This window comes from Aythya fuligula, chromosome 3 (genome assembly GCF_009819795.1).
Source record: "Aythya fuligula isolate bAytFul2 chromosome 3, bAytFul2.pri, whole genome shotgun sequence".
NCBI lineage: Eukaryota > Metazoa > Chordata > Aves > Anseriformes > Anatidae > Aythya > Aythya fuligula.
Genome location: NC_045561.1, coordinates 72,274,003 through 72,346,091, shown reverse-complemented (window position 1 = coordinate 72,346,091; position 72,089 = coordinate 72,274,003). Strand labels below are relative to the sequence as shown.

Below are 72,089 nucleotides of genomic sequence, written 5' to 3'. Positions count from 1 at the left end.
TTAGCTACTGGAGTCTTGATAATGCTTTCAAGTCATGTTTTAGCAACGTCACAAGCTACAATTTTAACAAAAGTGGGGTGGGTTTAGCATTCTTAATGTTCAGTGTTGCAGCAGCAAAGAAGTAGAAGACTGGTCCATGGAGTGGGATGCACAAAACTTGGCTGTGTGCCTGAGACAAACATATATAAAAATGCTCACACGCATGTACAGGAAACCAGGCAAAGTGCTGGGCAGCACAAGGCTCAGTGATATAGCACTTACTTGTGAATACAACACACACATGTAAGAGGTCTTTTACAAGAAAATGTAATGTGTCCCAGGCACGATTGACACCATATTGTAAAACAGTATGTGAGTCCTGCAGAAAAATTAAGTGCTTGGATACTATGTAAGTGTGTTAACGTTTTTAAAGATAAGACTCCACATATACTCATGCTTCCAGGATCTTGACCTTTAAGAAATACTTTTAGGTAAAAAAAAAAAAAAAAAAAAAAAAAAAAAAAAAAAAAAAAAAAAGAGAGAGAGATTAAGAACACTGAGAAGAGTATGGAAGTTATACTGTGAAATGTAACTGGTTTGGGGGTACATATCTTTGCTAAATGTCTTCTCTACATAAATTATCTAGAATTCTCCTGTAAATGTGTTTTTAAATCTATTGGAGAAAAACAAATGAAACGAATTATATGCAATTTTAGCATTCAATCTTAAAGGTTAATTTGTTAGAAATGTTATGAAAATGTTGCTCGTGTAACATGAGTGCATGAGTCAGGTTCATATCCAGAGTGGGAATCATGTAACAGGTATTCATCAAAGATTTTCCCAAATACATAAACATTAAAATCTTTGTGTCAAGACCCTTGTTTAACTCTTAAGTGCCAAAACCAATATAAACAAAAAGAATATACTGACCTCAAGACACAAACAATATTGATAAGTAGACTTTCAAATGCATTATTCACAAATGTTCTGTCATTAACCAGTAAAGATACTATAAACAACATGTATAAAAAATTACTTCAATTATGTAAACTATCTCATTTGTAATGAAATCTTGCAGTTCTGTATTGAAGGTCATATCAGATATAAGCTTTCCCAAATACACAGGATTTTTCTGAAAAGAGCAGATAGCAGATGCACTACTGCTGGAAATTCAGTTCCAACCTCCTTACTCCCTGATCCACAACAAGTGGAAAGCTCTCCTGGACACATGGCCATACTCAGCTTTCACAGAGAAAGGTCTGAATATGTCTCTCAAGTTATAGGTGAATTGGCTAATCATGAAGCTACTGCAGAGATGGTAGATGTTCTGAATGTAGATTTTTGTTTCTCTGTCATTTATTAGCACTTAGAAAAGAAAATATGTTTTTATTTTCATGGAAAAAATCCATATGATCAAATCAGCCAATATATTTTTATTTCAGTTAACTCTAAACATTTTTATTCTTTTTTTTTTTTTTTTTAGCCACTGAACTATTAAATAAATAAATAAATAAATTATTCACTCATTCCTAGTTAATGGACTTTCTCTTAGTTGATTATGAAAATCACCAGCAAAATTAGCCATTTTTTTTAGTGTATGATGTAAACAGGATGTCATATAAACAAAAATATTTCTTCCTCCTCAAACTGAGGATTGAAGCACATCAGCAGATGATGTGTACAACTTCATACCATCACTGGGCATGCAATAATATTTTACCCTTTGAAAAAAGGAAAATTTTATGGCAGAGTTGTCAATCCAGCAACTTTCATGAACACTATATTTTTTTGTTTGTTTGTTTAAGTATGTAAACTAATAGATATTTCCACATTCTAAAACAACCATGATTTAATAGCATATAACTTTCAATTGGAGTACAGATCTGTTCTTATTTTATCTAAGGCAGTTCATGCCTGACTTCTCAGTTACCTAGTGGAAATAATACATAATAAGAAGGAATCAAATAAAAAGATAATGTCTTTAGATGTCTTAGAACAGAGTAGTTTTGATAGAATAGGAACTCTGTTTATTAGAGCTTGCTTCCACTGGCACAAATAAGATTTAAATTAACATTTAATTAGTTAGAAATCCATTAAGATACTTAAAATATTTGGCTTTTGAGTTTGTTTAAAGTGAAATAGAGTATGACTGTAAAATTAAATGAAGCAAAATCATAGTTTTAGAAATAAATTATCCAGAACATCTTAAAATTCTTATCTAATGACTGTGATATACAGCCAGTAAAATTTTTTGGCTACCTAACCAGTGAATAGGACACACATATACAGAGGCAATATATCTTTTCCATTTTTCTAAAAAGAGATTAAGTTCATGAAACATTAGTTTATAGATATATAAAAAATAAATAAATAAATATATATATCGAAAGAATTCACACAATGTGAATTCCACTGTTCAGAAGTGTTGTTAGCCCACATTTAATGAGAATGTCAATACATAGAAGACATGACTAATTGTTGTAACTACTGGAATTCAGAGTAGACAAAACTGCTTTCTTTAATATTAAAAGCATACCAACATAGCATACTGTTGTGTTTTAACCAAGCAGGCAGCTAAGTACCACACAGCCACTCACTCACTCCCACACAGTGGGATGGGAGAAAGTATTGAAAAAGGTAAAAGTGGAAAAGTAAAGAAGCACATTGGTGTATTACCAACACTATTTTCATCATAAATCCAAAACACAGCACCATACCATCAGCTATGGAGAAAATTAACTCTATCCCAGCCAAAACCAGGAAACAGACATTTTAAATTTCTTCTAAGAATTAAAACCTTTGGAAACTCATGTCTTCTATAGCTACAGAACATGAATTTTTAGCTAAATCTCAGTTCCCTAAATGAAGATCTTGAACCTGAAAATGATTTAGCACCAGGATTATTCCCCTCTACCCGTTACTTTAGACCACATCTAGCACACTTCATAAAGTTCTGGGCCCTTTAATATAAAACAGACATTGATGAATTGGCATGAGTTCAGCAGAGCCCCAAGCAGCGTCCCAAGCTGCAGCAGTGTCTCTGTGAGGAGAGGCTGAGGAACAGGTTTGGCACAGTCTGGGATCAGACATCCTTGGGAGATATGACAGCAACCCTGTTATCTCCAGGGAGGTGGTCTAGAAGAGGTAGCCAGGCTCTTCAGTGAGCATGGCAGAAGGGTAAGAGATAACATGCATAAACTGAAATCAAAGAAACACAAAATCACCAAATCACAGAATGGTTTATGTTGGAAGGGACCTCTGAGGGTCTTCTTCAGAGAAAGAAAAAGACCTTCTCAAGCAGAGAAAGTTTCTAGACCACCACCAAGCATATGCAATTTAACAAGAGCAAGTGCTGTATTCTGCACCTGGAACAGGGCAACCCCATCTATACATACAGACAGGGGGACAAGAAGCTGAAAAGCTGCCCCACAGAAAGGGATCTGGGGTTCCGGTCGACAGCAAGTTGAATATGAGTCAGCGGTGTGCCCTGGCAGCCAAAAGAGACAACCATACACTGAGGTGCATCAGGTACAGCACTGCTAGTCAGTAGAGGGAAGCGATTGTCCTGCTCTTGTCCAACATCACCTCAGGCACTGTGTCCAGTTTTGGTCACCACAAGATAAGAAGAACATAAAACTGTTAGAGAGTGCCCAAAGGAGAACTACAAAGATGGTGAAGGCTCTAGGAAATATATGTAGATGTATGAGGATATATGAGGATGTATCTAGATGTACGAGGAGAAGCTAAGGTTTGTGAGCTTTGTGAAGACCTGATTCTGTTCAGACCAGAGAAGAGGAGATTGGGGGAAGGTCTCATGGCAGCCTGCAGCTTCCTCATGAGGGGAGCGGAGGCACCGATCAGCAGGTGCTGAGCTCTGACTCTGGGGACAGCAATAGGACCCAAGGGAATGGCAAGGAGCTGGCACAGGGGAGGGTTAGGCTGGGTGTTAGGAAAAGGTTCTGCACCCAGAGGGTGGTCAGGAACTGGGACAGACTCCCCAGGGCAGTGGTCATGGAACTGAACCTGCTGGAGTTCAAGAAGCATCAAGACAAAACTCAGACAAATGGTCTGATTTGTGCGTGGTCCTGTGTGGAGCCAGGAACTGGACTTGATGATCTGTGTGGGTCCCTTCCAGCTGAGGATATTCTGTGATTCTATGTTACTAAGTTAGGATGAAACAAAAGCACTAGCAGGTATGTAGGACATTCTAAACAAGAGATGCTGCCTTGTCATATGATGGGAAATGTAAGGTCCTAAACACTCAGAAGGGATCGAGATCTCACATAGTGGAACACTTTCTGAAACCTTAAAATCATTAAATTCTGTGTTATAGGTAATTTGAATATAGGAAATTGAAAGTTGCTCCTGTAGAGTCAGTCTCATGCAGTTTTAGGCTGTTTTCTTGTCTACTCTTAAGGTACTAGCTAATGTTCCTTTATTCTCATATGCACCTCACGATTCTTTCTAACTGTCCTTTGAACTAAGTTTCTACATATTTTGCATCTCTTCTGTCTCACTAAGAAACACAACCCCCCAAAAAATAAATAGAAAAAAACAACTTAATATTATAACTCACCTCTTACCAACTATGTATGTTTTTCTGACACATAAGAAACAATCAAATCCACTAAGCTTCTTACAGTAAATCAGTAAATGTACCTGCTTTTCTTTACTGTGAAAACATTAATTATTTTGGAACTAGAGTCTTGAAAACACAATATTTTCTACTAAGCTAAGTACAGAAACAAATCCATACAGAGGCAACTCCCAGCTGGTGTGAAAACAAAATGTGTCCTATATGTCAAGCTTATATTAAAAATGTATATGCTTATGCCATTTATCATCAAGATTATCGAATAAGAATGACCCAATTGCAGACAGCATGAAGATGTAATCTCATAATTAACAGAATCACTCAGACAAACACACTAGAGGAGACAACCTTTTCAAATGCACTCATGTCTGCTGCAGTCTTAGATGATCTGAGAGAGTACGCTCTGTATGCATAGCATCCCAGAAGAATGTGACCCATCCGTCCCAGTCAGTAACACATCCATATGTTCCTACATATATACATAATGGGCAAACTAATTATGAAAATCAAGCCAAACCAAGGTCTTAATATGACTTGGAGCCATCCCTACTCTAGAAAATGAGCTGTTTTCCTCCACAACTACTTCTATATTCTCTTGCGTATGATATTTCTTTGTACAAGTTATGTGATCAGGAATTGGGGCAATTATTGCCTGACACACTGTACCAAACAAGCTGAAAAATGTTCCTCCTTTTCTGCAAGTAATTTGCAGGTTTTTGTGTTCAGCTGCAGAGATACATGTAAAAATTAAGATTTTTTTTTTCCCATTCCCATAAGAGATATTAGCACAGAAACACACACACTAGATCTTAAGCAGAAAATGCTCTGACTGAAGATAAAAGAGTTCTGAGAGTCCTACAGAATTATCTGGTATCACTTTCTTTACACTCTTCCCCTCTTTCCCTACCCCTCCCCCCTTAAAGATGTACCTTCCCCATCCTTAAGGATGACCTCTTTTACCTAATCCCTGACTTCTGAGAAATCCCAGTCAAAATTGCTATCCATTTAGCTGAAGAGAGCTTTTAGGAATTGTCAGCATATCTCCTAAATTAGAAGGGGTTTCACTACCTGAACAAGAAAGGCTTCTGCCTTCCAAAGCATATTGTGTTGTCTTTAGAGTGCTTTCAAGACATGCTATTTACTACAAAGAACCCCTATGGACATGGTGAAAAGACCAAAAGGTATGCTCACCTTAGAAAGGTGTAGGAGGGAGAAGCAAGTCTTCTTGAATAGTTTTTTGTTAATTAAAAAAATAATAATAAAAAAAAGTTTGAAAATGAAGAAACAAAATTTTGTGGAAAAACAGTCATTTCAAAACTGTTTGCTTTCTAAGGGCTTAGAAATGTTTTATTGATTTTTGGAAAAGAATTATGATTTTTCATTTGCTGGGTTTTAGTCTAGCATCCAATGTCATTCTATTAACTTTTGTTTAGATAGCACTGACCCCATTGCTGTTATGAATGGACAAAAATGTCAGCTAAAAGTGACCAAAATCATATAATCTACTGGTTCCATACCACTGTTGTTTTTCTTTTCATAAAATGTTATTTTTACCTGGAAAACACTTCATGAGAGAAACAGAACATTCTGGCTTTTACGTGCAGGTCATATTTTTGAACCAGTCATTGAAAATAATAACTGTCAGCTTAAATCAATGCAGAAGCCATACTCCAATCTTTTGTAAACCTACTAACAGTTGTAAAGACCCATATAATATGTTAATCCACACACTTTGCACAAATGACATGGAAAAAAAAAAAAAAAAAAAGAAGCAGAAACAAGTAGAGACTTTACACAGGCAGAATCTCCACATCTCCACTCAGGATATTAAGGAGTTTTGGTAAACAGATCAGTCTTTTGCAAGTATTTTTTCAATAAAATACAGAATAACTGTAGGGCTTAGTGGCAAGGAGCTGTTGCTGTTTTTTCTAAGGCACTTTTTGTTGACTTTCCTTGCTCCCCATGAGCTTTCTTGGATTAGAAAATGATTCTCTTACTCAAACTGCATGACATTTCTAAGAAACAACATATGGCATCCATTATTTTATCAAAGCTGCGTGCCTGTGGCAGTGGCAAGGCCGTTGGGCTGAGGCCCCAAATTTTGCTTGTTTTAAAATACTGCTGCTATCTGCTCTGCACTGTTAAAAACATTAGCTTAGTAGCATTTCCAGGAAATATCTTTCCAAACCTGATAAGGCTCGTAAGAGGATGACGCAAAGTTTTTTAGGAACCAAAAAATATTAACTGTGCAGAAGGACATGACATTCCCTTCTCTCTGTGCTTTGCAACCTCCCATGACAGCCAGCAGTGGGAATCCAGGAATGAACAAATCCCACTCCTCCATTCTCTCTTTCAGTTTTACTTGGCCATTCAATAGAGCTTTCTGAACATCTGGCAATAGTTCTTACAAATGGCAATGACACATGTTGACTTCAGTGGCACAAGAAATAATCAGTGATAGTGCAACATTTGAGTAAATTTACAGACCTTTTATGCACCACTTTAGTCATCATGTAAAACTTCTGTATGTCTACACAGGAAATCCTGAACGAAAACATAGGCATGTGGTGCTATGCAGTGCACAAGGGTGCAGTACAGGCTGATGCATTCAGGATGAATCCAGGTGCCTCTCCATCCCAGTATTTCCCGTATTGCTCTTCTATTTTTACCTGGGTCTTCTCTCAGACATCAAAACCAGACTCCACAATGGGGCAGGTGCTCAGTAATACATGAGATGCAAGATAGTGACATCCCACAGCACAGACCTCCTCTAGAGAGAAGTAATTATGAAAGGGAAATTTTCTCTTGTAGGCAGGAATTTTCCTCCCAGGCTGCTCCCAGGAAGGGTGGTAATATGTTTGGCTAGCCATGGGCAGAAGCAGAATTCCACAAACTAGCCCCAAAATCAAAGGCTTTTTTTAGAATTCACATACTGGATTACTGTAACAGTGTTAGAATAAATATTTTATGGGATTCAACTAATTGAACCCAGTGGAAAAGTCCTTCCCAGGGCTCTGTTCTCATTTCTCTCCAGCAGATACTTTTAGTTTCAGCCAAATGTGTTGGCAAACCATACAAGCCTCTGTCACATTATCTAAGTATTTTTAGATTAATGGGACAAAGGCAAACTTATAAATAACACATCATTTTGCATGTCAGTCCTGTGTTCCCATCCCAAGGATGCTGAAGCATTTGACAAAGCATTGGCAGAAAACTGTGTTCTGTCCCAACATGTTCAAAGTAGGATGCCTGGGGGAGGTGAGGGAGGCAAACAGCTGCAGTCCACGGTGGGATGTTGTTGCTTTTCCCAGCAGCAGCACCTGCTGATGAAAGAGCATCCCTCTGTCCTAGTGCCAAAACACAGGCATAAGTGTAGCTGAAAGGGGTTAGTATGGGCTGCCAGGAGACTGGAGGATTCAGTCAACCTATCCTCTCACTGCTGCAGGAATTTCCAGGTGAAAGATTTGCTTTACATCAAGCATTGGTCTGAGCTGGCATGAGCTGGAATGATGCTGGGCTTGTAAATGTAGAGAAAATAATTTTGCCTATTCATACTCACATTACATAGATGAAGGTCATTAATTAAATGTATATAGATGAAATGTGTTTATCTCCAATCACATTCTTGAGTTGAACGAAAAACAGAACAACCTTTTTGCCCATTCACCTCAAAATACCTCCCCCTCACTGACCACTGCTCTGAACTTTCCTCTCAAAGGTCTCAAGTCAGATTTCAAAGAAGAGTGCAAGGAAATGCAAGCACCAAGTGAACTTCTGCTGCAGCAGATAAAGAATACCTAGGCACAGTCTATACGTGACCACAGCTAGGAATCACATCCACCTCTTGGAAAATGTATAGAAGCATATGGAAGTCACCTGAGTGAGACAAGGGTAGTCCTCTGCATTTCTGCCTTCAGCATTAGTCAGACATGAAAAGTGCCTTTCTAATATACACAATGGATGCTAAGATACACAGGTGGTTGTACTTTTTTTACAGGAAAGTATGTTCTTGTAAAGAAGTATCCTGCTATGTTTGGAATATTCCTTTAAGCAAGTACCTTTTTCCTTTGCTGTGAAAACCTTTCACTGATCCAAGGACCTTAAGGCATGTGGAACCAAAACAGGTAGTTAATCGTATAGATGTGTGAGTGATACAGCCTCTTCAGGGCAGGCTAAGATTAGGAAGCAACAACTGATGATTTACTCTATATACGACTGAACCTTTTTTTCAACCCTGCAGAGAAGGCCTTTTCTTTTTCCATGTCATCTCTTTAGGAATTTTTTTCAGCCAGCATTCAACACAGCAAAATAAAAAAAAAGCATGTTCCCCATCAGAAGCCCGTTTTTTCAGAGCGGGTATGAAGGTTTTCAAATTTCTCGCAATCACAAGGAGCACAAACAGATGACAGGCAGCACTGCTGCAAAACTAGAAACAATACAGACCAATAAATCCACTCCTTTTAAGAGTCATTCATGACCTCCAGCAACCCAGACCAGGATAATCTATTCCATGTGTTCCCAGGTTGCTTCAAGACTGTCAGAAAAATTAGGAATGCAGGTCTTATTTGTTTGTTTGGTTGGTTTTTGTTTGTTTGTTTCCTTATGGATAGGACAAAACACAATACAGGGGAATATTTATATCTGTGTGTCTCTGTATCACTCAAATTATGTGAGTGATTAAGGCTTAAGTTGACTAAGGTAGCCTTGACACATATTCATCTGCACAAGGATTCCTATGATGTACCAGTTGCTGACTTTTTATTCAGAAGACATAAAGCATATGCTTTGAAAGCCTTTGCGTTGATACAAGGGTGTCATATTCTGTGGAGATCAAATTTAAATTCAGTCAGTCAGGTTCATGCCCTCATATTATTACCTTGTTGTGATGTTTCAGATTAATATCTAAGCTTACATCATACTGTTGCTACAGCTCTGTGAGTGCATGGGGTTTCCTGACAAGATCTTCTATTTCATACCTCTTTGGTGTTTCCCGTGTCAGCAAGAATAGGACAAGTATCTTTCTCAGAAGCAAAAGCTCCTCCTACAGCTCTTAGCAGTGAATTGTCTGGAACACCCACTTTCCTATCAACAAATTGAGGCCCAGATGGTTAATTCACAACGCATACTAAATACCTGAAGTTCCCTGGCAAGGGTTTTCCAGGATACTGTTGGATATGTTTCCCATCTTTCCACAGTCCATTGTAATTAGGTAATAACAGTGTTGCAACTGTGGCTTGTTCCAATCCAGTACAAACATAGATTGTTCCAATTTTCTACATATATATTATTCCCTTTTATATGTAAGATACACAAGAATGGCTGACTTTACTTAGACACACAACCAAAGTATCTTTTTCAGACAGAGGCTGAAGCTCTTATATTTGAAAAAAAACCAGTTAAACACACACAAGAAAAGCAAATTATTTTAAAAATAAAATAAATAAATAAATAAATATGTTATTTCCATATTTGTGTTTCTTAGAAATTTTGGATTCTGGGTAGAACAATGTGAGAACTGCTTTTGTTATCTTTTAGTGTAGGAAGTATCAGAAATCTTTCAAGAAACCCTTTGAGTCATTGTAAAAGCATATATGAAGATAAAGCATAAATGAAGTGTGTCAGATAAGTGTTCAAACTTTGCTTGATCTCTGAAACTTTGAGGTGCAAGTTAACACTAATATCTGTCCTGCTGCTATTTCATTGAGTCTCCTCAGCAACATGCCTCACGATTTTCTGCAGTATCAGCAACAACAACAACAACAAATTGGCAGCATTTTGGAAGTCCCAGCAGCCAGGGTCGTGCTGTTCAGTGGACTCCATCACTATTGGAAACTATAATAACCATCTGCCTCCAAAGAAAACAGTGACCCGCAGAGTGCCAGCAACCTCATATTGTTACAGTTCAGAGCACTCCACCCTTATGGGATGTGCAAGGTCTGAGGAGCAGAATGGTGGGAGAGAGCTTGCTGTGCACAAAGAGAGGCTGTAGTCAACAAGAGGCCAAAACTAGGCAGAATCTTAAACAGGAAAGCCAGCAATATATAAATGCTTTCCTTCTTTCCAGAGGTCAGCCTATGGCAGATTTTTCTCATGTGCACCACATTTCAGCCATTAACCAGGCAAGCCTCAGGGGTAAGGATCTCATGAGAAGGAGAAAAATCACAATTGTTCTGGAAGTAACATATTATGTCCTGATTAAATAAAAAGCTGTGCTTCAGCAATTTGGCCAATACAAATAGCAGCTTGAGTGATTAAATTGCAGCTTTGGAATTTGTTCCCAACTATCAATTATTTAATACTCACAGCTTGGAGAAAAAATAAATAAATAAATAAATAAATAAAAAATTCAATAATGCTTCTAGCAAGAAATAAGCGGCTCACTAAAGCAGATATTTTAGAAATAGTGGAGTTCAAAGGAACTCTTCAGGGACAGTGTTGTAATTTCTATCAAAATGGCAACTGCACGTGAAGGGTAAAAGGAGAAAGGTTTCCTTAACATGTAAGAACTCATTTGAAGACATGCAAAGCAGAGAGAAACAGATGGCTTCTATCAACACAAATGGAAATAAACTGGCAAAAATTATCACTTACAGAGACTGATGTACTCAAAATGAACTGATAGTTTTCATATATATTAACTGTAAGAGTGAACTGATAGTCTTTTCATGTTAAAATAAGCTTCACAGACAGCAAGGCTTGTTTTGTTAGCAGAATACTCCACAACATTTCAGATCTGTCCCTCAGAGTAACTGATTCTCTGTGCTCATCTTATGTGTCATGTACTAAAGTGTTGCATTATCAGAGCCACCAAGGAACAGAAAAACATTGACTTTAAGATCTGTAGTTGCTGAACCACAGGTCATAAGGCCAGAATGGAAATTGTTTTTGTTGTTGTTGTTGTTGTTGTTGTTGTTGTTGTTGTTTCTCAGATATGGGTCCTGGCATATTTTACATGCATAAATGTTTATAGATATTTCACTGTGGTTGCATATCATTTAGCTGGATGGGTCATTAAATATAAGTGGACACAAAACCAGAACAATACTACTGGGATTTATTGACAAGGATAATTTTCACTCAATGCAGGTGTATTAATATACAGTAGAGAGCCATTTATTCCTCCAATTATTCAGAAAAAAAAAAAAGCAAAAAAAAAAAAGCATAATGTTTGTGCTAAGCATCTAATATTGCTATCTATGCTATCTACAAATAGAAAAATTGACAACCTTAATCTATAACAATCACACAGTCCTGTAAATAAGTAAGAAATAGCTTCAAAATAACAAGTATTTTTATCATTATTTGAGTATTATTTTAGCATTAGTATTCAGCAGCAGTCTGAATAGTTTCAAAACAAAACATCCTTAGGGGGTGATTTGAGCCAGTCTCTACCCAAACCACCTGGATGATACAGCGATTGAACATCCAGACTTACAGTCATATTCTTAAAATTGTCAATTTATTATTTTCTGTATTGTAAACTTACATAATGGGCAATAAATAACACACAATTTGGGAAATTTGTAGGAGGAAGTGGTTGGTATATGTTAAACTAGGGCTGCATGAACTCCCAATCTAAATGAGAGGAAAGTGGGCATAGGATAAAATGCTTTTGGCCCTTAATGATTGTCTTATTCTTCCACTGCAGAAATATGTGCAAGAGAAAATACCTGCAAGCTTATCTAGTTCAGTCCATGCCCATGGGAGCATAGTAAATGGAAAGGGGAATGATGGACCCCTGAAGTGACATATTGTTAAGTAGGGTTTGTATATTTTAATAAATAGACTCAGTCTCTGAAAAGTAACATCAGAACTTTCCCTAACCAGTCGTAGCATTATAGTAAATCCCTTTGTGTTCACTACAGTATCACATACAAACTTTCATATCGCACATGGCTTCCAAAAATTATAGAAAATAATAGCCATAAAGAGGGCTTGACTGCCAATGGTAGGAGGATTCTCTTTAATCCATATGGAGCACTAATTTTTCTATCTTATTAAAAAATCCCTACCAGGCTAAATCTTCACAGTAAATCCTTCCTCTCCTCACTGGAAATACATAACAAATGACTGCTCATGGAAACCTGTAAGCACTGAACATCAATATATATAGTTTCTAATGTGGATGTTACTGTCTCTCACTGCTAAGCGGATACAAGCATGCCATGGAAACAACAGAAAGGAACAACAGTCATTTCATCTAAATATTCAGTTTGCATTGAATCTCACATATTTCTATGCAATGGAAACACTGAAAGGTACTGACACTGACAGGGAGAAAAACCCCAGCCCCAAAAGCCTAGATTTTATATGAAAAGGACTGTAGAGAAGAGCAGGATGGAGCTCTGAAGAGCTTCCATGAGGAATTAACAACTATGCCTATTTTAATCAACTCCCTGTGGATCTTGTCTGTATGCTTATAACAGGACTACTGCTCTAAATGGTCAATGCAACACTCTAGGCTCCAGTTTGTATTTTGGGTCACATCACATGTGGGCACCTCAGATCTCCAAGAAGACACTCTGGATCACACCGCTGCTGCAACTCCAGACCCAGTCCATCCTGCAGGCATTTCTGTGCAACCAAATTGTCAGTCACACACTTCTTGAATACATAATGCAACGTCTCTTTAACATGTTACACTGATTAGTCCAAGACAAGAGATATCATGAAAAACAATGCTTTCTTGTAAAATAATTTTGGCAACGAAGTGAAATTCATATCAAAAAAGCACTACGTTAAAGAAAAAAAAAAAAGATCCACAAAATTCATTTTCTTTGTGTATTATCACACAAGAATTAAAGGCATTTCTGTCTCTCAGAGCTTCATGGCATCTAAAAGTATGAATGCTGGTATAAATGTGTCACTCTGCTCAGCAGTCTGCAGATTTTCTAGTAGGTTTGTTGTTCCCTGCTGAATATCAAGGTCAGTGAAGAAAGCCTTGTGTTTGCTGATGACTTATTCCTGTGAAGTATGTACCAGACAATTACTCTACCTCATCAGAGCTAGATTTATTTTTAATACAGACTTGAACCCTCAATTTAGCAGGAAAGAAAGTGGAAAGATAAGTTCCCTTTTCTATACTCTGTTATCAGACATGCAACAGCAGAGCTTTTCACAACATCAGGAAATACAAACCTTTTCCTTTAGAAAGTAACCTTTCCAGCCTCTTCTGCATTTGAGATATCCACATTCTTTTTATCAGAAGGTTATTAAAAACTAATTACAAAGGTCATAGTTTACAGATCAAGAAAGAGATTTATCTGAAACCTGCTGAGGTCCCACAATGAAGATAAACTTTTAAATATAGAAAAAAAAAAAAAAAAAAAGTCAGCTGGATTTTATTTGTATTGGTATCCACTTCAAGGTTACATTGTAGGCCTAGTAAAATGATGAATCCAGTTCTTAGCATTAAACTGCACTTTAGTTAACACTCAAGTGTCAGACATCCATTTGTCGCTCTTCAAAATATTAGGCAAGAATGTTATTATTGTTGGAGAGCATCAAAGGCACACCATCGTAACTTTCAAATTGGTGTCATATCTCCATTCACTTTCCTATGTAACTAAATGTGGTTTATTTTCTTTTTAATGAGGCAGAAAACTTGCATGTTTAACCAGAGAATCTCTGATCAGTGAGATGATGGTATCTACTGGCCCTGAAACACCAACTAGCAAATGCTTCAGACATTGACTTCTGTAGTGGGTTTATGTGGCAAGGTTTTGGTAGCAGGGAGCCATAGGGGTGGTTTCTCTGAGAAAGATCTAGAAGCTGCCCCATGTTTGGGAAGGGCCCCATTCTTTTCCAGATCCGAGCCAATAAGCGATGTTGTTTTGCGCCTCTGTGAGAGCATATTTAAGACAGGGAAAAAACGCTGCGCCACACAGCAGCTGGGAGAGTGAGAGGAGTGAGAGAACAGCTTTGCACCAAGGTCAGTGTAGAAGGAGGGGGAGAGGTGCTCCAGGCGCCGGAGCAGAAGTCCCCTGCGGCCTGTGGTGAGGACCATGGTGAAGCAGGATGTCCCCCTGCAGCCCATGGAGTACCACGGTGGAGCAGGGTTCCACGCTGCAGCCCGTGGAGGAGACCATGGTGGAGCAGGTGGCCCTGCACCGACGGAGGCTGCCGCCTGTGGAAGACCCCTGCCGGAGCAGATTCCGGGCCGGACCTGTAGCCCGTGGAGAGGAGCCCACGCAGGAGCAGGTGATCTGGCAGGAGCTGCTGCCCGTAGGGGAGCCAGGTTGGAGCAGTTTTCTCCTGAGAGATGGACCCCGTGGTATGGACCCATATCTGGAGCAGTTCTGGAAGAGCTGCTGCCTGTGGGAAGCCCACGCCGGATCAGTTCATCAAGGACTGCATCCCGTGGGTGGGACCCCACAGCACAGGGGACAAGAGTGACCGAGAAGGAGCGGCAGAGAAGAAGTGCTGTAGACTGACCATAACCCCCATTCCCCGTTCCCCTGCGCCACTCGGGGGGAGGAGGTGGAAAAGAGTGGATGGGGGGGAAGGTGCTTTTGGTTTTTTTTTCCTTTGTTTTCTCACTTCTCTCGCTTGTTAGTTGTAGGCAATAAATCTTACTATCTCCTTATGCCGAGTCTGTTTTGCCCGTTACAATAATTATTGCGTGATTTTCTCGTCCTTATCTCAATCCTTGAGCCCTTTTCACATATTTTCTCCCCATTCCTCTTTGAGGAGGGGGAGTGAGAGAGCGGCTGTGGTGGAGCTCGGCTGCCCACTCGAGCAGAACCACGACAACTTCCTGGATGGTTTCAGCCCACAGACTGAAAACCAAATCTTGGTGTTACGCCATGGCCTTTACATTGTCCATGCATCTTCAAAATACAGGTCATCGTCCTAGCATGCTGTTTTTACATTTAAACTTAGTGTCCAGATGGCTGTGCACAGAGACTCAATGACTGTGAGTGTAAAACATTTTTAACTAGCAGTCACCTATTCAAGTTCCACAGAGACTCTGAGTCATCGCCTTTTATAGGCCACACAAAGTTTTGTCTAATAGACTTCTTTATGGGGTGAAGAATAAATAGAGGTAGAGAAGGACAGTGGATGTTGGGAATACTGCTCTGCTTACAGCTGGGAAAGCATATTAAGCTGGAAGTACTCTGCACAGTTTTGCAGTCATGGTCAGGCACAGGCTTCCTCAGCTTCCTTGGGGACAGCACTCCACTACATCTCATCAGTTGGAATGCCTTTCTGCACTTCTCCAGCAACTATGTTTTTTCATTGTTTCAGAGACTGCAACAGCATTAGTTTTCCATTAACTGAGTTATGACCTCTGATAGACTTCATCCACTAATTGTTTTGGAGATTAGAACAAAAGCCCTAAGCTAACAGTAAAAACTGAGCACAGGAGAGCTGTCAGAAAAGAACTGTCAGAACAGAGAAGAGGCTGGTAACCACATTTTTCATTAGCTGAAGCCAAGGCTTTGGCTTAGTGGTGCACCACAAATATAATGAAATACAGTAATTCAATAGGGAGTAGCCAAGGTGTTATTATACTGCTGTATTTCCCCAGGAGAGAGAGCTAGCAGTCTTGACACATATTAAGATATAGAGTCAGCTAATGGTCCGCTGATCATAGAGCAACTCTCTTAATTCATAGACTTTCATACCAGACAAAGCTAGTTTATTTTGTGTGTGTGTGTGAAAAATAGAGGGAATGTCACTGCAAATGAAAAAGTATGCTTCTGTTAGCTTTGTATTGGCTAACCTTTGCAAACCTTGAGTTACAAAGAGTTGTAATGATCAACAAGTCATAAAATTCAATGATATGCATTTTATTGGAGAAGAAGCTTCTAGTTGTTCTTCAAAGGCGACATCATATGCTCTGAGAAGTATTTGTATCAGCATACACTGCATGTTCAGGTACAAAGTACCTGAACAGGTACACTGTGATATAAAAGATTTACCCAGCAGAGATGTTAAATGCAAGAAATTCTGCTAACATCCATCTCTTGAGCTTATCCAAATACTTTATTTTTTTTCTCTGCTCTCTTCGGCACCTGTAGGTATAGAGAGCTGTACTTTCTATCTGGAAAATAAATCAATAAAATGTAATTGCATGTGGAGTATATCTAAATTAGAAAATCTTGTCTTAAAGGTAAATATAATTTGGTTTGACAGCTTAATGATCACAGGCCTCATTTTTTTTTTTTCCTCTGAAAACTTGATATAAGTCTAAGAAGACTTCAAAATTGCTCTCTAACAAAAAAGCTAGTCCATTCACAGATCTGGGCAAACACTAACTCTTTCCATGAAATTTTTGAAGAAGTAGGTTCCAGAAGAGGAAGAAATAAATTTACTTGCACTCAGACTTTCTCTGTGTTTTCCCTTTTTTATATTTTATTAACTTACATTTAGTATAGCATTTTAAAAGCAATAAGATTAAAATTATTTGTTTGAAATCACAATGTTTAATATTTAATATTACAATATATCAATTATTTATGTATTATTTGTTATATCTTATAACAAATAATATAATATAATATCTTATTATATTATATTATATTATATTATATATTTATGTATTATTTATTATATCATGACATATTTATGTATAATATGTCAAAGAAAAAAGTATACAAAGATTTTTTTAAATTCTAAAAGAAAAAAAAATAAAATTGGTACATCTGCCAGAAAGTTCCAAAAAGTTGTTTAGATACAAAATTGAAAATGTGCTTTAAAAATAAATGTGCATATTTCCTCCGTTCTGTTTTGTGAGGCAACATTTTTAATTTTCAGTATTCCACAATAGCAAGAATGTAATGAAATAAATGTTAGAATGTCAAGATTTTTTTTTCCTTTTCGTTAGTGTAAGTATACTGTTACTGTCTTCAGACGGGATTTCATTTGAAGAGTGACAGATTTATTTAAAGTACTTACATAACTATAAGTTCAACAGCAAAACCCAACAGCAACATATTCAGATACGTTCTTTTCATAGAGAAGGATCACTAAAGAAAACAATAGCTACTGTTCATGATCCAGTGTTTTGTCCAGTGTCTGGACAAAAGCTAAAGTTTTGAGAGCAGGGAATTTCCTTGGGGAGCAAAGGGCATTGCAGTTTGGAGCAATGTGTGTTTGCTTTTACAAAATGATAAAAACACCAGGCAGGAATCTAGCACATTTTCCTCCAACATTAACGCCAGAAGAAAACAAAATTTGAGCCCTAAATGGACCCAATACTTGGCTGGAGAAAAGATGGATATTTGGACAATGAAAGTACTTGTTGATGATGTTTTTCTCTGTGCTGCGTGAAGCAGGCATGTGTGTACATTTCTGGTTTACAAGTACTAGAAATGTGGTACAGAAATTTTGTGGTACATTTCTAATGCCTATATTTCACCCCAAAAATACCTGAGATATATCATCAATGTCATTTCCTAAAAGACAAAAACTATGGTGTCTAGAATGTTGACTGACTGGACTGAAGAAAACAATAATTGTACTTTTCTTTTGCTTTGCCTGCTTCATAAAAAGAATAGGAAGAAGGAATACAAAAGCAGAATTTTCCCTCTAAAACAAAATCAAAAAAAAACTTTTTTTTTTTCATTTACAATAATTTTGTTAAACTTTCAATGAGTTTTTTGTTTCTGTGAAATATATACTTAAATTAAAGAAATTATGCTATGAAATTTTATGTCAGTGAAGATAATGGAAATTATTCCAGGGCCCTATAGGTCATTTCTCTGTTTGGAAACTACATCTGACTTCATTTTCTTTGAGGAGATAACTTCTGGTGTTCTTCCTGTTTTTTATTGTCTTTCAGGTCTGTATGATACTTATGTCAGTGTCAAGAAGCATTGTTCACAGATACTTGTTATATTCTTGCAATAAATATGACCACTTCCAAGCACAAATCTCTCAAAACATAATCTCACTTATCAAACAAAATTCAATTTTCCACTCACTTTCCAGTCACTGAGCTTTTTCTCAAATTCTTGTTACTATGTCTTAGAAGTTGTCCAGCAATTGTAAGTATCACCAGATGAGAGTTAGAAACATCCAACAGATTTTCATACAACCTATAGTCAACAGCAATGCTCTCTCATGATTTGTTTTTATTAAATCTCCATGAAACATATTTCAGGATAAGTACTTCCCTGCTGATTTTACAGATATTAATTGATCTAGATGATCACATGGGTACTGTTTCAATGATGTGTTTAAGCAAGGCACCAAACTTCAAGATTAAATGCAAGCTTGTGCTTAGATACCTTGCTACCCTTGGGTCATAATGAAAGAACTTACTATGAAGTTACAATAGACTCTTAACTCTGAATTTCCTGTCTTTTATACTACAAAAGCTCACCCTTAACCTTTCCGTAACAGGGATTTTTCATTTAATGCCCCATAGGGTTAAAAGACAGATGAGCTGGTGGTAAGAAGAGGTACATAATATGCTTTGCACATTGACAGCTCTTACCCTGGAATGTGGTTTACAGGAAAAAAATGTTGCCATATGTTGAAGAAAGTCTTCATATCTGTTTTTATTTCTTTAATACCTTCCAGACAACAGCACAGGACATGGCTCCTATCAGAATGGCAGTTTAAGTAGACATGCAATGTCTGATATTTGGGAGACGCCCTATAATACCTGCATCAAACTATTGCTGTAACTCAGATTCCAACAAGCAGGAAATTTGAGACCTCTTACCCTTCCCTGTTGCTTTTATTATTATAGTGCACTGCATGCAAACATTTCAATTAGTTTCCAGCATGTACAGAGCACTGGCATTTTCCCCTGGCAAAACAACTGCCAGGTTGAACCATGTAGACTGTAGAGCAGATGGACTGTTTTACTACTCAGGATTAAATACTGGCTACCTCTCCAATGTTCAGTGTTAAAAAGCAGACAAACTGGTAAAAATTCAAACAAATCATACAGAATCTATAAGCATTTGGACCTAGCTTTGCAATTAAACTGAACCTAACAGTGATGTCATAAAGACGCTGTTTTTCCTACCAAAAAAAAGCCACCACCACCACCAACAGCAACAACAAACACTTGATTAATTTGGGTTCATTAACCAATAACTATGAAAATGTAAAAATAAATAAATAAATAAATAAATAAAATTAATTAGGCTTATTTTATGGTGATCCTCTGGTTAAACAAAACTAAAATGCTGGAACATTCTCTAATCTCCAAAAGTGATGTGCTGAAATAAGTGTGAAAGGCCTACTCAAAGTCTGAAATTGAGATAACAGGACACAGTGTCCAAATATATTTAATCCTTCTTTGTGGGGATATTATTTAGGGCTTGTGACCAGAATTGGTCATAGTGACACAGAATTGGGAGCAGACTGGTTCATGAACAAATGTGAGCAGACTGATATTTTTATTGCTTCTATAAAGGTCTTAATGTATGCGGAGAAGTGTAGATAGTCTATGGTTTTCTCTACCAACTTTGTAGCACAGACCTACTTAAATCTGCTCCAGGACTGCAGCCTGTAAACCCAAATTGGAATGGAGGTTCAGCAAACAGTTCTCATCTCTAAGAAGAAAACACAAAATATTAACTAGGTTGGACAAAATATCTGTCCTCTTTGCAGGTGGACCACCAGATGGCTAAGCTAAATGTCATGTGGTACCATAAGTACCTAACTGGGCAGTAGCAGTTAGAGTAAACATTCTGGAGGAGGTGACAAAACTGGAAATTTTGGTCCTAAGTGAGTTTTAAAATCATTATTTACTGCAAAATTCATAGCTATTCTCTGCAATATAACCACAATTCATGTGTACCCACTAAAGTACTGTCACCTCTAACTGCTTTGAAATGTAAGTCTAACCTTGTCTGTGCTTAGTATACCATCCAGTGCTGCTAGTGCACTGCTGGCTGCTTCCTAAATGCTTATGCAGAATATAGGTATCTTTCACCATCCATTTGAGTGCCTAGAGAATGATATTGCCTTAAAATATTGGAAGTCAGTTACACTTAGGCTCCTTGAGGATCTAGAAATCAATGGCCCTCTTAGACTCTCAGGTCTTGTCCGAATCCCAAATATAGGTGTCGGTGGCTCTCTTTGTATCTTCTCACCAAGGCTTGCTTGCCCACCTCCACCATCATTGGGTGGTTACATACAATGGCTCCTTCTAGTATTGAGAAAATTCTATTGTCATGCTGTCACATAGAAAGAACTGAAATGTGAATAAAGACTCAGCTCAAGTGCCGGACTCCTGATGGTTCTCATATTACCATTTCAATGATGTGCTGAGGTGATTCTCTCATCAGACTGGCTTTTTGTCTTTCTGTTGGGAAGGTTATAAAAGAAATAAATGAAGATGTCATAATTACAACTTCTGTTTCCTGAGATCAGTTAGCTTTAACCTAACAATAAATAAAAAAACACTCTTCACAAATATAGCTTTTTGATGTGTTCAGTATTTAGCGATCTACAGATAAGCTCAAAACCTTTCTGTTCTTGTGTAATTCTACTAGATTAAATTATGATGTTTCAACCTAAAATGTCTTGACTTCATCAGTATTTAGTATCCCTGTTAGAGATATTTTGCATTTTGTTAATGGTTACAAGTAATTTTGCCTGTATATATTTCATACTTTAATTATTTAATTACTATCCTGACTGTTAATGGCTGCAACACCAGGGCTAACTGGTATTCATAACCACTAGAAATGAAGTTTGTCAAATGCAACCAAGAATAACATGGACTGTGTTAGACTTTTCTTTGCTGAATCTTGTGGGATAAGCAGATCACTTTCTGCCAGTTCTGTCAACGGTTTTCACAGAGACATTATGAAAACTAACATCTCTCAGGCCAAAAACAAACTTCACACATTTTGAAATAAATCATTCTTGGCAGCTTGTATCAAATGATTATGGAAAAAGTTGTGGGAGTTCAATCCTTCCTGCTTCTGTCTGGAACCCTGTTGTCCAATTAAATGTCCCACATGGCCCAATCAGAAGACTGCTCACTTTTCAAAACCAATGGACAAGACTGATATCTGGAGTCAGATTATATTTTTGGAAACCAAACCAAAAATATTTCTTAACTGTCTGAAATTATGAGATTTTATTAAATCCATCTACTGATGTTAACTAAATAGTTTGATCCTCCCCCTCTTCGATAATCCACCTGGGCTCTGTTGTCATGGACAAAGACTTGTTATACACCATGTAAGGCTAAATATAGGGTCAATCTTCTCTGTCAAAGCACAACAGTGTTTAGAATTATGGAATTGTCTTAGACACAATTTTACTAGTTGCTGCTGAATAATGGAAGGAGAGGGGGAGGAAAGGGGAAGGGAATTAAACATATTTAGAGCTCCATGAAGAAGGAATGAGCCTGCATTGCCTCTTTTGAAAAGGGGTCCATTTTGTTGGTAGATTAACTACTATTCCATATTGTTCTGTGATTTATATCATGAGGGCCTACAGGTCTGGATAGGAGCCATTTTTATTATTACAGGAATTTACAGAAATAATCTCAGAACTACAGATCCCTTCAGACAGGCACTTCAGACATGATTAAATGCCCTTGCTGGAAACAAAAATCAGTACTTAGTGCAATGGGTTTCACATGGGCCCTGGAGCCATTCTTCTGCTTCCTTTCCACTGGCAGAGAGATATCCCATCACCTTCAAACAGCTCCTCTAGTCTGCTGTTTTTCCCCAAAGCAGTGCAAGATCCACTTTTCCTTTATGGATCTTTAACTCTTTGGATCCCTAACGGAACACACAGGCACAGAAAGTGAGAGAAAATGCAGATTTTTATTCCACAGTGCTAATGCTTACCTAAGTACTACTTATGTTATGTGATAACTGTGCTACAGTATAACCATGCCCTCTGCTGCAACAGAGTGGGAGCAAGACCAGAGAGAAGATCAAGAGAAAGATATTTTCTTCCTTCACTAAAAAAGAGGGAAGGCTGTCTACATTGCTGCCAAAAATCCCTCGTGGTTGGACATTTTTAGTATGACAGCTGACAAACTACAGCACAACTCACTGAGGACTCACAAAGTATCTGAGAAAAACCTGGTGTTAAAACTTCACATCTGAATTTGCAGCTTATATCCATCTCGAAACTGCTTCTACTTGAAGTTCATCTCCAGACTGGAATTTTAGACCTTTTGTGTTTACGATCAGTATTAGGCTCCTTATAGATAAGGGTTACTCTGAGTTGATGTTTACATCTAAAAGGAAAAGAATTAGTTTCAGGGACATATGAAGGGCCCCTGCCAGCTGACAGACCACACTGAACCACCTAGGTAAGCTGCTGTGAGCAGGCAGCAAGCACTGGCTTGCAGTGATGAGTTACATGGTGAGTGTATGGCTGCACACCAACATATTTCCCTGCAAAGTTCCCTGAGGGAAAGGAAAATTTTTCAGCAGAATGCTAATCACTGCCACTACTTCTGTCTTCTTCCAGAAGCCAAGCTGCATGAGTTTAACTGATAGCAAAACAGAGCTCTCTGCACACAGCAGTTTTCATTTACAGTATGCAACCACACAATAGCCAAAAAAAAAAAAAATGTGAGGAAAAAAGCACAGCAAACAAAACAGTCAATATTAAACTTGAGAGGAACTGTTGATAAGTATAGAGAGATGGCTCTGGTGCTTTGTGACATGCAGCAGTGACAGATCTTCTTTCATCTTCCAGATGAGACAGATTAGCAAGGCCTGAGGTGCCAGTGGCCACAAATGAGTGCTCAGTCAGGAAAACAGAAGTGGAAGGGAAGGCACTATACTCATCCCATACCTGAGAGCAGGAAGAGTTCTGCATGTCTACAGCAACATGAACAGCCATGGGTATAAAGTTGAGATGATGCTAGTTCCCCACGCAAGACCCTTGCTCTGTAGAGATATGGCATTTCATTGTGTCACCTCCTCTGGCTGAGGCAGAAGCTCCAAGTTCCTGTTACATTCCTGCAGTAGTGCCCCCGAATGTATCAAGCCTCCATTGCAAGCTGAAGGATGCTATCAAAAAAAATGCAAGGAAAAAAAAAATCTGTCAGTCAGAAAGCAGCAATTTCTTCAAAGAAGTGGTGTTGTGATGGTTTTCCAAGCAAAACAAAAGGCACACTGCCTGCTCTGTCCCACTTGGAACTCTGCAGTCAGGTTGAAAGGGAAGGGATTTAAGGAGGGATTTTCGGTGAAATTAAGGAATGTTGGAGACTGGCCGGCAACATCTGGAGAGAGGGGCTGGGATTTGGCTTTGGGTTATTTAACCTTTCTGGTTTGATCTACATGAGTTTCTATTTTCAGTCAACAGTTGAGCAGTACTAAAATAATTTCAAGAAATTGAATTGAAAACTGTTGAAAAGCTTCTTCTAAGATGTGACAACATGAGTTCCATTATAAAACAGTTCAATTTTCATAAAAGCTCCAATTATTTAGAGCTGCTGTAACTATAAACATCCATCTCATCAGTAATCTGTAAACATCCATATCTATTCAGTAAAATACCTTATTGTAAAAATTGTCACCCAATTCTTTTTGCAGTCACATTGGCTGGGAAAGTGAATGGGACTAGAAGAACTTCTGGTTTAGGCAGTGTAAGAAAGGCTGGCACAGGAACCAGATCTCTTTATGCTTACAAAAGAACTCAAAAGAACTTAAGGCACTGGCACAATGGTGTGAAGGACCTGAAGGGCAAAAGTTCCTGGTAAAAGAACTGAAAAATAAAAAGCACTTAGAGATTATAGGTGGTACCCATTCTCAAAAGAAAAGGCAAGAAAATAAAACAAAATAAAACAAAGAAACAAACAAACAAAAATAGGTTGGGGTGAGCAAAAGGAAAAAACTAACAGCTGTACTTAAGTTGTTAAATGAAATAGGGCTCCAGCATGGCAATTTCACAGAGGGAAAGAGCAAAAGATCTTCAGAGCAACAAGTGGACTTGTATAGTGTAACTCACACAGTAGATTAATTACAGAATTTAACCTTTCCCAATTAAGGTGGGTTGAAGTCACGTTCTTAACCTAATCGTGTGTGATATAACCCTCAGGCCAGCAGGGACAATAACAGATGTCCAGCCATGACAAGAGCTTGCATGATGAAATAAAAATGATGGTAGTTTCCCAAAACTTAATATATGACAAATGTGATCTTTTCTGACAGAAATTTTAAATAAAATAAAATAAAATAAAATAAAATAAAATAAAATAAAATAAAATAAAATAAAATAAAATAAAATAAAATAAAAAAGCTTCAATGGTTCACGAAAGAAAAAAAAAAAGTAAAACAAAACATTAAAAAAATGTTTCAGGTACAATGAATTTCTTCGTAATGTATGACAAGACAGACTTGGGGCCAAATACTACAATTAAGTGGTGCATTTGGTTTAAAAATAAGAACTTCTTGCCACCTTCTGTTAGTTTCTCAGGCAGTTTCTCATCCATATAAGGTTGTTTCTATGCTTTATTTGCCATGAAATACCGAAATACACCACCCTGACATCTTCCCTTATAACACCCTAAAGGCTGTAGTCTCTATCCAGAGGCACAAAATGTCTCCCTCCTCATGGTAGACATCAGTTTTCTGAGCTGGTTTCTTGCCCATGTAACTGCACCCAAGCACTTGGTGCTAGCAGGGACAGGAGTAGAAACAATAATCAAGCAAAGCATGGGTGATCACTGTAGGTGGTTTGGTGAAGGGGACAGTTATTTGCTTGACTTCTGCATATTAGAGTACAAATCAGAGTAGAAGGGAATATGCCATTCAAGCTATAGTATCAGTATGTACAAACCCCAATATAAAGGGAAAAAAAGAAGGGAAGTCAAAGGTGAAAAAAAACATTTTCCCCAATGAAAATACAAATTAAAAATAGCTATATGAATTACTCCACTGGGTTTGCCAATTCTTATTTAATAGAAATCCAGAAAATTTAATATAAAGATAAAATATAAATACCTTGATCTTCAGTGCTTGCTTACTCACTCCAGTGAATATTAGCAATTCTTTTGGTGTCACTGATGCTCAACATTCTTACCTTAGACCACCAAAGGTTTGTTTGTTCATGTGAATACTGTTGCTCATTTTCCCATATATTTTCCCATATATTTTCTCTTGAATTTAATGAAGTACTTTTTGTTTTGTGATCTCAATCTGAATTACCTCTTAGGCCAAGTTGTTCGTGTATTCCTCCAGCTCCTGAAAGGTACTCTTCAATTGCTAATCTACTTACTGGTGATATCATTAGACAGCTGTTTCTTAGACTCATCTTACAGTGGAAGAAATATTGTTCATTGGTGTTACTATGGGCAAAAATAAGAACAAGGCACTGATGTCATACCAGACACACAGTTTCCTCTTCTTACCTTAGTGGACAGGGGTCGGGATGAATCACCAGTGAACATGAGAGTTGTCTCACCTGATTATCTACAACACCATTAAGTTGAAAAATACCTCAGATGTGACCTTTACAAAGGGAAACTTGCTCTTTTTCTTTCCCGCACCCCAACCTTTGCCCTCCAAGACTGCATAAAACACTGTTTTTTTCTCAAAGGCTTGTGTTAGTGTCCCAAATATGTCCTGACACTGGGGTAAATCTTCAGCATACACTGAGCAGAGATGGGGGCAGGACTTCTATTAACAGTGATCTAAGTTGTTTAATTCTCCTGCAAGCTGTGCTGAAAATGAGACCTACTGTGCCATGCCACATCAATTAGGACACAGTATGTGACCTGAAGCAACAGTTCTAATGCAAAAAATTCAGTGTCAGACTGTTTCAGTTTGTGAAAAAAAAAAAAAAAAAAAAAAAAAAAGGCACAGGAAAGTGATTATGATTTTTTTTTTTAAAGACACAGCATCATCTTGAAAACACAGCTCCTTCATAAATCTCATTACTTCTGTTATAATTTAATGTTTAGAGTTATTTAATGAGATAACATCTTATTTTACTCTTTTTCACTTTATTTACTGTTTCAGTGTGACTGTTTCTTACACAGTCAGTTTTATCATATCATTGTCTGTATTTTTTATATTACTCCAATGCATTTCATGTTATATATGATATCACGGTATTAATGTTTTCAAATAACCCCTGTAAACAATATCCTCTAGCATCTGTTCTTTTGGCTACAAGAATAGTTTTGATTTCTAGATATTCATTCAACCTTTTACAGTTCTCTTTCTCTACTTTTAAAATTGCAGTTCAAATATTTTTGTAACAAAGTACAGAGTAGTCAGATTTTCATCAAAGTTTTCGTGTTCCACTTTTTAGATTTTTTCTCTCCCCCAAGTTAAAAAACAAAAGTCACAAGTATGTGAAAAAAATTCCTTCCATAATAAAGAATATATTAAAAAAAAAAAAAATGCATTGCCACTACCACCCACCCAGGGGGAAAACAACCAACCAAAAATAAATAAATAAATAAAAATATGCAGGGACCCATTGCTGTGGACACATATCAAAAAAGTATTTCAAACTGTCTGTCTGACAGCAATCAAGTGAGCAGGCTGCTTGGATTTGACTGGCCATCTGACATTTCGTTCTTTCGCAAACAACATGATGATAAAGACTTGTGCTTTTCACTTTCAGGTGGAACTATTTTTGCCTTGCCTGCAGGATACCAACTGGCAAGAAATATTAATGCTCTGGCTTGTGGCAGTTTTACCATTCTTGTCATTTTTACTGACATGTTATGCATGGGAGTGATCCATCCATCAATACACCTTCTATGCATGGCTGTGCTCAAGCTCAGCCCAAACTAAAACCATGCCTAGGGAAGACCCACAGTTTTCAAACAACCTCAGCATGCAGGATCACATCTTTCTCCTGTTCGTACTAAACCTTTTACAAGCTAGCAGAGAGGTTGAACTTCACTCTATCTAGACATTTAAAGGGGAAAGTTAACACCACCAGGAAATCCTGTTTACTAGGAAAATGCAAGTAGTAGAATATGTTTTGCCATTCCTTAATCCTTAGATAGAGAGAAACGAGAGTTAAAAACAAATAAAAGTGGATCATCAAAGACATTGTAGCCATAAATATCAAATCACACTTCACAAGACAACTAAATGAGATGAAGATCACAGAACAAACTATCCAATAAATAAAGACCACCCAGAAAAAGAAAAGTATAGCAAGACAAATGGAGACATAACTAACCACTCCACACAGAAGATGAACACAAATTAAATTAAGCGAGACTGAAAATCGAAGTAAATTACATGAAATCATTGGATCAGAAAAAGTCAGGTCCTAAAAGTATTACTGGCTTCTTTCCATCTCCCCGTTGTCCATCTGATAATAGAAAATGCCATTAAACATCTCATAATCACTGAATTAAATTTATCTGATTATAGGAATTTCAGTATTTGGGAGGATGTAGCCTACATTTCCAGGAGTGCTGTGATTTAGTTTTAATAGTCACTGCAAATAAAATGCCCCTACCCATTTGTGACTGACAAATGACTTTTCATACCACAGATCTTTGTTGGGGGTAATTTCAGTAATTGTTTCACTTTGCCTCTAACAGCCAGCAGCAAGAACATAAGAGAGAAAATGAACCTTTGCAAAGGCTAAGACCATGGAAAGAGAAACACAGGAAAAACAAATAGTGGAATCTAATTATAAATATTAGACTAATACTACTTTAAGCCATGATTTCAAGTTTGATTTGACTAGTATAAATTCATACTTACTCCCAAATGGATACATTCAGAGTGAATAGCAAAAATTCTGTTCCTGAAAGCTTGTTCAGCAGAGTTCAGCAACAGAGATACCTATTTTTCTGAAATGGAACACATTCATACAGAATTGAAGCTGGGAATCTTTTTCATCTTTCTCCACTCTGTTGGCTTACACCAGATTTAACCTCAATCCAGGAAGTGCCAGTGACACATGCCTTTCCATGAGTGCCTTTCCATGGGTGAGTCAGAATGCTTCTGAATGCATGAATTAAATGATTTGATAAAATGAAGCAATTAGATGATGTAAAATGGGAGTGGGAGTCCAAAGTTGAGGAAGTGGAGGCTGAACAACTGCCGCAGGTTACCAGTTATGTGAGTACCATTTTCTCAGACCTTCTTTAGAATTTTCAGTAATTTATGGTCCTTGTTTCTCCAGCTTTGAGGATATTCCTTTTCCAATTCAATAGGTGAGTTTTCTGGGACAGGTACTCTCTACATGTGTGCTTAGCATGTTGACGACACATTTCTTCTGTGAATTCTGGGCCCTAAAAGGACTAGGAAGGGTGAGAATGGGTAGGAAGCACCATCTGCTTGATGATTTGCTACTTTATTTACTTCTGTAATGCCCTATATCTGGATACTGCCAGCATGTGCTTCTTTTCTCAAATGATCTGAGAGCTGACAGATTCCTACCAGATGCAAAACATATCTGCTTCTGGCTGTTACGGGGGCAAGTACAATAATCCCTGTAATAAAATACTTATGGCCATGCACATCCATATTGTTCTCATCTTTCACTGTAGGATTCAGTTTAACAACGAGTTATGGTATGGGAGTCAAAGTATTTTCAGTGGAAGTTACGTTTCCATCAGAAAATGGAGTGCCACCAAAACTAAGAGTTTCTGAGTTAACAGATTTATATGGGAAAATGTTAGGACCTATTTTGCCGTAGACCATGGTGGCATTAATCTCTGTCTCGTCCTTATCTGTTACATCTTACACCCATTTGTTTAAACCACATGCCAATAGAAATTGAGTTTCAGCTTGAGGTAATATAAAAACCACTGTGTATTGTATCTGTCATTAAATTCCCATGGACAGACTCAGAAATTTATGTCATGCCCCAGTGATTGGTAATTTTGCTTCTTCTTATCAAAAGACCTTAAGAGAGGATCCAGGATCCGTCTGTGCAAACACAAAGGAAGGAATAGATCTGTAGGGCTGAATCCTGAATCACTGAATCACTGATAACTGAAACCTTTTAACGTGTTGTCACCTTTTCAGTGATTGTAAATTTAAGACCAGTGAAAACTTATGCTGAATTACATAGACATGATAAAGTTATGCATTAGTCTTTTATTTCAATATTCCCCAATTTCTGAGGTTCCCTAAGTGAGAATGGTATGATATTCCATATGTATTTTTCTACAATCATTGAAAATTCTACTTGGAAACCCATAGAAAAAGCCATTGAGAAAAAGTGCTAAATCATTGTAAAATATTTTTGGTATAAGTCAAAATCTGGTCCTCAAGCATTATTCTGCTGTTATACTAAGGTGTGTATGAATCCACAGAGAAGACTATTGCAGTGATGCTGGAATTGTTTTGTTGTTGTTGTTGTTGTTGTTTTTATTAGTCATATCAGATCATTTTAGAGAGAGAGAGAGAGACTAGTTAGAGGAAAAAAAAAAAAAAAGATAAAGGAAAAAAGGAAAAGATATGTAGTCTTTATAGCACAGCTTAACTAGACATTAAAGCATGCAAGGTCTTTAAAAAGCCCAGGAGAGGGTTGGGTTCAGTTGGGTTGGGTTGGGTTGGGTTGGGTTGGGTTGGGTTGGGTTGGATTGGGTTGGGTTGGGTTTGGTTTGGTTGTGTCACTCATGTTATGTCACTCATATTTATTTTTTTTTTGTTTTTACCCTCACAAGAGGGTAAATCATTTTGGTAGCAATTCTGGCAAGGTAATATGGTCAAGGTAAAGAATATGGTCACACGGGCCTGTGGTTTTTTTGCTCTTAGTTTAAGATAGTAATACTCCAATTAATATAGCAAAACGTAGTTTGACTACCTTCTTGCATGTTTGATGAGCATATGATTTAGATTTGGTACAATACTATTTAAAACATATGCAAGACCAAAGTCAACGTCAATCTTAGATTAGTGTCACAATGCTTGAAAGACTGACTGCAAAATCTGTGAAATAAAGCATCTCATGACATCTTCATCCTGCTCAGCAGGATAAAACAGACAATTATTTCAGTATCACTTAATATTTCTATTAGTTAAAAAATCAGCAAAAATAAATAAACAAATAAATAAATAAATAACCACCCTACATTATTTCATGTTCTATCCATGTATCCATGCAGATGTTTTTTGGCATTTATACTACTTTTTCTATAAATAAAATGTAAACATATTTATACTGATTTGTTTCCATAGCAATGTAAAAGCTCCTCTTCGGTTTCCAAGGCAATGTGCAGCAGAGTAACAAATCAGAAAAGTATGGAAAATGCTTAGTAAGCAATGGGTTTAGGGAGCACCCCAGGCCTCCAAATAGAAATGTAATCTTCATTATAGCAATCTGAAAAAAAAAAATGCTTGAAATTAAAATTAAATAAATAAATAAATAAATAAATATCTTATAACAGGTTCATTTTCCCTTTGGTCATTGAACACATTCTGTAGAAATATACTTTTTTCATGACAATTCTTATTCAAGTTAGTTCCACTCACAGGAGCAATGGATGTTCAGTTGTTTGTTTTTTTGTTTGTTTGTTTGTTTCTTTGCTTTGTTTTGTTTTGCTTTGTTTTGCTTTGCTTTGTTTTGCATTGTTTTGTTTTTGTTTGTTTGTTTGTTCTAATGTGAAAATGTCTCCAAGGATTTTAGGAGCTCTGATACAAAACCTGCTGGAGGAGGGATGGCTCCAGGAGAAAAGTCTAAATAATGAAATCAAGAGATTCGACTCTTCATTTTTGACTATATAGAGATGCTGTGAATGATTTGGCTGAAAAAAAAAAAAAAAAAAAAAAAAAGACTTAGTATAGGTTTTTATTTTTGTCTGACCAGACTGTCTTGGAATATCTTTAAGACTCTTGTTCTGTTTATTGGAGTGACCTAACACAAGAGAATACTGTTTGTCCATGTACAAATGTTGAAAGGAAAAGTATATTAGTTATAATACCATTTTTATATATAAAATCTCTAAAAAAGCCTTTAAAATTTTTTTCTGTCCACATTTAATTTCAGGCTTTAAATCTAAGAAGACTCTATCTTTTCCTGATATCCATCCCAAGTACAAACCAGTCACTATAAATTAGTTTAACCTATATATATATATATATATATATATGATGTTTATTAGGTTTATTCAGACAAAATACATATTTTAAAGTAAAATTTATCACTTTTACCTTGATAAGCAGAAGAAAAAACAAAAAACAACAAAAAAAAAAACCACTGTTTTGAAATAGATTCAGTCAGAGGAAATAATAAGTATAGTAAAAGATGTTCTCTATTGTCACACACCATCTCTGGAACTGAAGATGTTTAAGTACTTTGAGAAAAAAAAAAAAAAAAAAAAAAAAAAAAAAAGACTTTTTAATTTTGGAGATGCACAAATGATGTTAGTGCCCAAGAATGATTTGATTTGTTTCACATGTGAGGTGACTGAAATGTCTAGATCTAATAAACACCTTCATGAGTCCTAACAGCTGCTGCCAGCCTTTTTTGGACTATCAAAATATGGTCACACGGGCCTGTATTAAAAAAAAATCAAGAGTGTGTTATTGCCATAAACTCACAATATTGGCTGCTCTCCTCTTCCTCTTCCCCTAAAGTGTCTGGTATTCCTTCATTTTAAGTAAACTGTAACTTATTTCTTTGCTTTGTATGCAACAAGTGATCATTCATATTCTATTTTTGAGTATGCCTTTTTTTCATTAATTTCTCATATGAATGAGGGAAGTTGAAAGCAAGTGAAAAACCTTTTGATAAGTAACAATAAGCAGAGTAATTGTTGATTGAATTCAGCTTGAAGAAAACTATTCATTTAGAAAAATCTATCAAGTTCAAAGAGAAAAGTTGTCTTTTGTATTATCCAAAGATTGCTGTGAATTACACACCTGCAATGAATATCAGAAATGTGGCTTCCCATTTTTAGAGACTTTGCTAATTAAAACATGATCTAACCCCTGGTTTGTTTTTGACCTCAGAAGTGACACGAAATAAAACTTCTGTAAATATTTCCTATAAGTATATTATAAACCTTGAAACACTTATATTGCTAAAAATTGTCATTTTAACATAAATGTGTATATATATATATATGCATACACACGTATACATATTCATATATGCATATATAGGTATATATATACACACTTGTGTGTATGTGTATATATATATATATATTAGTATTTGCTCGAGGTCATCATTATCCAGGTGGAAATCTCAAGTTCACTAAAGGTGATGAAAAGATGAAGATTAGATGTTCAGAAGTTTTTTTGTGACCAAATACTACTCATTTTTCTTTCACTATTCAGCTAAATGATTTTCTGATACAATCATGTAAATGGAAAATCTGATCTGAACATGCTGAACTTCATTATAACATCAGTCTACCAATTGTTAAATTACAACAAAGTGTTCATGGCTGATTCTTTGGATAATTCAATATAAAAACACAGGCAAAATCACCTTAACAGTTTCAACACTATTTCTGGAAGAGAACAAAAGAGAAGCATGCATGTAACGGTTGGAAAGATGAAAATCAAGTAAATGTATATATTGCTTTTATACAAACATTCCATCGAGTGATTCTATAAGGCATCTATGTATGCCATAGCAGTATTATTAGAACCCCATATTATTTTTAATGTTTATATTCTCTGTGTGATATTTTTAAATGTGTAGTTTATTCAGTTTAATTTAACCCTAATTAAATGCAGCAATTAAAATAACATTTTGTTAACAAAATTCTTTGTGTAAAAAGATTTGGACAGATTAAAATCAATATTAACAGATTTCTGTGTTAAAGCTAAACTTCAAATTATATGTTAATTTTATTTGCAAACATAAAGTGTGAAATTAATTAGTTTAGAAGCAAAGATGTGTTGAAATGTATTAAAGGTACCATTTAAAAAAAAAGAAATGGAACCTAGCAAAGATTCAGTTAGATGTCAAATGGCAGAAGAAGTGTAGACTTCAAAGAAAAATATATTATATATTTTTCCCCTAAGTGGACCTTTTAAATAAATTTTGACCTATGTTTTAGGTAGTTTTGTTTGTTTGTTTGTTTGTTTTTAGGTACCTATTTAGATAACATTTAGCTAGTTATCTCTTATTTTATTTCTGTTTCCTCCTGCTCCACTTTGCAATATCCCACCTCCATATTCTCTCGTGACACCCTATTACCAAACTACATTATGAGCACACTTGTTAACTGATCACATTCTGTTATTCAGCAGTTATTCACAGAAATCAGTCCAGTACTTTCTTTTTTACTCAAGCTATTGCCAGAAAACAGCAAGAGGCAATATCGCCTTACACTCATGTATGAGTCCAATCCAAATGAGTTCAGAGGCTGTATTTATTTATTATATTCTTTATGTTCTTAGAACCACAATTCCACTGTAAAAGAGCTACACACAGCTTTGGAAATGCTGGTTGAACTGACAGATAGTCAGAGATACAAATTATAACATAATTTTATAATGACAACATTTGTTCATTACTTAAATAGGAAAAATGCCCCTCCTCAGTGCAGATCCAAAATTCAGTGTTTGGGGTTATGCAAGTTTTCTGTCTTCACCACACTTCAATCTACACTTCAGTTGGATGTTTGCAAGTCTTCCTGTTTTAAAATATGCAGGCTACACTGGAGCATGAAACATGGAAATCTTCATTTGTTTGTAGTCTGTTTCATTCTACAAAAATCATCATTTGAAAGCTGTGCACTGTTGAATTACTTGATCAAATTCTTTCAGAAGCTTTTGCAATTGCTAAGCAAAACAATTTAAAGCACCGTCTGCACATTCTATCAAGTGTGTTTGAAGAAATGACAAGTTTTTTAGTGCAGAAGAATCTCATTCTTCAGCAATCTGGGACAGCTATCTCATTATTTTTAAAAACTTTATTCTTTGTTGATATCCCAAACCACTGTTTTTAATTTGACAAATAAACAAGGAAAAGGTCTTCTCATCTTGGGAAGATGTATACCTATTTATGTTAATTAAAGAAAACAAAGTCTCATCTGGTACTTTCCACTTGAAACTGACAGAGAAACAACTCGAAGTTGCAGAGAAGTTGAAAGAGTTTTGCTAATGAATATGTATATATTTTCAAACAGTTGGAGATCACAAGTTAGTACAGTGGATGCTGGAAACTGCTGATTATAATAGACAGAAATGTTGATCTATGTGTGATCACAGGCTAAGATTTCTGAACATAGTCCTACCATACCCAGAAAAAAAAAAAAAAAAAAAAAAAAAAAAAAAAAAAAAAAACATTCAATAAACTAGCTCGCATATATATATAGGCTATGTAGAGCTTTGGGGAGAAATTAACATTCTCATTCATTTCTGTATATTAATTTACAAGAACATGACTGGGTGCTGCCTGGCTAGTTTCTACTACAAGTGTGATTGAGGACCAAGCTTTTTTGCCTTCCACATAAGCTTCCTCTACAGAGCATAAGCCTACAGAGCATAAGCCTTTCAGGCAGCAGGCTATGGTAGGCAAGGATGTTAGCTCACATCTTCTGTCTGCACATTTTGAACACTAACTTCAAATGCTGTTAACTTCTTCCCTAATAATCATGTTCTTGGCTATTACTTTTAAATAATAGAAAGGATTACTTCCAACTTTGACTTGTAAATAACCTACACGTATGGTTCAATTGTTACTAAATTATCATTATAAAAAAACTAGTCATGAGACTTGCTACATGATAAATAACTGTGTAGGATATCCTTTTGCATACCCATTGACTGCTTCTGATATCAGTACATATGATACATCCAAAAAGGTGTCTAAGACTTATTGATATATAAAGACTATCACTTATAGGATGTATCAATGCCCTGCAGCAAGGAAACAAATGTAGTATGTCAGAGTGAAGTTAAATTTATTTTGTATATGCGTCCTCCTGGTAGTGCTTACATAATTAATTTCTATACACACAGATACATGGGATTTGCTGCACCTGTACAGGTCAGGGCAATAAATCCAACAGACTTAGCATATACCACATATATTAGGTATGTTCGAGTCTTCATGCAATAGATATATTGGAAAGTACACACAGACTTCTTTGAGGAAATCTCGAGCAGAAATATGTGAGCCCTTGCTTATTTACTGATGAGGTAGAACTTTGATTTTCAAAATGTCAGCTAGTGGTAAATAGCTAAAACCTCCTGTGAACAATAGCAAAATGTGCAAGATCCACTCCTGACATGCAAGTATATGCTTTTGAAAAGACAATCTGTATTTGCCTTTCCAAAGCTTGCAAGTAAATAAAGACTTACTTCAACTTAATGATAGCATTCACAACCTACAAGGAATGTTTTTATCGGTTGGGTGAGGATACCTTTTCCTTCTGTTCCAGGATCCTTCAATTTAAAACTATTTTTATTCCAGTTAATTAGAGTCATTCATTGAAACTTAGAAACAAACAACTCATATAAAGACCTAAGGGAAAAAAAAAAAAAAAATAATGGTATCCACACTCTCTAGCATGTCACAGTCAAGATACAATGAATTAGCATCTTCTTAAAACTGCAGACAGTATTTTATGCAAGAAATAAAAGGTAAACTCTGTGTCTGCTCACAAAAATGACACTCTCTTAATACAACCTATATAGAAAGAAAGCTGACAGTTATTTATCCAGTGGCCAGGGCCTTCCACTGTTAGCCACGTCTGATGCAGTTAGGGGGCTGTTGCAATTTTCTGCATGTAATCTTCTACCTTTTCAGCAACATACATATGACATGGCATCTTAGGGATGTCAAAGAACAAACCCTGATGCACTGAAACAAGATCAAATACATGTCAAATAGCCATGACAGAAGATTGTTTAATCTGTTTTTCAACACTTCTAAGAAGGAGACTCCATAAGAAACAACTTTTTTGTTTAAAGACCCTTAGAGGTGTCAACTTAACTAACTGTCCTTGCCTACAGTTCCTATTGTTCTTCTACCAAGGGAGAAGAAATATGTCTACTACCATAATCATTATGACTTTTTGCACAATTGAAAACTGCTACCATATCTCCCCCATTCTATTCAGTCTTCTATTTCCTAGTTTTAAATAGGTCAAATTCTTTCAACCTTTCCATGTAAATTATGATTCCCAAAGTCCTTTTCAGTCTCACCACTGTTCTGTGTATCTTCTCCAATCTGCAGTGGTAACACTCAGGAAACAGTACTCAAGTGAGGCTTTCCAAGAACCACATGACTAATCAACTCTCTTTCTTTATTAGATGTCCAGCAATATATGACAGAACAAGCTTTGCCTTTCTTCATTATACTGCTAATTTCTATTTGTTCCCTGACCCACTGTTGATTTCTGATTATTCTTCCCATTAGTCAAGATCATTTTTAATCATGATCCTGCCTTGTCAAACACTTGCTACATCTGCACTCACTGGTTGGTCAGCTGGTTGGTTAATTCATTTATTTATTGCCTCATTATTTTCTAAGTAGTTATAAAAATGTTCTGTATGGTTTGTTCTGGTGTCCTACGGGCTATTAAAGTGAGATTGTTTTAGTGTTCCTTGGGTTCTCTATCTTCTTTTTCATTTGAAAACATTGAATGTCCTCACAGCAAGAACACAGAAACTCTGGATTCTAGCATGAGTTCCAATGACCAGACTTTTGCATAAATAAAAAGGAGCTGTTTCTTTTCAGCCAGGTATTCATACCTTAAAATAAGCAATGTCTAGTCCGTTTTGAAGGGAGCATTTTCCTGTTGCTATTTGTTGATTTGTATGCAGGAGACGAATTCCAGAGCACAGAGAAGTAGTACTTGACAGGTACAAAAGGAGATCAGAAATATGTTCAGGTCTTCTGTCATGGTTCTGCTCGAGTGGGCAGCTGAGCTCCACCACAGCTGCTCTCTCACTCCCCCTCCTCAAAGAGGAATGGGGAGAAAATATGTAAAAAGGACTCAAGGGTTGAGATAAGGACGAGAAAATCACGCAATAATTATTGTAACGGGCAAAACAGACTCAGCATAAGAAGATAGTAAGATTTACTGCTCATTACTAACAAGCTAGAGAAGTGAGAAACAAAGGAAAGAAACCAAAAGCACCTTCCCCCCCATCCACCCTCTTCCACCTCCTCCCCCCGAGCGGCACAGGGGAACGGGGCAATGGGGGTTATGGTCATTCTATAGCGCTTCTTCTCTGCCGCTCCTTCTCGGTCACTCTCGTCCTCTGTGCTGTGGGGTCCCACCCACGGGATGCAGTCCTTGATGAACTGATCCAGCGTGGGCTTCCCACAGGCAGCAGCTCTTCCAGAACTGCTCCAGATATGGGTCCGTACCACGGGGTCCATCCCTCAGGAGAAAACTGCTCCAACCTGGCTCCCCCACTGGCAGCAGCTCCTGCTGGGTCACCTGCTCCTGTGTGGCCTCCTCTTCACGGGCTACAGGTCCGGCCTGGAATCTGTTCCGGCAGGGGTCTTCCACAGGCGGCAGCCTCCATCGGTGCAGGGCCACCTGCTCCACTGTGGTCTCCTCCATGGGCTGCAGCGTGGAACCCTGCTCCACCGTGGTACTCCATGGGCTGCAGGGGGACATCCTGCTTCACCATGGTCCTCACCACAGGCCGCAGGGGACTTCTGCTCCGGCGCCTGGAGCACCTCTCCCCCTCCACTGACCTTGGCACCTGCAAGGCTGTTCCTCACTCCTCTCACTCTCCCAGCTGCTGTGTGGTGCAGCGTTTTTTTTTCCCTGTCTTAAATATGCTCTCACAGAGGCACAAAAAAACCTCGCTTATTGGCTCAGCTCTGGAAAACAATGGGGCCCTTCCCAAACATGGGGCAGCTTCTAGATCCTTCTCAAAGAAACCACCCCTATGGCCCCCTGCTACCAAAACCTTGCCACGTAAACCCACTACATCTTCCCAAAGTGCAATGGATAAGTTAAGCATGCACAAAGTCTGAATGGAAGCTATGGAAGCATGGAAGCTATAAGACACAAAAAATCTAACTAAATAATAATAATAATTAATAAATAATTATATAAATAAATAAATAAATAAATGCAAGGCATTAAAGCCTGAGATTTAATAACAAGACAAGAAGCATGTTAGGCACCTCCAGGTGTAGGCAGCAGCTGAATGTGAACCTTCAGTTTGGTATTCAGTTTTGTTCAGTCCTGTTGTCAGTGAATAAAGATAGGTAATTTATCACACAGAACACCTCCAGAGTCAAATAAATCATGTTTTTATAGAAGAACAAGCAACAGCACGGTTGGAGTATACTCTGAAGTTAACTTGCTTTTATCTGTTAATTTTACTACTCAAACATCTCTTGACATTGGAGGCACTAAAGTGCTGGAAACACTTGCATTCATTTTCCTTCCTTGAAATGACACCTTTAATATAATTAATTCATTTATTTAATTGATGAATTCATTTCTACAAAGTTAAACTTCAGTGGACATTTGCACATTCATGTTTTAAAATATAGTGTATGAAGAACATTTAAAAGCAGGAAAACTATTTAAAGATAACAAGGCTAAGATGCCAGTCAGCTCTGTAAAATCATTACAACTGCTTTCACGCTGTCCCTAGCATTTATACACAAATCATTCAAACAATTGGATTTTTGACAAAATTCAATTAGCACTTTTATTAGTGTTAAAAATGTGTTAATTTTAATATGTTGATAATTAAATGCTTGGCTTATTATTCTGTAACACCAAGATATCCATTCTTTCCTCACATACTCCTAATAATAATGATATTCAAGTTTTCAAAATACTCCAAGATCCATATATAACATTACCATGAATTACTATACAAATTAAAAAGAATAACAAAATAAGTGAACATTAAAGCTGTTCAATACGCCAAAAGTATAAAATGACAAGAAAAGCCAGTGCATTAGGTTTCCCAAAAAACGTTGGCACTCACTGATATCTAAAATACTCCCCCATCTTATACAGGTTAATAATGGTGACCATGGACAATATTGATCATTTGGTAAAAGTTAGGTCAGGACTCTGTATTGTTCCTCCAGCATGTCATGTTCTTTCATCTATAACTCTTCATTATAAATTTAGGTTAAAATCTGATCCCTTAAGAAACAAGATTTCTCCACCAAGGATATTTCTCTAATCTAAAACTAACTTTTAAAGATGGTTAGGTAGTCCAGCACAACCATAGATCATGAGGCAGGACTATCATGAGCAGTTAGTAATCTCCTTTTAATTGCAGTCTGCTGGCAACTGAAGTAATAACAGAGAAGCATAAAGGATCCCCTTGCTCACACAACATAAAAGGTCATCAAATGCAGTCCATACATTTTTGCACTTTTGGACATTTTCAGAGTATATATTTAAATAAGAAACAACTTGTGGAATTTTCCTTCATGAGATATTTTTTTTATCCATATATTAGAACATTCTTATTATGAATGCTTTTGTTGTTCTTTTGTTGATGTTTTTAACAGAAGGCTGCTTTGCTTCCTGTTTTAGCTTTTCTTTGTGTTTTGACGCCTTGGTATTGTTCCTAATTCCATCGTGAGTTAGACAGAAGAAGAGGTTAGTAGTACATCATCTATATTATGAAACATATTTAGATGAACAGGTTTTTCTGAATCACTAAGTAAAGAAAAACCACTTAGTAAAAATCACTTAGTAAAGAAAAAAGTAAGTTAACCAACCTGACTCAAAGTACATAATAGGAAGACTGCATGCAAGAAACAGAGGTCAAATTTTTTCACCTTTTAATATTGTTCCAAGCCCTTGGTGCAATAAAAAGGACTAAATTAAATTCCTATTTATTACTATAGTGGGCATAAATAAAAGCATATAACTGAAAAATATGGGTGTAGAGACTGAACATATTAGAGTCAAGAAACATTTCTCTATTCCACCCAAAGAATGGTATAGAAAGATTCAAACTATGAACTTGCATTTTACCGTTTCTCTTAGACTGTTTATTATTTAATTATTTATTATTTATATTTATGTTTATTTATGTTTATTATTTATATTTATGTTTATTATTTAATTATTTATAATTGTTTTTATAATACAGAAACTTTGTCTTCTCACTAGTTTAAATAAAAGCTAAAGTATTGAACATCAGAGTGAGCAGGCAAACAGTGGAGGACATCATGTGAGTAAGCAGATGGATACTGAAAACTTGTGCAACATCACAGATGTCATACAGGCTCTATGGTTGCTGCTAAGATTTTGTAACTAATTAGATGCTTGAAAACAGTTAAAACCTAGGTTTCCTAGTTTTTCCAATTGTATAGCTAAATCACGGGAGGCATGGATGCCACTCAATTTATCCTGTCTCTACCAAGACACTTGCACGGTGCTTAATGCACTTGTGTTTAAGTGTCAACTTAAAGATATAATTGGGATTTTATTTATTTATTTATTTATTTATTTATTGTGAAAGACAAAAAAATGAGATCAAATGTGAGTTAATACAAGAACCACAAGGTTCTCAGTCATCGGGCAGCTCAAGGTCAAATGAAGAAAGCAGTTTTTCTTCATGACTGAGAGGAGTGACTTTTAGGTCCTTCTTACACTCTTACACTCAGTCTCTCCTTGGAGATAACCACTTACCTATTGTAATCATGTGAAAAAAAACAGCAATGCTGTCACCATATAGTCTGACCAGGCTTCCTTGCACTTGGGGAAAGGTGCTAGCTCTGCCTTAGGCCACTTTCTTTCCCTCTCTGGTCCATTGGCTTGCTTTCTACATTACCATGTTACTTGGATTACATGGACAGAGACTTCCTACAGCTTACTGGCTTTGTGTACTCCTTTTATGTATGTATAAACTAATGTAACTTGGATGTATTGGACTCCAAAATGCAGTTCTAAAAAATCTATAAGCTTTTCACAGTTTAAATCTTTTCTTAAGAGTCTGTGTACAGTTTGTTCAGATCACAGGTGTTGGAAATTGAGTTTGCCTAGAGAGGAAGTGAGAGTATAATGCATTTTTCATACCAGATGATAACATGGAATGTAGTCATGCAGAAATCATTCAGCTTCTTCTTAGAGACTTGATTTCAAAGCACCATTAAGTAAAGCTGATTGTTTTGCCCAAACACTAACTTCATTACTTAAAAGTAATCTGCAAGGGAAATGAATGCTTCCTTTAATTCACTAAATGATTCGCCTTGTCGAAGTGTCAGATAAGACAAAGAACCTTTAAATCGCAGAAGAGCTTGCTCACAGAATGAAAGACAAGCCAGTTTTTGTTTTACTGATTTATTTGATCAAGAATGCCTGAGTCATGAATAACTTGTGGCTGTTATAAACTTCAATATAAAGCTCAAATTAAACACTCAGTTCTAATTTCACTGAATATTAAAACATCAGCATCAATTCATCAAACATAACGAAAGATTAAAATGAACAGGCAGTGTAGGTCTATCAGAACAAAACAATTCCCCATGATGGTAGAGCTGGACCTATCTCCCAGAAGCTTGCAGCACTGCCACATGGAATCTGGGAGGATCTGTACTTTCATACAGGCAAAACAGGCAAAGCCTAGCTGCATGTCTCTTTTTTATCTGTAAGTCAGATGAGAAATCTTAGCCAGTGAATTATGTGTGAAAATTCTTTCCTACTAACGGTAGCAGAAAACTTCATCATGGGAAAAAACTATTTTCCCACCCACCCAAAAAAACTCTTTTTTTTTCTCCTTCACATGGGCTCACATTAGCTTACCATTACTGAAATCATGAGAAACAAATCACCCATATTTTGTGCATCTCATGCTAATTTTACAGGTCTACATGATGTCAAATCAGGTTTCATCCTATATAGACCATGCTGAGACTGTTTAGTAATGACTGCTCTCTTATGTCATGTAATATAAAATATGAATGCACATAAATATATCTTGCCATTCCAGAATGTTTATAAATTCACCACAGTCCACAGCAAGCATAGCTACAGAAAGAGAAAGTGACTGTAATACTGTCTTCCTGTGGCTTCAGAGGCAACAAGACTGGTTAAACTTTTTACCCCTGCAAAACGCTTTGTCTTTTTCAGAGACCTTGATTGCTTTCAATATAGCATGGTTCTATGGATGAAGATGATGCCTTAGTAGTGTTGGCTTTTGGGTATTTTTTATCACAGCTCACTGACTTGTGCCACTGTATACGAGCTGCCAATCTCTCATCTTCAGCTTAAGTTCATACAGCCGTTCATAACCCAGCATGTCACTGCACAAATGCTGACATAGAGTAACAGCTTTCTGGGAGAAGCTGGTGATCAAAAAATCCACATCACTGCAGTAACCCTTTCAGGTCTTCAGCAGGATTCTCAGCCAGCTTTTATTGCTGGTGCCTACACTACTAATAATGTATCCTCTTACATGAATGTATGCAGAAATTATTCAGCCATAAATTTAAATTTGCATTTTTGAAAATAAATAAATAAAATAAAATAAAATAAAATAAAATAAAATAAAATAAATAAAATAAAATAAAATAAAATAAAATAAAATAAAATAAAATAAAATAAAATAAAATAAATAAAATGCTTAGACTCTAAAAATAGTTAAAACCTCAGATAGGTTGAGATCTTTTGGAACAGGCTAGAGAGACATCTTTCAGGAAAAACATACTTAGATGATCTTACCTTGAAACAAGGGATAGAGTGGATGATATCTTAAGGCCTCATCCAGCCTAATTTCCAACAATGCCATGAGTCTACTATCTTAACTCAGCATCTGGAAAATTCAGGATCAGGATCAGTCACTGCACGGAAATGGGGGTTGGAGTGGGAGAATGGGTGGTAGGTGGAAACATTCCATCTCACCATGAGCCACATGAACCACAAGTTATGAATGAAAAGATCCTACCTGCAGAAGGATCAGGTACACTTGCAAGTAGGATTAAGTAAACTTAAGTACTCCAGGTGCTCAGAGAGAGCCTATGTGTGCCATGGCAGTGGCCAGAGGCAACAGTCTCCCCAGGGCTGCTGGGGAGGTTTGCCTGGTGCAGCTCAACTTGTGGAGCTGCAAGTGCTGTAAAACTGAGTTAACAAGAAAGTGGGCTGGTTGTAGAGGAGGTGTCACACTTGCTTCAGAGACAATGTGCTCCAATGCAACTGCCAGGTGTTTCAATGATACTCTCTATGTTCCAGGGCTGGGATGTCCCAGGGCAGTCATGTCCAAGGCATTGGAATCTTAATCCACTGAATTCAAAAACAAAATTAACCCTGACTTCAAAGTAACTTGCAACATTTTCATCATCCACTGGATATAAACATCCTTTATTTGCAGAAGTGTAAATAGAAGTACAGATCTTTATGTGTTTAATGCCAAATATACTTAGCAAGACAGTGACAGTGATACATGTTGCTCTATTTTTAATATGTCCCATTACCACATGTCTAACAGCTTAAACACGCTTTCTTCCGTCAGGCACTAATTCTTAAGTCACCTGTTACGGAGGAAATAAATTTCTAGATTTTTTTTAACCTGCAAAGATCAATTCAATTATTGTTTTTCAGCTACATTATTATCAATTCAAACAACAGAGAGCTCTAGAAAGTGTTTAACCCAAATTGTTTCCCTTGAGGAAAAAAAAAAAAAAAAAAAAAAAAAAAGATCCTACAAATAGATACCACAATTGCTTTTTGAAATGGATGGTGCTCTGAAGGTGGAAATTAGGAGAAAATAATGTGGCAAATACATGTTTTAATTCATATTTCTTATTTTTATTTTAGCAGTTGAAGTTAGACAGAAGGTTACCCCACTGCTAAATGAACACTAAATAAACACTAAATACTGCATACGAGCATTGCTTAGGAAAACTGAAATTCTGATATACAGAAAACAATTTAATGATTAAAGATAAAAACTGCATGTTCCACAGACAGCAAGTGGACAGATGGATGGAAGGTTTGGACGAGCTGTTTGATGGCCTCCCACCATTTGTTCTGGTATGCCAACTGGTAATTATTCTGCAGAAAACTATGTAGAACCAGACTGTGTTTTGTCACATAAAATCTATACAATGACACGGATCATAAACAATTCTGTATGCACATCTACATTGAATTTCTGAAAGAAATGACGTAATGACATGTCATTGTAATTTTGAAGATAACAGAAGCATAATTGTATATAGTAATGTGGTTACATCTGGTACTGCCACATGTGCAAAATCAGAAGACATAAGCATGCCAACTGAAAAAATAATGCTGAAATATATCAATAGGCTATATTACTTTGCCCAAATATACTTGCAATTACAATTTCAGCTATGGCCCTTTTGTGTCACAGTGCTAAAATTCACAGTCCTGATACTGAACTATGTTTTCAGTCAGCTAGTAATTTTTAGCTACATTTTCTTGTGACAGAAGAAAATTGTGTATGCCAGTTGGGTTTAGCTGAAGGTCAGCTACAGTTCAGTGCAATAGTCCTATCTATGCAATCTGTTGAATAATTATCATGATTTCCTTTGCTGATATTGATTCCAGCTCATCAGAAGTCATATGGAGGTAGTGAAGAGTGCTGATGACCAGTTTGGTTACCAACAAATGATCCAAACTGTCACTGAATTTGAGTATTTCTGATGAGATAAATAGGGCTCCACCATGCACATTTTAAAGCAATAGCTAAATTTATAGGGTAAATTAGGTAGAGCAATCCCTTTTTGACAATAACAAATTATTTTCTTGTGGCACAATGGCTCCCAGCTCCTCCTGTTTGTTGCCTTTGCTGTGTGCATTGGCATAGATGCACTTCAGCTGGGTTAGAGATCCTGTCACCTTTTGGTGGGGGAGAAGCCCTAACTGCTATGTGACTGTTCTCAGATAGTTCCATGATTTCTAACCCATCAATATCCCTTGTGCCTTAGCTGCTTCTCTCCTTCTGCTACCTCCACTGGTATGGCAGACTGAAGGACCTTGCTAGCACACTGTCCCACAAACACTGACATACCACCTTCAGGCTTAACTCCAGAAAGTCTGATTTTATACCTTCCCCTTTCAAAACTAGTTTAAAGCTCTTTCAATGAGCCCTGCTAACTCCTACACAAAAATCCTTTTCCCCCTTTGAGACAGGTGCACCTTGTCTGTTGTCAGCAGGCCTGGTGTCATGTAAAATGACCCCTGATGAAAAAAATATCAAAGTCCTGCCTGCAACACAGGCAGAGAAGGACCTGGGAGTGATGGTGGATAGTCGGCTGAATATGAGCCAGCAGTGTGCTCAGGTGGCCAAGAAGGCCAACGGCATCCTGGCTTGTATCAGGAACAGCGTGACCAGCAGGGCTAGGGAGGTGATCGTCCCCCTGTACTCGGCTCTGGTGAGGCCACACCTCGAGTACTGTGTTCAGTTTTGGGCCCCTCGCTACAAGAAGGACATCGAGGTGCTTGAGCGGGTCCAGAGAAGGGTGACGAAGCTGGTGAGGGGCCTGGAGAACAAGTCCTATGAGGAGCGGCTGAGGGAGCTGGGCTTGTTCAGCCTGGAGAAGAGGAGGCTCAGGGGTGACCTTATCGCTCTTTTTAGGTACCTCAAGGGAGGCTGTAGCGAGGTGGGGGTTGGCCTGTTCTCCCACGTGCCTGGTGACAGGACGAGGGGGAATGGGCTTAAGTTGAGCCAGGGGAGTTTTAGGTTAGATGTTAGGAAGAACTTCTTCACTGAAAGGGTTGTGAGGCACTGGAACAGGCTGCCCAGGGAAGTGGTGGAGTCACCATCCCTGGAAGTCTTCAAAAGACGTTTAGATGTAGAGCTTAGGGATATGGTTTAGTGGAGGGCTGTTAGCGTTAGGTCAGAGGTTGGACTCGATGACCTTGAGGTCTCTTCCAACCTAGAAAAAATTCTGTGATTCTGTGATTCTGTGATATTGATCTGCTGGCTCTTTCTGTTTCTCCCCTCACCATTCCTTGCAACTGAAGGGATAGAAGAGAACATTACTTGTACTCTGGATCCCTCAATCAGTTGTTGCAAGGCCCTGAAGTCTCCCTTGATTGTTGTTGGACTTCTTTTCAAACTTCATTGCTGCCTGCCCGAAGTAAACATAATGGGTAATATTCTGAGGACTGCGCCAACGTAGGAAGCTTTCTTTCTGTATCTCTAAACTGTGCCCCAGCAAGGCAGCTACCTTCCCTATGTAGTGGGTCCAGTCTGCATATTGGGCCTTCTGCTCCCTTCAGAAGGGAATCTCCTATCACAGTAACACCTCCACCCCCCTTTTTTTTTCATCTTTGTTGACACAGTTTTGATGCAGGCCATAGGCTGACTTAACCTCAGTAACACCTCCAAGCCAGATGAACCATCATCCTCCTCATCATTATTCTGTTTCACTTGCAGGGGCCACATAACTATTGTGTGAGGACACCTGGGAAGGTGGCGTATTCACTGAGGAGACACATCTGGTGTGCTGCGCAGTAACTTGTCGCCATTGCCCCTTATTCTTAGAGTCAGTGCGTTCAGTCAGGTGGAGAGATGACAGAGAATCCTCCATATTATGCATCCTGTCTGCCTGTTGGGCCTGTCTCAGGGAAGTCAGGGAGTGATTCCAGTACTCTGTCACCCTCTTGCCCTCCCTGATCCTCTTCATCCTAGTCACCTCCTTTCAGAGCTCTGCCACTAAGTGGAGGAGCACCTCCACCCGGGTGCACCTCCCACAGGTGTGCTCATTTCTGCCATCTGGTGCTGGCATAAGAGTAGGGCACACAATATACCCTAGCACCTGGGTGATAACATGTTTCTACTAGAGCTCTATCTGGGAAGCTGCAGTAGTTGTGGTGAATGCAGAGATCAGAGAGCCTGTGGTTTTCTGCTGGGTAGATACCCTCACTCCCTGGTCAAGCTATCAAAGCTTTAGCACCTTTGCTGTTGTGTGAAGGTTTCAAGATGGAAATAATGTTGATAACGCACTGATGTCATAGTTGTTGCTGAGCTGTGCTTACCCTAAGTCAAGGACTTTTCAGCTTATTGTGCTGCCCTGCCAGCAATGTGGCTGGGAGTGCACAAGAAGCTGGGATGGGGTTCAACCAGAACAGCTGACTCAAACAGATCTAGGGGATATCCCATATCATGTTCAGCAATAAAACTGGGGACAGTTGGCTGGACATCAGTTGGCTGATGGTGTGCAATTACATTGTGCATCGCTTGTTTTTTAAATGTTTTTCTTTCTTTTTTTTAATTAACTAGTCCTTATCTCAACTGCCAAGTTCTCACATTTTTTACCTCTGTCAGCTCTCTCCACTATCCTACGTGGAGGGTGGTGGTGAGTCAATGGCTGTGTGATGCTTAGCTGCCTGCCAGGTTAAGACACAGCACATAGTTAAGTGCAAAACCATAACTATTAGTCTCATGTTAGTCTAAGAATTGTCTAAGTGCTTTTCTACTGGTCAGAACTACTTAGAGGATAAAACTTTTTTTTTTCTTTAATTTAATATACCCATGTATTTTAAGAAGTAATTCTGCTTACTAGTCAGATGACTGTCTATATACACAGTGGAGGTGATCAGAAATTGCGGAATTGCACAGCTACTTTTTCCACATGGACGTTTGTCATATTGAACTGCATTCCGAATGCAGTACTTCATGATGGGTTTTAATATGAAAAACACATACCCAGAGACTTGCTGAAAAGTTAAGAGAAAAATAGGTGCCTGTAATTTTCTTAAAAAGTTTAGTTAGCTAGTCTGATTCTGGCTCTGTTAGAGAAGCAGCAATGTGAGTTGCAAGCATACATGAGTAATTTCAACCACAAAGCTGTATTCTTTTCACAAATTAAGAAAAGCTACAGGTTGAGCAATTCATAGTCTTTTGCTTATTGACTTTCACCTCCTCTTCGGTTTAGGAGCTATTTTCTATGTAGTCGGCTTAAAATATTTCCCTTACTGTTGTTTTTTTGTTTTTTTTTTTGTTTTTTTTTTTCTGCTAAATATATTTTTTCTGAGTTTGGGATGCAGCTTTTCTGTCAACAGTTCACCATAAAAGCTACAAATTTTTAATGTAACCTGATGTAATTGGATAGATGGGTCATCTTGCAGATTTGCTTTCTTAACGGATAATCTAGATGTGCAATCGCACCTGTCCTGAATAACTGAGTTTTAAATTAAAAACTTTCCTAGTCAAATATTTTGCATGAGGTATATTAGCCATTACTTTCAACTGTTAAAGCCTGCTATTGTTCAGGCCATTTTCTATTTATTTTATTTTATTGGCAGAATTTAAAAAGATCGTAGAATGAGTCAACAGAAACTCATTCTTGAAATGATTGGCTGAAAAGGGAGACTTTCAATGAAAGTTCCTCTGTAATCTTATCTATAGTACTATAAAATTCAATCTTTGAATAAGAAGCTGGTAAAACAGCGGTCTCCAGGCAGTAAATTAAGTCACTAGAACCTTAAATATATTACTTATAGGAAACTAACTAAGGAAGCAAATGTCTTCAGGCACAAGATGGAAAGGCCTTACCCTGGATCAGACACATCTTACAGAAGCATTTGGTGCCAGAAGATAATTTAATCTATTAAAAAGCAGTACGTCAAAGCAGTTACAAGGTACAGGAAGGTATTGCATGATATAAATAATTGAAAATAAATTACTTCTGTAATATATATCAGACTTATCAGACTTCAAACATTTTTAACAGGTAAAACTGAAAAAGGTTATTTCTTTTCTGCCAAGAAGATTGAAAATGCATGATTTGATGGCAGGAATAATAATAAAAATGTGGTCCTGCAGAAAACAATGCCCATAGATACAGAGATGTGGGAATTACCGGCATCTCTGACTTTATAAAGAAGGAGCAGTGTGAGAGAGACCTGTGAATGCTGGACGTGGACAAAACTGTGGCTCTACGTTCTTTAATAAAGAGAGGGCAATTGGATGAAGCAGATGAATTATGAAATATAGAACTATTTCAAGTGATAAAAACCTTGTTTTAAACTTGTTTGGAGGGTTTAAAATAGACGTGCCCTGTAATATAAATGAAGTCATTCATGCATATTTGACATTTTAAACTCTAGCAGCACAAAACAGGGGTTATTGATACATCAATAAGAGTAGGTTCTTTGTTGCTTGCCCAATAATTGTGTTTTACATTGTTATTTCTTGGATTTATTATAAATTTTATAATTGTATTTGACTTATGACATCAGCACAATTAATCTTTCTAGGATCTTGAAAGATAATTATATATGTCTATCTGCCAAGAATAACATTAGAACATCAAAAGTAGTAAAGTTAACTGTTCTTTCAAAATGAGTTTTCCTTATTTCTTGAAAGTTGGGCAAAATTTTTGACTTATTACATTTCTAACTACTGCTGGACTGTGTTAAGCCACCGCATTCAACATACTGTCTGTATCTTCAGACATTCATTATTAGTCAGAGAAATGCTTGAAATGCCTCAAAAGATGTACAATGGTCAAGGGGGTCAGAAGTTCACATAGTCACTCAGGCCTTTGTTCTCCTTCTTCCCATTTATATACTGAGTGTACTGGGGAGCTTTTGATTGCCTTCAAAAAGAACTGGCAGAAATGCCCTCACAAACCAGACAGACCTTCCCTGTTTTCCAGAGTATGTATTCCCCTCCACCCCTCCTGATCTGTCCTCGACTTTGCTGACCTCTACAAGGCACAGTTGTAGATGGCAACTGATGCTTATCCTCATGCTGCTTTTTTTCCTGTGCCTGAATCATTACTCCGAAGAAGCCTATGATGAGGTTTCAGCAGTTGTAGCAGCCTCAGGTGGACCAGGTCAGTACTAAAGCTTATGCTACAGAATATTTGCCCAGAACTGAATTCACCATTATACACATTTCCCCTCTATTGCTCCATGGGGAGCCACAACAAAGCTGCCTCAGGCCTTGAGAGAGCAGAGTTCTTTTTGGAGGTGAATGGGAGCTAGGTCAGGTCTGATTTGTAAATTAAATGAAGTCAGCAGACAGTTCAGCTGAAAGTCAGATGAAACCTGTAACAGGGTAAGTAGGATACCAACAAGAGTGTAACAATGTGAATGAGACACTTGTAGTGGCTTCACCTGATACCAGTTTCTAGTGCCTGCTGCCACCTGTCCCTCTCTTTGAGTGGGATTTGTAGTCCTCGCTGTAATGAAGGCTTTTAAAGAGTGAGCATTCTGTCTGCACTCATGAAATATCTTTCAGCAACTATTAATTAAACTGCATGGTAAATCCTTCATTGTTAGTCCTCGGAGATAAATAGTATGGGGAGCTGAAATGAAAGTCTGACTTGGGAGTAAAATTAAAAAATAAGAGGAGTAAACTTCAGTTTGAACATACAGGATTCCAGAATAAATTTATCGGTATTTTAGGCTGCTTCTTCTCCATGTAAGAATGAATTAAACTTCATTCCTTAAAGTACAGTTTTATGTAATATTGGATCTATCTGAAAACGTGGGAAAGACATGAAAGACTTTGTAAAATTGCTCTTCAATTTGTCTAAATTGCAACTAGTCTCAGAGCTGGTCAAATAATACAAATAGGGGGTAGGGGTTGTAAAAAGTGATATTTTCATTTATGTTTTCCTAAACCTATTAAATTTCAAAGCTTTTACCATGCACTGAAGTGTGATAGCCGTTTCTTTTTAATAGTTAAGACTCAGATGATGCCTGGACTTGCAGCAAACTTCTGTGTCATGCTCCCTTCTGTTGCTTTGCAGTTGTATTCTCCATAGCTTCACAGTCATTTCTGGTACTCAAAGTGTATGGTAAAGAAAACTTTTCCTTAGTTTCCATCTCATTATCCTCCTCTTCTCAGCATCCTTTCTGGCCTGGCCACACATCGAGGAAGACCATGCTTTTATTTCACAGGGAACAACTTCAACAAGTTTAGGAGGAAGCTAGATACCAAAATGCTTAGCTCAGCCAAGGAAGAAAAAATTCACTTATATTATGTACATGCAGTTCAGTGGTTCTTGAGACAAGAGTCTGGGTACCAGTCAGAGACTTGCAAGCTAAGCAACTAGTTAAGATTGGTTCATATTAATGTTGCATGCTTAAGATCTACCTAAGAAGAAATGCAAGTGCAAACTTCTCCAGAAGAATGGACATCCCTCTTCTCACAGGGCCTCTGCTCCAGCCCTGACCAGCTCAGGACCCTGCTGAACTTGCATTTGTTTGTTCATGCCTTGTGTGAAGAGGGGCCCAAAACTGGACATTGTATCCAGATGTGGTCTCATGAGTAAAGGGTAAAGGGAGATGTTCCCATACCTTCATGGACAGGCCATGTTCCTACACCTGGGAGCTGCCAGTTCACACCTGGTTCATGGGACTCCAGGGCTCTAGCACAGGTAGGTATTTCCTTAGGGTTTTCAAAGGGAAGTAGTAATTTACTGCAAACATATGATTGCATATTTCCTCAAAAACTTATGAAAATCAGAGTGGGGTCTGGGAGGAAATGTTATTTGTCCACCACAGAAGGGATCACAGAAATAAACACTTTTTGTGCAACTTTTTAATGAAAGGATGCTGCCTCTTCATGGTGAGATTGATTCCCTGAGCAGTAAGCTCTTCCCAAACAGACCAGCTGAAGGATGGTATCCCCATAAGGCAGTGTTTGCAGTTCAGACTTCCCTATTTAACATACAGTTTATTTTCCACCCACTGTGTTTTCTATAAACACTAAACAGTTTGAGCAAGACTGAATTTCTTTTCATGGCTATTGACACCCTGCTGTATTGCAGTGGTTTAGAGGTGATTTTGCATTCAAGTGTGAGTCTATACTTGAGAGGAAGTTAGTTTTCCCTGATTGTCTTATAGAGGAAGAAGAATGCCAAATCATTTGGTCACAACTCAGTCCCTGCAGTGCATTTGGGACAGCAAATTACATACTACTTCCTTGTCTAGAATTTATTTTGAGGATGTAAGTCCCAGTAGTAAGCAAATATGGGCAATGCCTATCACAGCTATTGGAAGGGCTAAGGACTGCAGAATCAAGTCTGAATTGAATGACACACTTGCAACAGATTCCCATTACAAGGAAAAATAAAATAAAAGTCACAGCTAAAAAGAAAAAGGGGGGGGGGGGGGGTGGTGAGACGGGGAGGAAGAAGGTAGTCATATCTGCTGTAATTCCAGATTTATCCTTGTGTTAATCAAATCTGATATTAAGGTGGCTGAAGAAGCATAAATTCACTAAAAGAAATTGGGAGAAAACAAACACACTCTGTGACATTTACTTTTCAATTGCTCATGATTTTGAGTTGAGATTATCACTGGAAAAACAAAATCAGTAATTTTTTGGATATAGCGCAAAATCCTGACACAGTGCTGGAACAGAAGATTGTAAAACCAACCAATTTTCTTGCCTTGTTAAAGAATAAACAATTATACAATGATTCTTCAAGCCAGTCCATAAATCAGATTTTAGAAAATTAAAACTGTAGTCAAGTATATAGTATAACTACAGTTACCATGGTAATCCACTAAGAAGCTCCCATTTGCCCTGAAAGTAATTCATTCATATGATATGTGTCTTAACATCAGCTTTCAGGAATACTTCATATTGGTCTACAGAATATATTGTATTGTTAATTGAAAATTCTCTTGTTACTAACATTAAATTTCTATTTTAAATTGTAATAAACCCATATAAAAAGGTACAATGCTAGGCTAGATTACTGCTATGAGAGAAGCTGGTCTCTCATAGGTATCTCTATAGGTTGCTTTGCAAGCTGAAAAACATTTATTAGTCTGCACCTTTGTGAGCTGGGAATGCACAACATGCTGCTTGCTAGCTGCTAGGTCAAGTATCACTGAGGTGATGTTCAATGCAGAAAAATAGAGATCATCAAGATTTTAATACTAAATTGGTGGTTGTGTGGTTTCCTACTGGTTATCTGTACAGTTTAATTTAAAAATGAAATGTTAGAACTCCTCACTCAACATCACACCACTGCTGTGCTACTTGAGAAAATTTTGTTTCTATGGTAACTGCTTAAGACTTTTTCACTAGCATTGATGTCATCAACAGACTAAATTTAATTACAGTATATGCAAACCATTGAACTGTTGATTTCTTTCATGATCTTATCTGGAACCATAATGTAACAGTTACAATCAAAGTGAGTATTTTAGTACACTAAATAAACATGTTCAGAGGGGCAGCTATAGGTATATTTCCCAAAATATACATAAATAGAAAATCTTTTGAGAGGAACATATTAATTGGCTCTCTCCACTGGCAGGTGACCAGTTCCATTTTAGGTACACTTCAGGAGTGCAGGAACAGAGCAATTCTGCCACCACCTCCGAGCCAGCAGTCAGATGACGATAGTGGAGAACTTCAGGGACTGGCAGATCCATTCTTCAGAGCAGTGTGTTTTATAACGGCTACACAGCCTGTCTCAGAAAAGAAACAAGTATTATGAGAAACATTTTGTCGATGAACTGGAAGACACTAATGTTTATAATCAGTAAAAGTCAGGCCATAGTACAGTGGGATTTGTCAAAGCTTTAGACTATTTTAGTCTGTTTGTCATAAGCAAAATTCCAGATCAACAACTGCATTCCTTCATCGAAATGAGAACCTGCAAACTATCAATCTTCATGTAAAACAAGGTTTCAAGAGAAGATAGAGACAAATGCTCTAAAGGCTTCACCTTTGATATATTTGCTTTGGTCTGGCCAGCCCTAGCCCATTAAGGATTTCCTTCTAATAAAGAGGCAGCATCTTAACACTTTCAGATTCTGATGACTGAACCTAGGATATAGGTTCAAAGTCTGGTGTACTGAGATAGGGTCTTTTAAAACTTTGACCACTGTCATAGCACCATGTTTTAATTCCATCTGCAGCTACACTAAAGCTATCATTTTTGAGGGAGTTTGCCAGAGCAGTTTCCTGAATGATATATATATATTTTATAATAGTAATCAATAACTCAACATTCTTTTTAATTTTCAGACCATGGTCTAGGAAAGGGAATGGTAGAAACTAGGTGAGTTTCCTGTGCCAGTACTTTCTGTTTCTTGTGGCTCCTCATCCTGATATTACAGGAAAAGATGGTGTGAATAGCTACCTATAGGGAATTCCCAGTATTAAGAGAAACTACACCTTACCTAGCAAAAACTCTTCAGTTAAATTATTAGGTGAAGCTACATCATATGAGATGTTTAGAAATACATTCACCAAACATTAACTATGGCTTCTGTGATTCCCTTGTAAGAGAAATTTTTATGTAATTGTGAGAATATCTAGATACTATAAAATCATTTTGCATTTCCAGAAACAAATGCAACCATTCCTAAATATAGTCTATAATATAGTTACAAAATTGATTGGGGTAACTCTACAAATATGAATAGTACTTACCATCACCTGGAATCCTTATATTTAATTCATCTCACTTTTTCTTTTCTTTTGCATATTTACATTCCTTCTTGGAAATCTTTCCTCTTTGCTGAATTCTTGCCATACCTAACAATTTTTATAGTACTCAGGATACAACACAGGTTGCAACAGGGAACCATTTTTGAGAAGGATCCCTGAACTCAGGCTATAACGTTTGCTGAAACATATTTTAATAAAGAGCAAATATTTATAAATATGATGTTTTCTACTGTTGCCCATCTTGAAGTACCTGCAATATACCAAAAGTGATATAATTAGATAGACTAGGGTCATTTACAGCAAAGTGATTAAAAGATGTAAATATAGCAGAAGCAGATAATAAAAAATATATATATAATTGTAGAGACTGGTTCCTGTGTGTATATGAAACATATTGCAAAAGAAATGAAAGAAAGCCTTAATTTTGTACACAGAGCTGATCCTGAGAGATAATGATGAGATAATAAAGATGGAGCTATTTTGCTTCTGTTGCATTAGCTTGCAAAGGATTTATTTGCTTGCTTGGTTTTACTATCACATTGGAGGAAAAAGTGTGACAAGTACTTCCAAGAATATAAATAAAGTATTACAGGGAAGCTTTTGACAGGGAAACAACTAATAAAGAAATCATCTCAGGACAGTATTAGAGAAAAAAAAAAAAAAAAAAAAAAAAAAAAAAAAAAAAAAAAGCTGTTGCTGATGCACTAAATTCTTGTGCATTCTGTTTTTAACAAGGTAAAATTTGCACAAGATAAAAGGAAGGAAATGGATACTTACACAGTACAGCTGGAAACTCTAGTACTATTATGTAACTTGGAAAATATATGAGACTCCTATTAAGATGCCAGGATATGTGATTTTAGCTTCTGTGAGAAATTAAGACACAGATCCCTGCAGAAACACCTCCAAATAACAAAGACAGCTGTATTGTCCATAGGACAGGTTAAATCTATAGCAGCCTGTAAAACAGAGAAAATACACAGGACTGTCCGCAGAGCAGGGCAGAAGCAATAACCAATAATGTCCAGTCTTTGGTGTGAGGAGACTCAGTTGCCACAAGCTGTCGTGCTGCTATCTTTGCGATAAAGGCAAAAACAGTAACAACAAGTTACAGTCAATTCAGTGTCTGAGAGTTTAAAGATGTACAGCAAAGGGGAGAATGTCCACAGAACAATATTATTAGGCACACAGGTTCTCAACATGCCCACAGCAAGGGGGGCTGCCTGCCATTTGTCCACCATTGCTGTAGCACTGACTTAGAACAATGACTCCTTTGATTTACACTGGGTTGTGGAGCCAGCTGCAAAGCGATGCTAGCCCTGTAGCCTGCCACAGTTTCAGACTGAAGAAATGAAGCCAGGTGTTAATGGTGCACAAAAAGCTATTCTAAAGTACTTGATAAGAAACCCAATGAACCAGATATGTTGGGGTTTGGAGTTAGTATAGTTTTGTTACAACAGCTATGAAAAATAAAGCAAAAGGGTAGTAACTTCAGAAACTAGAGGAAAAAATCTAGGTCATAAGAAATAGACCTGGAGGAGGCATCAAAAATACACAGCTAGAAAGGTAAATATATTTGCAGCACCACTGCAAACATTTTTGTCAGGACAGCAGGTTAGCTTTTACAACATGGAATCGATCTTCAATTAGAGTCAAATTCCCCCTTTGATTAGTCCCTTTGACTAGAGTCAAAGGGGGAAGGGGCTAAAACCAGGCGCGCCGGTGAAGACCTAAGGGATGGTACGCTAGAATCAGAGGGGCTGTGTGCCAGTGGGGTCCTTTGGTCAGATCCACATGGTGCTGAGTGTAAGGAGACGCACCTGAAGTGCTTTTACACAAACGCACGCAGTATGAGGAATAAAATAGATGAGCTAGAAGTCCTGGCCCAGTCCCGCAACTACGACATCATCGGCATAAGCGAAACCTGGTGGGATGAGTCCTGTGACTGGGGTGTTGCGATAGATGGTTACAGGCTCTTCAGGAGGGACAGGCAGGGTAGGCGAGGTGGTGGGGTGGCGATGTATGTGAAGCAGGGGCTGGACTGTGTGGAACTTCAGGTCGGCGATGGCAAAGTTGAGAGCCTCTGGGTAAGGATCAAGGGACGAACGAATAAAGGGGATGTCGTTGTGGGAGTCTATTACAGACCCCCTGGCCAGGATGATAGCGCCGATAAATTATTCTTTACAGAACTAAGAGAGGCCTCGAGATTAACTCCCCTTGTCCTTATGGGGGACTTCAACTTGCCGGACGTTAACTGGGAGTGCCACACGGCTGACACGAGCAAGTCCAGGAGGTTCATGAAGCACCTAGATGATAACTTCTTGGTGCAGGTGCTAACGGAGCCAACTAGGAAAGGTGCCCTCCTAGACCTGTTGCTAGAAAACAGAGAGGGCCTGGTGGGAGATGTGGTGATTGGTGGCCGCCTCGGTCAGAGCGACCATGAAGTGGTTGAGTTCAAAATTTATGGTGACAGAAGGAAAAGTGCCACCAAAACCTCATCCCTAGATATGGGGAAAGCGGACTTCAGGCTGCTCAGGGAACTAGTCAGTAAGGTCCCCTGGGAAACTGCTCTTGAAGGCCTCGATGTCCACCAGTGCTGGTCACTCTTTAAGCGATGCCTCCTAGAAGCACAAGATAAGGCAATTCCAAAATATCGCAAGTCAGGCAGGCGGGGCAGGAGGCCGGCGTGGCTAACCAGGAATGTTCTAATGGAGATTAGGCAGAAACAGAGAGTGTTTCGCTACTGGAAGGAGGGCCAGGCGTCATGGAAAGAATACAGGGATGCTGTTCGTGTTTGTAGGGAGAAAGTTCGAGTGGCCAAAGCACAGCTAGAGTTGAAGCTGGCTGTGTCTGTGAGAGAAAATAAAAAGGGTTTTTTTAGATATGTAAATGGAAAAAGGAGAACTAAAGAATACATAGGGCTGCTCCTTGATAGGGAAGGTCTCCTCACAGACGATGACGTAGGCAAAGCAGAGACGCTTAACGCTTTCTTTGCCTCTGTCTTCAATGCCAATGATGGGCTTCGGGACCCAGGGTGCCCTGAGCTGGAGGACCGGGACAGTGGGGATGACAAACTCCCAACTGACCCTGAACGTGTGCGGGATTTGCTACTCCACCTGGATCCCTACAAGTCCATGGGTCCGGATGGGATTCATCCCCGGGTGCTGAAAGAGCTGGCGGATGTCATCGCGGAACCTCTATCGATTATTTTTCAACGATCCTGGGAATTTGGAGAGGTCCCGGTAGACTGGAAGCTGGCAAATGTTGTGCCAATTTTCAAGAAGGGTCAGAAAGAAGACCCTAGCAATTACAGGCCTGTCAGTCTCACGTCAGTGCCTGGTAAAATCATGGAGAAGTTGGTTCTCGGACTTATTGAGGCGCACCTGGGGGACAAAGCAGTCATTGGTCCCAGCCAGCATGGGTTTGTGAAGGGTAGGTCCTGCCTAACTAACCTGATTTCCTTTTATGATAAGATCACCCGTATGGTGGACCAAGGGAAACCAGCTGATGTGATTTTTTTGGACTTCAGCAAGGCTTTTGACACGGTTTCCCATAGGATCCTACTGGACAAAATGTCCACCATACAGCTAAATAAAAACATCATACGATGGGTGAGCAATTGGCTAACGGGCAGGGCCCAAAGGGTTATGGTAAATGGGGCTGTGTCAGGCTGGCGGGCGGTCACCAGTGGGGTCCCTCAAGGCTCCATTTTAGGGCCGGTACTTTTCAATATTTTTATAAACGATCTGGATGTAGGAATAGAAGGTATTTTGAGCAAGTTTGCTGATGACACCAAACTTGGAGGAGTTGTGGACTCAAATGAGGGTGTAAAGGCCTTGCAGAGGGATCTGGACAGGTTGGAGAGCTGGGCGATCACCAACCGCATGAAGTTCAATAAGAGCAAGTGCCGGGTCCTGCACCTGGGACGGGGAAACCCTGGCTGCATGTACAGACTGGGCGATGAGACGCTGGAGAGCAGCCTAGAAGAGAGGGATCTGGGAGTCGTGATAGACAGCAAGTTGAATATGAGCCAGCAGTGTGCCCTGGCAGCCAGGAGGGCCAATCGTATCCTGGGGTGCATCAAGCACGGCATCGCTAGTAGGTCAAGGGAGGTGATTGTCCCGCTCTACTCTGCGCTGGTACGGCCTCACCTCGAGTACTGTGTGCAGTTCTGGGCACCACAGTATAAAAAGGACATGAAACTGTTGGAGAGTGTCCAGAGGAGGGCTACGAAGATGGTGAAAGGCCTTGAGGGGAAGACGTACGAGGAACGGCTGAGGTCACTGGGCCTGTTCAGCCTGGAGAAGAGGAGGCTGAGGGGGGACCTCATCACAGTCTACAACTTCCTCGCAAGGGGTTGTCAAGAGGCAGGAGACCTTTTCTCCATTAACACCAGTGACAGGACCCGCGGGAACGGGGTTAAGCTGAGGCAGGGGAAATTTAGGCTGGACGTCAGGAGGGGGTTCTTCACAGAGAGGGTGGTTGCACACTGGAACAGGCTCCCCAGGGAAGTGGTCACTGCACCGAGCCTGTCTGAATTTAAGAAAAGATTGGACTGTGAACTTAGGCACATGGTCTGAACTTTTGGGTAGACCTGTGCGGTGTCAAGAGTTGGACTTGATGATCCTTAAGGGTCCCTTCCAACTCAGGATATTCTATGATTCTATGATTCTATGATTCAATTACTGCCCAGTTCACAATTGTCACAATATGTATATTGCAGACAGTTTTGTGTACAGCAAAAGAAACCTTACTGCAACACTGTGAATCATATCTGTATTCACAGCTACTTTGAAATAAATATGAAATAATTTGGCAAAAGTCATTGTAATTATTCAAAGCTTGTGCTGCTGTCAAACAATTCATGATGTATGAGGTTTAGATCAATTTCTCCTGTCATCAAGGACAAGCTCAAGCTTTTAGAGAGAATTCCTTTATCTTTTCTCCATTATGTATATAAAATAAAGATTAATTATGTATGTAGATTCATTCTAGTCAGAGCTGGTTGAGTTATAATTTATTTTAATACACACAGAAAGAGTGGGTCAAATTCACCTGCACTTTGGTGGGGTCAGATGGTTATAAACGAGAACAGAAGCTGGCCCAGCAGGTAGCTTAGATCAGTATTTACGACATCCTAATTTACCCTGTTCACGCTAAGGCTGCATTGCAGCCTCTTGAAAGTTACACCCTTCAAGTAATTACAACCCCAGAAAGTCTCTTACCCATCTAATTTATACACACTTTTTCCTATTGGCTTCAATAGTGCCAATAAAATCTTGTCTCCACTGTGCAAAACAGCACAGCTTTGAGCTTGGCCTGCTGCCAGCACAGGGAAGACTCATTAGCTGGGCTGCAGCATCAGCCCGATACAGCTCTGCTGCTCCTGGCCCAGCTTCAGCAGCTCAGAAGAGCCTTGCCCTGCTCCCTGCAGACAGCTCAGCTTGGTTAGCAAATCCCAAGCCCACCACTGCTCCAGGGCTTGAAGAGAAGGCTTAAGCTTGTTGCAAAGTATCCAGATCCAAAGATTCAGCCAGGGTTGTTTCTGAATTGATTTATGCCTTGCATATATTTGTTTTCATGTAATGGCATCCGTGTATTTTCTGTCTTCGATTAAGCATAATTAGCAGATGAATTCATGTATGACAATATGATTGTTTAGCTTTGAAGCCTACAATTGTGGCAGTCCTCATATGCATTTAATCTTCAGCACTCTGTAAAGTACATTACTAATAGTCAGGAATGGTTCGTTTTGTCACAGAGGCCCGTCTTCAAGTGTCTGTTTTTATCTTAGTGTGGGACTGGAAGGAATCCAGGATGCTTCTTGTTAATTACTAAACTAACTCGTTTAAAGTTAGCACCAGTCTTTCTTCCATGCCTATTACTTTTGTGTATTTTATAAGCAAACCCAAACTTTGGTGGACCCTGAGGATGTTTTCTTTACTCTCTGAAAGCCAGGTTGTCCTCTTTGTGCAGAAGTGGTCTAATTATGATGTATTAGAGGAAGGGTAACACCACTGCCACTTGCTAGATGTTCATTGAAAACAGTGAGTTTGTCACAGATACTTTATGTTCAGGGAATGGCTTCCAGTCCTAACCCCATTTTGTCTCAAACAAAGATGGTGATTCCAGCTGTGTCCAAGTGATGGCTCTGTTTCATCCCACCAGAGGCATGAAAACCAGGACTACGTATTCCAGGCCCCTGATCAGATGAATACCTTCTTTTGTGGGTGTGGGTCCTTGTGCTTCTCAGGGTAGTTTGCTGATACTATAGTCAAGTATCTCTTTACATCTGTCACTACAGAAAATACTGAAGTGTGATGGGATCATTTCTTAATCCTCTGCACAATTCAGCACTCCCCTGAAAGAGTATGTTTTCTTGATTTAGCTGTATAAGGCTATGATCCCTAGATGAGACAATAACACATCTTACTGCATAATAAATTCCAATGATTTGTTAAAATCAGAAATTTGTTAAAATGTGAAAAACTATTATATTTATGCAAGCACTTTGATTAGTTTCACATGTTTTTTTCAGGCTTCCTCCTTATATTGTCTAGAGAAACACAGAGAAAACAAGAAAATACTGTATTAGAGTACATTACATGCAAGAAATGAGTACCTACGGAAGTGATTATAAGAACAAAAGGAGGAGCAGCAGAGGTCTTCTACATATATACATATATGTATATATGTAGAATATGTAGATATATATATGTATACATATATGTATACATATATTCTTATACATATATTAAGAAGAGATTGGACTGTGAACTTAGGCACATGGTCTGAACTTTTGGGTAGACCTGTGCGGTGTCGAGAGTTGGACTTGATGATCCTTAAGGGTCCCTTCCAACTCAGGATATTCTATGATTCTATGATTCTATATTGCCTGAAACACTACCCAGAGTGGAATTTGAATGGCAAAAAAAAATGCATATCAAAGAATATGTTCTTTACTCACTATAAGCGTATTATTTCCTATCACTTAATTAGCTGTGTTTACCCATATGTTCTATTTTTACTGAGATTTCTTGTAATTGAAATTCATATCATCTATGTGATTTTTAAAGATGATGACTGCTATTGTAGTGAATGAGACATAATGGTATATTCTCAAGTTTTATACTGCAGTAATGCTACATTTCATTAATAAATGAATTACTTCATAGAAATAACCTCTGCAGTTACAATGAAAATGCAGGTAATGTGATTCCAGGACATTTGAATCATCAGCTATGCAACAGTTACTGTTATTCATTAGAGAGCATCTACAAGTAGTTACAGATGTAAACTGGCAAAATAAATAAATAAATTCTATGATATTAACTATCTGCTGTCATGCAGGCTGTGTCACTTACCACACACAAAGCAAAGTAGGATATACTTTTCTATAAAAGCCATTTTTGCCTTGTCTTGAAATAGTGGTTTCCCACATAAATGAGGTTAGCCTTGTGGCTAACAGGGAGCCCCATCCATGCAAGCTGCAGCAGAGCCCATGAGCAGTGTTGACACAAGGCTTGTTTGTGGGAGCCCAGAAAGTGCTGGCTAAAGCTGTATCTGTCATCCAGCTAGAGAACATTTCACTCCAGGATCCAAGAATGACTATAAACATAGCTATGAGTTTACTAAGAGTGCAACCAGTCTCTTAAGCATTTTCATTGTTTCTTTAGGCATATATCAGTGAGTGGATTATCAAAATGCTAAGTTGGTGGTTTTACAAACAAGTGATAAATCAACACTGAATATATTATTTTTTTAACAGTTAACTTTTCATCCAGTCCAAAGTCCAGCTGGAACTTTGGCTGCAGTCTCTCTAAATAATATGAAATAGCCCACACATTTGCAGGTGGGGACTTTTGAGACACTACAGGGTACCCAAAACATCAGTACGAGGCCTACAAAGATGACAGGGAACTCATAGAAGACACACACCCTCCTGGGGTGGCAGATGGAGGTCAGGGTATGTATCTCAAACAGTGACCTTCAGTAACTATCGGGGAAGTGAGTGAGTAGGAAGCACCTTCCTGTTTAGAGGAGCATCCCCAGCAGTTAACAAGCAGAGCAGTAGAAATAAGACCAAAACCCCCACAGAGGGAATACAGTGTTTCTTGCTGATCTACACCAGTATGAAAGTGAACAGCTGTAGATCTACTCTTTCCTGAAGGTTCTTAGGAAAGGTTGAAGACTCCCTTCTCTGCCACTTCACTCTGTGAGGAATTCAATATCTTCTGCTAGCACCAGTTTTGAGTTATCCTAAGATGCAGCAATTCACAGGTAGGGGTTAAATAGCCTCCAGGTAGGCACTCCTTTAACCTGTCAGCTTCTCTGGGGTATGTACAGCTGTAGCCTGTGCTGTTCAGGATGTGCTTCATAGAGCTTCACTTACTTTTCCAACAAATGAGTGAAAATCTTTCTCTTTCAGCAGCTCATCCTCTTCAGTCATGCTCAAGTTGCAGAGGCCAGAGATGGAAAGTGTTAATTTTCTGGGCATCTTATTTACAGATTCAGTGCAGAAATGCCATTCTACTGAAAATTGTTTCTGAGTTGTTTGTGGTTTTTAGGTGTTTTTTGGTTAACTATCACCCAAGTGCTGTGAGGTTGCAAGCTATCTATTAGAAGAGAAAAATGCTGACAGATATAATTAGCTCTAGTCTGTTTAGATGCTTTGGACAGAATTTGGAAAAAGAGCATCAAACAGCAGCATTTTACAGAGGTAATCCTCTGTGCTTATGAACTATTTCTTACTAGGTGTGAGTCTATTCCCCTTACATGTTTGCAGACAAAACTACTGCAATAATGAAGATTATTGGTTTTCTGTCTAACTAAAGAAGATTATTTTCTTTTTAAACCACTATAGTCAGCCTGACTGGCTTCAATTTTGCAGTTAATGTGGGTCACAGCGCTTGTCTTTCCCTTTCAACATTGCTGTCTTTATTTGCACAGTTAATCACTGTTTTAAAACTATTTCATTATTTTAGAAGGCTTACACTCTACCATGCATATATTTCCTGTTTCTTTAGCTTTGAAGAGGGGAGAAGAGAGTCCTCAGGCCTGGCCTACCAGTGCCAATGACCAGTCATTCTCAAGAAATCCTCTGGCACATTCCCACTCCTTCTGCCATATATCCAAGTACAGTGTTGAGATATCTAGAGAAAATAGGGATTCAACAGGTGGGATTCAGCTCCAGTTTCATCCTGTAGGTGTCTGCTCTGAACAAAGTGCCTAAGCCTCCATTACAGCTTGTGAAGACCTAGGATCCAATTCATGCCTAAACATCAGTTTACGTTTGAGACACTAGGGGGTAGACACAGTGTTTTCGTGGTGTGACACTGGACCTATGGGCAACCTCTTGGAGAGGCATTTAGAAACCACATGGGATACCCCAGAACTCAAATGGCAACAGATGCTTTAGACCACCATTAACTCCTAAAGGAGACTTAGACATATTGTTCCAATACAGTCTCCAGGACTGTAAACACATTTAGATGAATCTGAAAGCCATTCAAACTTACTAAGGAAAAGACAGAAAAGAAAAAAAAAAAAAAAAAGACATTTAAAAAAACTCAGTGCAGAAAAGACACACTACTTTACTGACGACAATTCTTTTCATTTTGTTACTGTTATCGTTAATGCTCTGTATTTTTAAAAAGCAGTGAAAGGAAGAAAGAAAGAGAGAAGAAAGAATGTGTCTACCAGACTCATGGTGAAATGGAAGAAAGTGAAGAGCTCACCAAGCCATCTTCAAAAAGCTTGGTATGTTTTCATGGCAAGTACGGAGCTACGTAGATATATTAATTAGTGTTCCAGCATTGATACAAACACATCTTTCTAACAATAGTCGTGACCGTAACCTGTTACTAAACATTAATCTGAGGTTCTCTGCACCGTAGTAAATTGTTTTGTGTAGTCTAATCCTAAAATACAATCAAACAAAAAAAAAAAAACAAAACCTCCTCTGCACTAAGGTTTATGATTTCATGATGTAAAAGGAAATGAGAGGTACAACATTTTTTTATAGCTTATTTTGAACATTTGACTGAAAGTCCTTGTATACATTCTGCCCTTAAGCTCAATGAATTTGAATTGCAACTGTGAAAATTCAGACAGACCTTGATTGAATAAAAAATTAATAAAAATTCAGTACATACTTTCACTTATTAATGTTTTCCATGCACTTTCCATTAGTGTTCAAGTGCATGTTCAAAAAATCCTCTAGACTTTTAAATGATTTCTACATAAGTTGGTAGATAAGAGAAATAATTGTGAAGAATTTTACAAAGCTCTTAGGTTTTATTCATATGAATTTGAAGCCTGTGTTTATAACTGAGGAAGACAAATGACAAATCACAGACACGACACAGATTCTACATCCCTCATTTCTAGGCATGCATATTATGCATATTGACATCATGTAGCAAATCTTCATCATGTTTACTACTGTATAGCTTCAGATTAGTCCATTAACCTTATGCTTAGTGTGGAATGATTTATGATACACCCCCTTCCTTCACAAAATGAAAGACCACATTTAAAAAATAATAAATAATAAATAAATAAAACAGATCCCACTGAGTCATGTTGATGTTGCAATCCTCTGTGCCCTAAGCACTAAAAACAGTCATTACAGCAAAATGTGTGGAATTCCTCTTGCAGTAAAACCATGCAGGCTGTGGCCTTAGTGATTTGCATCCAATCTTTTAATACAGAGATACATGGATACATGGGAGGAACAACCCTATGCACCAGGATATCCTAGGGACCACCCAATTGGAAAGCAGTTCTGCAGGAAAGGACCCAAGAGTCCTGTTTGACACCAAGTTGAACATGAATCAGCAATGTGCCCTTGCTGCTAAGAAGGCTTAATGATATTCTTGGCTGCGTTAGGCAAAGTATCACCAGCATGTCAAGAAGGTGAGCCTTCCCCTCTACTTAGCATCAGTGTTCAGTTCTGCCACCCACCCATGCCTCTGTAAGACTGACAGTGACTGTTCTTTGATTTGAAAGACAGTTACTACAGTTCAACCCTGTGTTTGTACTCTAAAATATAGATGTCTCTGTGTAAGTGTATACTGTCTCTGAGATAGTCAGTGGAGACAGGAGAGCCAAGGCACTACCCAGTAACTTAAACATATGTCCTAAGACATCTAGATGGCTAATGGCATTTCAGACATCCTAGAGTATCCAGAACAACAACACATGGGTGGCATATATTACAGTGGTAAAGAGACCTCTTCCCCTCAGCCAAAGGAGACAGGCTGAAAAGTTTCACGCATCATACTCAGCCCTGAGGCTGTCAGCTGACCAACAGATTCAATATGGTCCATATGTAAAAATTCCTTATAAGGAGGGTTTTTATCTTCTGAGAAGTTCAGCTTTGAGTTCCCAAACATAACTAACAGGCCCTGAAATACTGTAATATTTTTCTTCTGTTCTGTTTGTCTTTTTTTAGGTTCTACAGGGAAGCTCTGACTGATCACTTGGTCATTGTACCTGTAAATTAATGTCTGTTTTGGCCATGGTCCAGAGAAGCACTTAAGCATGTGCTTAAGTTCTTACTTTCTTATACAGAGATGGCAACATGCCATTAATGATATTCTGTGCTCTCTATATATGAAAGCTACCCTAAAGGAGTAAGGCACTTTAAACCCACAGTCCTGAGGTGCAGTCAGGGAGCAATCACCATGGATAGGGTAGGATTTAATCTTTTTATTCCCTTGATTCCAAAGGTGTGTGGATACCGCTGTGATCCTCAAACAATAAAGATACAAGAGTGGCACAGTTGTAAACCATCATAAAATATTGTTTTCTAACACTCTCTACGGTTATGAGTAATTGTTAAAGAACATGCATGTCTATGGAGAACAGAAATTTTCTGTTCAACTCAAGGATTCATCTGTATTGCAAATGCCTTCCACAGACCAGCTTCTTTAAGGCTCTAAGGCTGCTTTACAGCTACTTGACAGCCAATGCTTCTCTCTTCCATGAGATCACCTGCTGTTCTCCAGGGACCCAGACACACTTCAACACTCACAGTATCCTTTTATCAATGAGTTCCATGACAGTTTGCATGGAGTACCTTCCCCATTCAAACCTACCTCTGGTTTGATTTCTCTGTCTTTAGACATAGCTCTTCACCCCTTAGCAGCTGTATCCCTGAGTACAGAGTGGTCCCTATTGATTTCTAGTAAAGGAAGAATGATGTGGCAAGGCTAGCCACATATTAAACTAAAGTATACATGTACAGCAGACAAAAAATCCTCCCGTTTCTGTTCAGTCCTCATTTCAGTTGCAATGAAAAAATACAGAGTATTTTCACTGCTTCCCTATGAATCCCATCAACAATTTTATACAAGTACTGTCTGAGTCAAATGCCAACAGAAATAAAAAGGACTCTGTGCATGAAAGAAAAGGATCATTCTTTATTTAGTTTGAGGGGTGGGTACTATGTGATTGCAATTAATATTAGTTTTAATCAACGCAGGAATGCCTCATGGTTATATAGGCTGAAAAGCAATGTTTTCAACTTCTTTGATATTTTCCTAATAAGAAAGCAACCAGAGGAGGATAAAGAAACTTTACATTTCTGCTTAGTTTTCTTTTATTATTTTAAATAACTTTAAAGCAGGATGTTCATGGTGGCATGCTGATCAAATACTCAAACACTGAACAGTAGGGTAATTTTTATAACAGCACAAGTTTACAGGCCGATCACCTAATGAACAGTGGGAATTTTAGAACTAATGTAAGCAGTGCTGACAACCTGCAAAATGCTATTATAAATTTTCAAGATGGGCTGCATTTCAACACCAGAATCTTCAAGGTCTTATATCTACAAGATAAGAAGTCTGTAGAAGAGAAGGCTCCAGGGAGACCTCATTGCAACCTTTCAGTACTTAAAGGGGGCTTATAAAAAAAGATGTAGAGCTACTTTTTACTCAGGCAGATAATGATAGGACAAGGAGGGATGGTTTTAAAATAAAGAGGGGAGATTTACATTAGATATTAGGAGGAAATTCTTCACTCAGAGGGTGGTAGGGCACTGGAACAGGCTGACCAGAGAAGCTGTGGATGCCCCATCCCTGGAGGTGTTCAAGGCCAGGTCAGATGGGGCCTTGGCAGCCTGATCTAGTGTGTGGCATCCCTGCCCATAGCAGGAGGGTGAAACAGACAGGAACCTGTTAGAGAAGGTCCAGAGGAGGGCCACAAAAGTGATCAGAGGGCTGAAGCACCTCTCCTGTGAATAAAGGTGGAGAGAGTTTATGTTTGGCCTTGAGAAGAGAAGCTGGGAAGACCTCATTGCAGACTTTCAATATATATAGAGGGCTTATAAGAGGGGCAGAGACTATTTACCAGGGCCTGTAATGAGAGAATAAGGGATAATGGTTTTAAAATGAAAAAGGGTAGATTTAGACTGTTTATAAGGAAGAAATTCTTCACTCAGAGGGTGGTGAGGCACTGAAATGGGTTTCCCAGAGAATTTGTGCATACCCCTTCCCTAAAAGTGTTCAGAGTCAGGTTGGATAGGGTTTAGAACAATGTGACCTGAAAGATATCCCTTCCCAAGGCAGAATGGTTGGACAAGAATACCAGGTCCCTTCCTACCTGAATGATTCTATAATTCTATTACAAATCTAAAGAATACAAGAAGAAATTTAGTTCCAAAATGCTTTTGATATGTAATGAAGAACACCCCTTCCCCTCCCCCCCCCCCCCAAAAAAAAAAAAAAAAGAGAGAGAAGAGAGATTTGTATTCAATGTGAAGAACATAGTGAAGAGACATCTTTAAGAGATTGAACTGAACTGAATTCCAAAATACTAAAATGGGAAGAGTAGATGTAGATAAGCCGTATCAGCTTTCATCGAAGCCTCTGACTTGGAAATAATAAAAAAAATTAAATGACAGAGACTCAAGTCAGATGAATGAAGCAGAGCATGGCCTCTTTTGTTACAGCTTAGTGCAGAGATAAAAGTAGAATTTGGTACACCCATCTTACCTAACAGGGAAAACTTTTAGAGCTATTTGCAGATAGAAGTGCTAATTAGGTAACCGGGCCAGACAGAATTATTCCCAAACCGCTATCTGTTTTATTAATGTTTCTGTCTTGGTACTTCTTAGCTCTCTTTATGGAGACACTGTAAAGGGAAGCAGATGCTTTGCATGCTCTATGGCACATTAATGAGCACTGATAGACAAACTTTCCAGTTCCTTTCCTTCTTCCGTTTTGCATTCTACACTGACAACATTTTTATTCAGCAGTATGAATGATTGATATTTGTATTAGTATCTTAATTCATAAAGACATTTCGGTAATGAAAATATATGTATGCTTTTCCTGACATGATAAAATGACAACTCAAAGGTTGTCACTTCTAGAAAATAAGGCAAGATAGGTACGATTGACCACCAAATTATTCTAGCAAAAAATATGTTCTTATAAGTCTAACTACTGAAGAAAAGAGTAACTAAACCATGTGTATATATGCAGGTGGAAAAAATGTGTGTAAATTACTTGATACTGTAGATAGTGTTTGATGCTTGACAGGAAATTAATTTCCACACAAGCACTTGCTGTGACAGCAAAGTGATATGACAGCCCCTGGAGAACACCCAGCTAATTACTGTATCTTCCTTTGCTCTGTATTTTTTCCCCTATTGTAAACCATGGACTGAAAGGTAGAAATCCATACTCCAACTGCTGCAAGAAATATCCATGCAAAACAAATGTAAAAACCTTTCATGCAGTCATGAAGGATGTTTGGACCCTGGCAAATGTGTCAGGTATTCAGATCAGAACAGGTTCAGAAAGACTTACTGAGTGTTAGCATCACAAATAAAAATTAGTTTTTCATGTTGGAATGTCTCTTTCTTTTGCACCTATGTTAAACTGTTAATGCTGGTAGGCCACTACACAGCTATGCACTTTTCAAATGCACAAAAAAGCACACTCAGAAGCTGGGCTTGTGAAAGCTGAGAAATTTCTGCCAGTGTGAGAAATTAACATTGAGCTAATTGAGAAGCATTGAGAAGAGAAAGAAATGGAGTGCAGGCAGGAACTTAAAAGTCTGCTGTGCTCCAAGAGGTATCCACCAACCCAGGAGCTACAGTGAGCAAAATGCTGGATGCATGCATTCCCATCACACATGTACAGAGGCACTCTGGGTGCACTCTGACAGATGTCAGAACAGCAGATGACTTTTCCAGAAAGAGGGGGAAGTCTTTTTTTTTTTTTTTTTTTTTTTCAATTTGAAGCTTTAATTATTGCTTGGGTATTTACTAGAACCAGACTTTACATGCTGTGGCTTCAAGAAATCCATAACCATCATTGATTTGTGCTGGTTATTTTAAATCTCACAGCAGAAGTGCACATCAAGGTGCAGCACAGAGGGAAGACATGGGCCTTACACCAGAAGTCTGATATAGATCACTGTGCTCCACATGGAAGAGGAAGTGTGAAAGGAGGTACTAAGACAGTTAAGGTAAGAGAAAAAGATAAAATATGAACCTGGATATACATTCATATTCTAATAAAGCTTCCTTCCTCCTGACCTGAGAAAGTAATTTCATCATCTGTAATTTTGTCTTTGGTTGCCTTTTATTTTCCCCTGTATTGATTTTGTTTTCTTTCAGTTTTCATTGTAGGATATAATAATTTGAGTTAAATTTGATTTATAAATACCTTCAAAGTTTTCTGACAAAATCTGGGATTTGGGGTGGAGGAGGAACAGTACAGGAAATTAATTACAAAAATCTCTGGTAGAAAAATGTTAAAATAAATAAATATGCTAAGTGAGGCATTTTCTGATGGAACACTTTTAAGATCTATGAAAGAAAATACAAAATAAACAGAAAAAAATAAGAAAATATAAAAAAAATAAAAATAAAGGAAAGGGAATATAAAACAGATTACAGGAAATTTAACCTATAGTTTTCTGAATCAAGTGATGAGCATTCTATTTAAGTTTGTTATACTCTATCAACGTAAATTCATATGTAGTCTGCATAAGAGGTTAATCCTGACTCTGCTACACAGGTGCCTCGGCTGTCAACCCAACAAAATGGTGTGATTCACTGCCACCCCATGCACTCTCTCCTGTGATGCTCGGTGACACTGCCTGAGAGGATTGAGGATGCTCACAGTGTTGCCATAAACCAGGGCAGGCTGGCCCAGATGGTAAGGAGGTTCTCACCTGTGCAAGGAGCCTGAAATTCAGAGTTCTCCCTAAATGTGAGCTCAACACATGAAAGCAAGCAAAGCAACATTTCTCTTTTATTTGGAGAGACTAAGCTTGGTGATGCCAAGTGTTCAGACTGAATCAATCTGTCTGCCAAAAGATCAGATTCAGTTCTTTGTTTGGGCTGATGCTACAACCAGTTAATGGTCATATGTGGGCAGAGCAGAGTCATACAACTTACACACGTGCTGTCAGATCTATTCATTCCCTCTTGATATCTACATCCTCTGCAGTTATCCCTCTCATTCACTTTTCTCCAGCTTAAATCACTTTGGCAGCTTCTTTTTATTTCCCACTGAGACAGATATTTAATGATTTTCTGCACAGGAGTGAGCTTTGCAGGGAAATCAGAATAGGAGATAGCCTCTGCTCCTCAGCTGTGGGCAGAGTTCACAGCTATTCTTGAAAATAGAAGATCACACAAATTTCCCAAGTTGGAAAGCCTGTTGGAAGTTAACAGGAAACCACAGACAGATCCATCTTGCTTTCTCCATTTGTAACCAAAGAAGCTGAAATTCAGACTCTGACACTGATTTCATCTGAACACTGCTAAGCTCCGAGCTTTTACATAAACAACAACACTGCAGCTCTTTGGAGGTATCATCTCAGCCATGACCTTTTCTAACATTGCTTGTGCATCCTGACAAATGGGAATGAGAAGTTTATTCAGCTTCCCTAGGCTTATAATCCAGAGTTCATTTCTATATCTCTCAACTCTATGATGTATTTACTCTAAAAAAAAAAAAAAAAAAAAAAAAAAAAAAAAAAGAGAGAGAGAGAAAATAATATTTGCTCTTAGGTTGTTTAATTTGCTGATACAACTGGTTCAGCTGCTACCACTTACATTTACTGACAGAATATACTGTTTTCTAATCACTGAAGGATAACTGTAGCACGTAAGGTTTGGTTATAGATATGAACGATTGTCTTTAAACCAAAAATAGAACACAACGAAAATCAAAGATGAGCAAATTAAATTAATCTTGAGACAAGAAGAATAGTTATCCTAAGAGGTACCCCAGCTGAACTGAAAGTCAGATTCCCACAGGGAAAATTCAGATACAAACAAAGTGCCCTCTCCAAAATTTTTCTCTGGAGGGTTTTTCAGCCATTAAACACATTGCCTCCTGCCATTTCTGTATCCT

General features: G+C 38.1%; 1 long non-coding RNA gene across 2 annotated transcripts; it reads left to right on the top strand.

The window, feature by feature from the left end:
- Positions 1-49,951: 49,951 nt before the first annotated feature.
- On the top strand, positions 49,952-71,674 carry LOC116487745. Of its 2 annotated transcripts, none has more exons than XR_004253099.1 (4): positions 49,952-50,116; positions 64,365-64,464; positions 70,067-70,188; positions 70,743-71,674. It is a non-coding gene; the product is annotated as an uncharacterized LOC116487745 (long non-coding RNA). The 2 variants fall into 2 exon arrangements; XR_004253101.1 differs by having other exon boundaries at positions 64,362-64,464.
- The last annotated feature ends 415 nt before the right edge of the window (positions 71,675-72,089 follow it).